Here is a 72,089-nt window from a genome sequence, read left to right as displayed (position 1 = left end):
GAGGGGAAATATATGTTGAATAATTGGCTAAAAAGAAATTTAGCGGGCTATTGAAATTTTTGTGCTAGCTAATAGTCAACTTATCAAGTGCACTAAACTGACGTCGAGTAGTAATATTTAATAAAAGTTTGTACTTAACTCCAACGATTATAATTAGGATGTGATATTGGGGGTTGTACTTGGCAATGGTTTATTTAAACTTAACTCCTTCTCTTTCGCTACTTGGTAACACGGTCTAGAGTCTACAATTGATTGCTTAGTTTCACGTTGTTCTAACAAATGTCTTGGTACTTAACCTGCTTCTTTAATCACAACCCTTTATCGTGTTAGGTGAGTCAGTAACCATGGAAGGTTTAATGCGAGTTAAAACTCTTGTCACAAAGGCGGTAATAGAATATGTCTAAATCTATTACAAAATGAACGGTTAAAATTAGGTCAAGCCTCAAAAGCTAGGGTTAATAGTCATTCAAGACCTAGATCGATTTATGAACATTCTTAAACGCATAAAAAACATCAATAACAAATATTAACGAATAAAAATAAGTAGATCAATTGTATTCAAAAGAAACTCAACATTTCTTCGTTCAAATAGCTACAAAGAAGATCATCTACATGACCTAACCTAGAAAACTAGCTATTCATGATAACTACACATAAACAAACGAATATGCAAAGAAATATACGAATAAAGGATCATTGTGTGATGGATCCTTGCCTTCGAGATGTTTCAGGTTGTTCATAGCCTTCTAAAATCGCGATTTCATTGTGTTTTGATTGTCAGAGGGTATTTTCCCCATGAGGCAGAACTTTTCTATTTATAGGCAACCGTTTCCAATATTTCTGGAACAGTATGTGCGCAGCAAGCACAGCCTTGTGCGCATTGTGCACAAGGTAGTGGCTAAACACCTTCAAATCCTTTCTTTTATACTTGGATTAATTTGAACAAAAACAAGGAAAAAAGTGAGAAATGTTGTGCCAAAACAAGAAAAGAATTATATGCTCAGAGCCAAATTTTATAAAAGATTGGAGACAAAGGATGGAGAACAAATTGGTTAACAACTTGAGATCAAGATCCTAGACTTTGATTTGAGAATTATTCAAGATTACCATTTCGACTACTTTATATTTTTTTTTTTCTCAATTTCAATTGTGCAACTGCTTGAGATGTGCAACAACCTTCTATTGTTAGCTTGTTGCATGTTTATCACTGCATTATTTTTTCCTTTACGTTGGTTTTATCCTTTTATATTTCCGTAAGATATTTAATGAAACAGATTTAAAAAAAAATATTGAATATCAAGTTTATATACTTTTAGGTGTAAAAAACTCGTTGCCTGAGAGATTAATTTTAATACTTTTATTATGCTTGGATTAATTTTAATATATATACTTTTTTTTGTTATATTTTTCTTTGAAGTACATGTGCAATGTATGGATAGTAACTGGATACTCATAGGATTGAATTAAATGTTTGTAAAAGAACACGAATAAAAAAAATCTGTCAAAAAAAAATCACGAATAATGGTGAACTTTTTTGGGTACAACTAAACTTTTAAGTCACCAGATTTTTCTTTTTTGTGACAGGTCACGCGATTGTTTTTATAAATTAATATATTTTATTTATTTAGTATTTTTATTTGAATATTTATTAAATTTTAATTATTATTAATTTTTTTACAAAATTTATTAAATTTTAATAATATGTTGTAATGCTAACAACTAACATGAAATTCATTCTTTATTAAAAAAAAAACATGAAATTCATTCTTTCTTCATAAAAACAAAAAACAAACATGAAATTCATTCTATATTGGGTCTAACATTAAAGGGACTGAGGGATAAGGTGAGGTATGTGATTTTTTTGACCTGCTCAATCGATCAGTCATTTTATAGAGTCTTCTTGAATTAGAATAGGGTTAAAGCTAAATATGCTCATTTTTCCTTTCATTATGATTTATCTAGAATTGGTTGCAGAATAGTGATTGTCGGTGTACTTTTACACATAATTTTCCAATGATGTACTTATTCAATGAGCATATAGAAAAGGAAAGGAGCAAAAGTGAATTACAGCAAGCATATATCATTAAATTGTAGATGTTTTACTTACCAACATGTTTCTTCACCCTTGTTTGGAAGACAATGTTGTCCCTACTTCACTTGTCTCATTTGTGAAAAATATCTCCCCACACTCATAGTTACGTGCTTCTTTTTCTTTCACTAACTTCACTCATGTCTCTTTCAAAATCACGAGTAAATATACAACAACCTCATATTATAGCCAACAGACATCAACATTTGATTCATATGTTTGTAATGCTTTCATGTTATAGCATTTTGTTGTTAATGTTGTGTTTTCTTTTTTTATATATAGTTAAAGGGTGTTATTGCTAGTGCAAAATCCGGATTAAAAGATGCCTCTTGCAAGTTGGTTATATGCAAATTTGGCATGAAACATAAACATGTTGAAAACACTCTTTTAAGCTGATTATTTAGATAATAGGTTTAAAAAGTGTCACTTATGCCCTTATTTACATAACCGGTTTAAAATATGTTAAATAAATGTTTTATAAAACCGTGAAACTTTCTCCCCTGTCTTGGGAAATAAACCATTGTTCTCCTCTTGTCATCTCTCTCTCTCTCTCTCTCTCTCTCTCTCTCTCTCTCTCTCTCTCTCTCTCTCTCTCTCTCTCTCTCTCTCTCCTCATTGTCTTCATACCCTCCTCTCGTCTTCGTTTTCTCACAGCCATTAACTACGTTGCGCGTTTCTCTCTATGATTACACTCGCAACTTGTTTGCTTTTCCTCATTTTCTTTGTCTAGCACATTTATATATTTGTTTTCTCTATACGTCTCTCATTTTTCATGTATGTGTTCATTGTGCATGTTTAAAGATGTGTATTTGTAGTTTTAATATTAAATATGTAGATATGTGTGTTTTTGTTGTTTAGATGTTAATCATGGATTATAATGATATCGATTGGCACATTCAATGACTAGAATAACTTTTTATTTAAATTCAAATTGACTCAGATTGGATTCAACTTAAACATTGTGTTAATGCCATATACCAACTTATATGATGTTTTTCCTATCGACTCTCTTGGCGATATATGACCATAACATTGTTCTAATGTATTATGTCAATTTCTTAGTTTTGATCTATAAGTTTCTTAACCAAACCATTAATAATTTTATTCGTAGCTTCTACTTTGTTGCTTTCACAAGCATAATAAGGAGTAAATGTAAACATCTTTATTTTTTTTAGCTTATGCATAATCAACTACATTGTAAACGAACATTAATCCTTGATCTCTTAAACTTTAAGAATAAGAAATTCGCAAACAATATGATTTTCAATAAAACTATGTTGTACTTGGTAGTATCCTTTATAAGCTGTTGCCTTGACCCAATTTGTGAAATAATCTGTGTCGGGCTATGCTGCAATAATTTGATTAAGAAGAGTAAATGTAAACATCTTTATTTTTTTAGCTTATGCATAATCAACTACATTGTAAACGAACATTAATCCTTGATCACTTAAACTTTAAGAATAAGAAATTCGCAAACAATATGATTTTCAATAAAACTACGTTGTACTTGGTAGTATCCTTTATAAGTCGTTGCCTTGACCCAATTTGTGAAATAATCTGTATCAGGCCATGCTGCAATAATTTGATTAAGAAGATTATGAAGATGAATATGATAAAGAGTGCACATAAATTCAGTGTGTGAGACACAATAACCTTTAGGATTGATTCGCCCCCACCAGTTATGTCAACTGGATGCAAAAGGATATATCGGCGAATCTCCTTTAGGATACGATGGAATCCCTTGACGTGACTTGCACATTCACACAAGCGTATCGATCAATGATAGTTTACAGAATAAAGTTCTGTCAATTTCTCTCATGCACTAGAGAGAAGAAAGAATGATTTAGTATTATTTTCGGCACAATTTAAACTCACAAGAATGTGACGTTCTATCTCTTTTTCTTTTATTTTTTCAGACTTCTTTTCTGTCTCCAAAGTGTCTCTATTTACTGAAAAACTTATGTACAAACAACCATCTGGAAGAGTTTGTTCATAAATAGTTACATTGCTTCAATTATCAAGCAATATATTTTTTCTTTAAAAGGTCTCTATTTAAGAAACAACACTTGTGTGACATTGTAGTTCCAATGTCATATAACATTGGCCAACCAAAATGTGACAAGTGGTTTTCTGCTCTCTATTTCATCATGATTTTTTGCTTTTTTGTGATTTATTTTAAGTAAAAGGTGACACATGGCACATTATGATTGATCAATGTCAAGCGACATTGACACTACAATGTCACCCAAATGTTGTCCCTATTTAACTATTGCAACTTTTCAAATATTTTGGAAATTTCTCTCACATTTTTCCTATCAAATCCAAAGTCTACCATCTAAAAAGACACGAATTTACAATTGAATGCAATTCTTTAGATGACACATCGTGTTTAGGGTCTTGTTAACGAGTGTCTCCGGGGTACACTTTAAGTATTTCTAATGAAGTAATTCTTTAAAAAAAAAGTAAAGATTTCAATTTCTAATACATTAAATGCACAAACTTTCATAAAATGTTACGACTTTGGGTGTTTAAAGAATGTCCCGGGAGCACTCGTTAACATTTCTCTTCTATATATGAGCATATTTTTTACACTATACAATTATGTAGTCAACATACAATCTTATCAATGTGGACAAATATATCTGCTTTGCCGGAAAATCCACTCACTTTGTGACTAGCTTGAATGCTTAATGAGCAGTCGAGCACCACAAATTTCTTCATAGACTTTTGATAGCGCTATAAAGGTTTCTTATTCTCCTTAGGCACCGACAAACGCTTGTTTTCGTGAGAGGTAAACACTGGAGACTTGAAAAAGGTGAAAGATGTAATATTCATTTATATCTTCAATTGATCTGCTTTGCTGAAAATTTGGTTTATGAGATTGATAATGTTGAATCAAAAACTCAACAAAAGGTGGGGTTTCTTTTCTGTTGTGAATTCGGACTCAAATCACATCAATAAACTTAAATGTGTCATGTGTGAAGCAAGTATCACTGGCAACAAATAACCAAAATAGTCTCTAGCAACAACAACAGATCTAGATATAATATAAAAATCGTGTAAAGCAAAACCACAATCGAATCAAAAAGCAAGATATAGAGAAGAAGAACAAAATATCAATATTTGTTTACCCAATTCGGCATTCATTTACCAACATTTCAAGAAGAGAGCAACTCTCCAATACACTATCAATGAGCTTTTATAAAAGATATACAAATAGTTACAAGAAATTAGCTTCAACAAACTCTAGATAAGCAAACCTAATTTCTATCATTTGACCCTTGAATTTGTTTTCCATACAAGCTTAGTTTTGTAAAATTTAACTCGGACTAACCTTTTTCTACTCCTAACTTTTACTCTCGAATCTTTATTGAAAAATACTCCGCATGATCCCAATCACAAGTAAAAAAACATAAAAACTTCAAAGCCAACGAATTTATTGGCTTAATTGCATGTTTGGTCTCTTATGTTTATTTTAGGTTTCAAGTTGTCCCTTGTGTTTTAAAAGTTTCAAGTTGGTCTCTTATGTTTAAAAATTTCAAGTTGATCCATAATTGACTCGCATTGGAATAAGTTAGTCCATTATGCCACATACTATATAGTTTAATAAAACAAAAACAAAAACAAAATGTTTTAAAACTGATTTCGTAAATAAGTTAAATTCCTACACTCATCAACTCAAGTCTCTAAACGGCCAACTGACGGAAGAAACTAACTTATTTTAATGTGAGTAATGTTTTTGCTCAACTTGAAAGATTTAAAACTAAGAGATCATTTTGATTTCGTAAATAAGTTAAATTCCTACACTCATCAACTCAAGTCTCTAAACGGCCAACTGACGGAAGAAACTAACTTATTTTAATGTGAGTAATATTTTGGCTCAACTTGAAAGTTTTAAAACTAAGAGATCATTTGAAACCTAAAATAAACATAAGGGACTAAATATGCAATTAAGCCCATTTTATTTATTGTTACAATTTTTAGTACTTTTTCAAATATATCCTTGTGCACATAATTAAGTGGAAAATAACAAGACATTAAATACATCGATCCACTTGATTCAAGGTTCGGTCACTGACTGATGCGTGTTAAAAAAATATTTGTTTGGAAAGATCAACTCCTTAAATGAATCTCAATTATCTCGAGTTGATTAGTTTTCACAATTGTGTACAAATGATACTTTGATTTACTCAAAAAAACTATAAAAAAAGATAAATTGTAATTTAAAAATTGTAATTTTTTATAAATGAAATAAAAATTCTATTATAATAATATAATTAAATTGGAAGGAGTGGATCAAGATCCTCTCCACTATTTCTCAAAGAAATTGTAGGCTTTATTTACATAAGATAAGATAAGATAAGATAAGATAAAGACACGATAAAGTGTCAAGTGAATCACCAAATCTTTTAAATTCTCTTGTATTTTTTTTAGACTCTTATAAATGAAACTTTTCATTTGTTTAAAAAATAAGAAGATTTTGAGAAGTCAATGAATCTTTCAAGTATTTGAGAGGAACCAAACTAGTAGGCACCGCCATCTTAGATGCTTCAGCTCTTAGGTATGGAGTTAATTGCGGTAATATCCCCCGTTCACGGCTCAGGAGGACCTTCCGTTAAGGAACGTGTTTGATTGGACAGTCTTCTTATCAAACCGCCTAGGGTGATACAAATAAAATCAACAACCTTCTATTACTTCATTTATTCATTCATTCCTTCATCAACATACTATAAGACAAAGCTTGAATTTGGACTCATTACAATGCAAATAACATGAAATATGCCTTATGGTCTGCCATTACATGCGGCCTGATTTCATCTACTTCTACAGCCTCTTTTACTTTTTTAAGTACAACATAGTCCGAAAAAGAAACAAAACCAGTGGTAGTTTTAGTGAAAGGAGTCTGTTTTAGGTGGTGACGTGAATTTTGGTGGGAGTTGTTTTCAGGGATGTCTTTAGGGTGTTTATTTTTTGGTGTTCTACCTATATACGACATTTTTTCTTTGTATTCTCAGTTTCATCTGTCTCTGTTCGTCTTGAGTAGGGATCTGATTGTTTAATAATATTTGTCGTTAAAAAAGAAAGTCATTTTTTATAAAAAAAAAATAAATAAAAAAAAATTTGAGTTTTAATTTGGACACTGATTTTCCTACCTAATTCAAACTGATAGATTTCAGTTTGAGCCGTTAAACATAAGATATCTAGTTCAATATGTGTAACTTGTTTAGCAAGTCAAAAACTTATTGGTAGCTTCATACTCAATTAGCCACATGATTATTATTGTATATAGGCAATAACATAGCCTATAGAGTTAGTTATTGATAGCTATTAGTTAGTTTGATTTTCATCTTTTATATATATATAGAGAGAACCTTTGTAACTAACTCATTCATTCATTCAATATACAAACTCTTCCTTGTTGAAAAATAGTTATTCTTCCTCTATGTTTTCTGCACTTTATTCATCTTCTATCAACATGATGATGAACTTCATGATGGTATCAGATCTCTTTTGAGCTCTGGTGCGAATCGTTTCTTCTTCTACAATGGTTTATATGGTGTTGGAGTCGTCAATGGTAACGTTGGTGGAAATGTGATTCCTCCGATTCTTAATCCTTCTCAACAACTTGGAAACATTTACTACATTTATTCTTCAAATGGACCTTCTTCTATTGTGCTTACACCGGTTTTGAATCACTCCAATTATCATGTTTGGGCTCATTCAATGAGGAAAGCTCATGGAGGTAAGAATAAGTTTGATTTGGTTGATGGTTCAATTCTAGTCCATTGGAGTTTGATCCAAGTTTCAAGGCTTGGAATCGTTGCAACATGCTTGTGCAATTTTGGATTATGAACTCTATCGAAGAATTCATTGCACAAAGCATTGTGTTCCTTGAAAATGAAATTGATGTATGTAATGCGTTGGAACAAAATTGAAGTTGTACAATGCCTCTAAAGTTTTGATGAGAACAAAGTATTGGAGAACAATTGGATATATTAATATATGTTTAAGTGTGCAGAACCATAGATTAAAATTCATCAAGGTATAAACATATATGAGAGCATCTAAAGCAGTAGAGAAGCAAGGTCAATCATAAGTCAACATGTGATCAGAAATGAATAATCCATCCAGAAGCTACTAAAGGCCAGACTCTGGATCATAAAACTCTGAGTCACCCAGACTTTGAGTCATCCAGACTCTGGGGACTTAGAAGTCACATCAGCTTTTGTCTTCTTCTTAAAAGGGTCGCTTTCACGATCTGACCAAATACAGTTTGTCTTTTTCTGAATAACGTGTTAAGTCAAATTCAAAGACAAAATGACTGAAACAAATTAATTTTAATTGCAGTAATGGTTTTCAAATGTCTTTTCTAACGGAATTAACCATATCAGGTAACATTCAAACATCTTGATTTGATAGCTTCTCAAGGACTCTTAATGCGTTGGCACTCTCCAACATCTCTAAAATCCTTCTTTATATAAGGAGTTGAAGACTTGAAAAAATCAACGAGACTCTGCAGTTTTTACAAGTGTTTTTACTCTGTCAAATTCAAAAGCGTAAAAACACATAAGAATTTCTGACCAAGTTCATATCTTAGAAATTTTAAAGTCTTGAGAGTCTTACTCTGTTTTGTAATTAATTACACCTCTAATTGTATAGAAAGTGTAAAACCAAACAATCTTTTCTTTGATTAAGTTATATTATGAGAAGTCTCTTTCAGTTGTGATTGAGCATTAAAAATCTCTTGCTTATTTACTTGAGCATTTGGAAGTCTCTTGCTTGTGTGTTTGAGTATTTATAATCTTTAGTGGTTATAGTGAAAATCCCTTTGAAGTGCATGGGGACTGGAGTACTCCTAGTTTGTAGGAGGAACCAGTATAACTATTTTGTGTCTATCTTTCTCTCTGTGTGTTTAATTTAATTTGTTGCACTCATAACCTGAGTCAGACTGTAAACCCATTTAGACTCTGATTAATGAAACACTTAGAAAAAGTATGAAAAATCTAACCCAATTTTTCTCGTGTTTTCTATTTGATTACTTTCATAACAAGTTAATAAACGGTTTACTTGAATATATGAAATCAAGTAAATTTAGCACCTATGAACAAAATAAATCTAATTTGAGACACCGTCTTCCTTTATTCAAATTGAGAGACCTCATAACTATTTCACTTTTGTTTTAGATGATAGTATTTTCTTTTGGACTTGATTTAAATTGTGAATGAGTTTTTAGTTTTTTACGCATTTAATTATGTGTTTTATTCAATTTAGGTACTAAAATTTTATGATTTGTTGAATAAGCACCACAAATATGCTAGTTGAATTACTTTTTATTTATAATATAATTTTTTTTCTTCATGACTTTGAAAGCCACCCAACTCATTGATGATCGGGTTGATTTGGTTTTAGTGTTAAAAGTTCGGGTTGGACATTCAAGCTTATGTTGGGGTATAGGGAAATTCGAACCAACTAAAGATTATAAATGTTGGGGTATAGGGAAAGTTGATTTGGTTTTAGTATTTATAATCTTTAGTGGTTATATATGTTGGGGTATAGGGAAATTATACCCTATACCCCAACATATATACTTCTACCCCTACAAACCATTAAAAATACCAATTTTAACCTTTTTCAAAATCACATATTTTTCTCTTTCTCATTTTCTTACTATCTTTTCTCCTCAATTGAAAAGCATTTCCTCCATTCAAAGAACAAAAGCATCACAAATGTATTGGTTGGAATTAGAACACATGAGTATCATAATCACCACCAAGATCTCCATTCATATTAAAAAAAACAAACCCTAATTTTTTTTTTCTCCCAAAAAAATTAACAATTGGCCATGTAAATTATCACAATCCTTGAATTGTTGCCGATAGAAGAACAATTAATTGAATTGAGTTCTTATTGGTTAAAATCCTAATCTCTTATCTTCCTTAAGATTACATGTTTGTTTTTATTCTATTTTTTTCTATTACAAATTTCTATTCTTACTTTTTGAGCACTAAAGTATTGATTGTTGTTTCATCTTAAAAAATTGTGATTTTTTCTGTCATCAATATCTCTACCGGCGGTGATAAAGAAAAATTGTTTGGGTTAGGTGTCAATTTGCAGAAAGCTTTAGTCATGTATTATGGGGTGAATGGGTGAGATTTTGAAAAAGGTTAAAATTGGTATTTTTGATTATTAGTAGGGGTGGAGGTATAAGTGTTGGGGTATGGGGTAAAATATCCCAAAAACAATTGATTGATTTGGATATTGAATTTAGTCAAATTCGAACCAACTGAACTCTCAAATGCTCCTATTCACTGGTTTGATGTCCAATTTGATTTTTAAAACATTTATTTAAAGAGTAAATTACACTCCCCTTTCCTTAAAGATTCTTGAATTACACTCCCCACCCCTCTTACGTTAAAATATACACTACCCTCCCTTGAAAAGTAGAATCTATACTCTCCTCCCTTATAACATGCTTGAATTATAACTCTCTCCCATAATAATTAAATATGCACTACACTTTAATCTATTTTAACATAAATAAATTTTTATGATATATGTTAATTTTGAACCACCGTTTAAGAAAAATTAATTCATTTCTTTATAATTTAAATATCAATGATAATTAAATTTAAATATTTTCCTATTGATTTTATAATTTAGAGTATAAAATTAACTTTTAAATAACCATGCTTTATTGTCTTTAGTAATTTTTCACATATTATAATTTTAGTTTGGCTTGTTTCATATTTTATAATAGGGATTAAAATTACATGTTAATGAAACTGTGAATAAAAAATAGCAAAAAATATATATTTAATTTTTGATTATATTAAAATAGACCCACAATACTATTTTTTTTTAAGTGTGTTAGATTTTTTTTTTGCTAGATTATTAGAAATTAAAAAAAATATTGAGGGAGTAAAGTGTAGATTTTAACATAAGAGGGGAGGGGAATGTAATTCAAGCTTCTCTTAGGGGAGGGGAGTGAAATTTTTTCTAATATGTTTTGAATAAGAGGGGAGGGGAGTGTATATTTTATCATAAAAGGGGAGGGGAGTGTAATTCAAGTATCTTTGAGGACAGTGTAATTTACTCTTATTTAAAAGTTAAGCTTACACTACATTTCTTCTAACATTTTCCTTTAAATGAGATCATACTAAATGGTAATTATTAATACTCTGTGTGTTTAATCTAACATTTATTATTTTCCTTTGTTTGACTTTTTTAAATCGGGTATCCTTCGCGAGTAATTGTAGAAACTAACCCCTCAAGCATTGTTTGACCTAAATTGGCGGGAAATTATCTCTATGAGTTTTAACGCCGCTACATGCCTAAAGTTGGATTCAAAATCAAGATCTTGGTTAAGTTAGAAGAGACATGTGTCATCTCATATAAACACTTTTGAGTTCTTTTGTTTGAATTTTAGCTCTGAAATTGATTGTGTCGTTTTAATACATATTCTCACATTAACTACAGAGGCTTTGTTAGTTTGACATTTTTATGTTTCTTGCATTGAAATCACATGATGTCATTCCCTAAGAAAAGGGAAGATAAAAGTCAAATGGTTTTCATCTAAATTTTATACTAAATACATTTGAATTTTGGTTTATTTTTCTTATGTTTTATTGTAGAGTCAGTAATTTTGTTGTTGTGGAAATAGAGTCAGTAATCTCTCATGTCTCATGTATAAAAAAAAAATATATCTCAAGCCTTTTAATTGAAATATACCCTCTTTATCCTTATATTTTTCTTATATGTTTTCTATCATATCCTTAAATATTTATTGTAAAAATATAATTAAATGAAATGACATAATAAATTAATAAGAGTATTATAGAAAAAGAGAAATAATGCTATCAAAAGTAACCAAATGTATTTATTTTTTTCACACAAAGGTAGCAACAAAATTTATCGATTACCTTAATATGTGTAAAAAGTCAAACGAGGGTAAGCATAACCGGACACATGAAGTAATTAACTTTATTTGATTTCAGAAAATAACAGAGAAAAAAAATTGTATTCTCTACATTTTTATAAAGGATTATCTAAAATACCTTACGGGGGGAAAAGTATGACCCAAATTATAAGTTGTTTTATAATAACAAACAATGAAGTATCAAATATTATTTTTTCTACTATACCCTCAACTATTTATTACTCTTACTTCTTTCAATTTAATTTATTTGTCTTATAACATTAATGTAGGATCATTTTGTAAAATTACTTATAATTTCTCTTTCACATGCAACACTATTTACATTTCTTAGTTTGTGTGAAATTATCAAAATGTTATATAATTTGAGACAGAGGGAGTAGTCTTTATTAGGACACATTCCCATTAAATGAACAAAATTAAACAAAAATAATTTAGTCACATCAATTAATATCATTTAATTTTATTGTCTTTTAAAATATATAGTTTTGTGTGTGTATCCAAATATTTTTATTTGAGCTTGTGCCCATTATGAAAAAAAAATCTCAAATTAGTGTCACTTTAAATTTAGTTTTAATGTTTTTTTAATATTATTATCGAATTAGTATTATGTGTATTATCACTCTAAAGTTATTAATTTTTACTTCATATTTACGATAATGAAAATACATCAATAATTAATAATGATTAGTAAAATCATCATTCTTTTTCTTTTATTTATCATTTTTTCTTAAGCTATTAAATTGTCAAATACAATTGTTGTTGTAGGACAATAGCGAGTATGATATGCGTTCAACTTCATTTTGTTCCACTCTTCATGTAACACATAAGAAAAAAAATGTTGTAAATTATTACACTTTTTCTTAATCCGAATGAAATAATCCATAATTACATTCAATATTTTAAAAATTACTATAAATGACATTGTTGAATACATATCAGAAATCACACTTCATCGTAGGCATGGCAATGGGGCGGGGTGGGGACGAGTTTCACCTTCCCCATCCCCATCCCCTACTCTCGTATCCTTACCCGTTACCCTACCCATACCCAACGGGGATGAGAAATTGAATCCCATCCTCGTCCCCAATGGGTTCGGGTATTCCCGCCCCATACCCACGATGAATCATTTTTTTGATAAAAAAAAGAGTATTTTTAAGCCTCAATGGTAATGCTGTAACGCATTATCCAACAATTTGTGTTCAACAAAAAAAAGACTTGTCAACATAAAGCCAAAATAAATATCAAAGTTTTAAATTAACTGATAATCCAAATTATCCGACCGATGGTGTGAGATGTGCAAGAAGAAGAGAGAGAGAGACCGATGGTGTGAGATGTGCAAGAAGAAGAGAGAAAACTCGAGTGAGTGCCGTCGTCTGACAGACACATGTGGTGAAATGGTTTTTAGGGTTTAAGTTTCTATTTATATAAGAGGGTAATAAAGGGATAAAAAGGTAATTTTCTACATTCGGGTAGGGTTTGGGTATGGGTTCGGGGTGGGTACATATATCCCCATTACTCGTCCCGTACCCGCATTTTGAAATCGGGGAATACCCAAACCCATACCCAAACCCAGTCAAATCGGGGAAAACCCGTCAAATCGGGGATGGTTTGGGTGGGTACCCACGGACACGGGTTTTGTTGCCATGCCTACTTCATCGTAACCTACTACCGTAAAAAATACTCCCTCCGTTCCTTTATAATTGTCACTTTTGCATAAAAATTTTGTTTCTAATTAACTGTCGTTTTCAAAGTTCAAAGTATCATTAAATGTGGTTTTACCTATATTACCCCTATATATTTATTGCAGAGAGAGAAATGTATGAAATGAAGTATTAAATGATTAAGGTTATTATAGGAAAAAGATAATTTGTTGTATCAAAAGTAGTAAAAGTATTTGTTGTCTTGGTTTGTGTAAAAAGTTAAAATGTGACAATTAAAAAGGAACAGAGGGAGTAGTTATTAAATTTAAGAATAGTTTTGACCAATTTTTTTTTTTAAGAATAGTTCAAATGAAATAGAAAAAAGTATTTTTTTTTGACAAATAGAAAAAAGTATTAAAAAGGACATTCAGGGAATTCACATATCAGAAATCGTACTTCATAACCTGCTGGTAGGGGTGTTCGCGGTGCGGTTTGGTTCGATTTTGAGGTTAAAAGTCATCCGAACCGCAAGATAAAAAAGCATGCGGTTTGGTTTGGTTCGGTTGACTTTTAAAATAAAATCCGAACCAAACCAAACCAAACCAATGTCGTTTGGGTTGGATCGGTTGGAGCGGTTTTTCGATACAATACAATTTTTTATTTCCAACATTAAAATCGAGTTAAAAATGTAAAACACAACATATTTTCAACAATGTTTCCGACAATGTTTTTAGTTTCATTCCACATTACAATTTCATTTTCACCAAACAACAAAGACCAAATTAAAAACGTGGGCAAAAAGTAATTCTATTATGAAAGAAATGTAAAGACTAAGATTTTATCATTCTTTAAAAGTTCAAGTAGCACATAAATATATTTTTAAAATAAAAAGCAAAAGAAGAAACTTAACAAGAGAAAAAATATGTCATTTTATAGAAGTTTCCATTGAGTTTCAATGAGTATTGGTTTAAGAGACATAGATTTAATTAGTGTTTTTCTTATGTTGCGGTTTGGTTTGGTTTGGTTCGGTTGGTAGAATGAAAACCGCAAACCAAACCAAACCATGCGGTTGAGGAAAAAAGTGATCCGAATACATCCAAACCAAATGCGGTTTTTTGCGGTTTCGGTTTGGGTTGGTTCGGTTTGCGGTTTTTCTATTGGATTGGTTCGGTTTTGAACACCCCTACCTGCTGGTATTAAGGAAATATAAAAGGTAATTTTTATTTTTTTTTACTATATAGAAGGAAATTTCCTAATTAGTCAAATAATTTGTTTAAATAATAAATATAATATCCAGAAGAGGAGTGCTATGCATCGCGATCAATTGTCTCACGATTGCATAGCGAAAAGTGTTTAACCAATTAAATTTTTTTCTTGCCGGAATTCACGCTCGATGGGGTAAACGGTTGGTCAATTAAAACACTAGAAAGCCAGAATGCACGAGCTCGGGATAATTTCGCGTGAAATTTTTCGCTGAATATATCATTTTCCTTTCCAGAATAGTGCACATTCAATATTTCTATATTCATATATTTTTAAATAAATTAATTTTCATATTCAAGTAATTATTTTTTATGAACATTTTTTTAGTGCCCTTCTAATTCGCAAGAGAAAGAAGTTTTAGTAATCCGAAATTCGATTAAAAGATAAAGAAAGTTCGATTAAAATGGTTCTAACCCGTAATCATCCGTTAATGGACATAAATTATTGATTTCAAAATAACCAAATTCAAGAAATTAAGTCAAAGAAAACAATAGTTGAAAAAACTAAACCAAACTTTTTTTTGACTAAAAAATTAAACTAAACTTAAGTTACAGAAGTTACATTCTTAGTCAAAATAAAATTATAGTCTAGTTATAAAAGAAGCACACAGCAGCATATTCCATTCCAGTGAGGCAAAAGACACTCTGTGAAATGAATAAGACTAAAAAAAAATAAAAAAGGAAAAAAAATAAAATGAACCAATCAATAATTCACAATAAATAGCAATATTAAATATATTAAAAAACATTGATGGTAGATGGAAAAATCTATCACCATAGTGTCTGACTATAAAGTAACCTCTTTATCTCTACACTCATTGCCCTTCTCACACTCTCTCTCTCTCTCTCTCTCTCTCTCTCTTACACTCTCTCTCTCTCTCTCTCTCACTGTCTTGAACTACAAAGAATGCCTCTGTTTGTTTCACATTCATAGGCATTCTTAACAAGTTTTGATTTTTAGGGGGTGTAAAGAGAAAGAAATTAAAGGGCAATTTTAAAAGAGAGATAGAGAGATCTCATCAAAATGGTTGAGTCAGAACCTAAAGTTTATATACCAGAGTCATTTCAAGTGAACTATGATGTGTCAAGTCAAATTAAGATGATATGGGATGTAATGAAAGCACCATTAATTGTACCATTTTTGAATGCTTGTGTTTACATTTCATTAGCAATGGCACTTATGCTTTTCATGGAAAGAGTTTATATGGGTTTTGTTATTATTTTGGTTAAGCTCTTTTGGAAAAAACCTGAACAACGTTATAAGTATGAGCCTCTTCAAGATGATGAAGAACTTGGTGGCTCTAATTTTCCTGTTGTTCTTGTTCAAATTCCAATGTTCAATGAAAGAGAGGTCAGAGAAAGATTCTCTTATGTTCTTTGTTTTTGTTCTTTTGGATTCTTTTGGTAACTTTTTTTTTTTTACGGTAAAAACTAGTAAAAGACTCGTGCATTCTGATTAATGTTGTTTTTCTATTACAGGTTTATAAGGTTTCGATTGGAGCGGCCTGTGGGCTTTCATGGCCGACGGATCGACTCGTGATCCAAGTACTTGATGATTCTACTGACCCTGTTGTTAAGGTATTCCAAAAATTCATGTCAAATTTTTCAGTTTTAATTCTTCAATCACCCAATAAGGATCTGCATTTTCTTACTCTATTTTCAATGTACAATGAGTTTAGCATAATGACGATGTTACACTGATTTCAATAAAAATTACATTTTTAAGCTTTTACAAAATTACCGTGGCTCGGTAATTTTGCCAAATTTAATGTCATTTTAAGACCATGTTTTTTCATTTTTTTAATTTTGACTAATTGTATTTATTTTTCTAATGTATGAAATTTATGTATACTATTTCCATTCAAAGTGATAGTCCCAACAAAAGTTTTTTTTTCTTTCAATTTGACTCAATTTTTTTTGTTTAGTAAATGATGATTAAGACTTTGATTATAAAAATCATTTCCAATCCCAAAATTGATAATTTAGATTTTTTTAATTAAAAGGGGGGTGTTGAGGAATTAAATAGAGCATTAAATTCTTAGTACGTTTAGTTGTTATTAATGAAATGAGAAAAATAATTTAATTTAATTTCATGAATGAATGCAGCAAATGGTGGAAATGGAATGCCAAAGATGGGCAAGTAAGGGAATAAATATAACATACCAAATTAGAGAAACAAGAGGTGGATACAAAGCAGGTGCATTGAAAGAAGGATTAAAACGTAGCTATGTCAAGCATTGTGAATATGTTGTCATATTTGATGCTGATTTTAGTCCTCCTCCTGATTTTCTTAGAAGAGCCATTCCTTTTCTTGTTGGTAATCCTGAAATTGCTCTTGTTCAAGGTCGTTGGAGATTTGGTAAGCACAACAATTATTAACACTAATCATCTTTTAATTTGTGTTTAATTTTGATATAATGTCGGTGTAAATCGATTACATTGTTAACAAATAATCGTACGAATCATTTTTTTAGTCCGAGTTTAAATTTGATACATTGTTGATAAAAAATTTACACTATTAACAATTCTGTGGTTTTAGAAATAATTATGATATGATTAAAGTCAAATGATTTTTAAGTATATGACAATTACATTGATTAATAGTGTAACTAAATATATTTGACTTGTACTAGTGTTACTACTTAATAGTAAAAACTAACGTTTTATTTTTATGTTTGATGAATTTCTAGATTCATAGTGTCGGTGGCTTGCTGGCATTTATTAAAAATGAAAGAAAATAAAATAGAAATGATTATGTGATGTTGTTTTTTATATTGATTGTGTAGGAGAGTGTACTTTTTGCTTTTTCCAATTTTGTCCTTGTTTGACTTGGGTTAGCCCGGTTTAGGGGAATGGGTCCACGAAAACAAACCCTTCAATCACGGGTAGGGAACACCAACGACTCATACTTTAGAATTTTGATTAGTGTTAATATAAAATTAAGGGTTAATTAAGTAATTGGTCCCTGTAAATATTCAGAATTTTGTTTTTAATCCCTATAAAATAAAATCACACTTTTTAGTCCCTCTAAAAATTTTCATCAGTATTTTTAGTCCCTATAAATTTTTTCCATCAGCATTTTTAGTCCTTACAAAAATTTTCATCAACATTTTTGGTCCCTAAAATGCTTAAGGAAAATGCCACAGGGACTAAAAATTGTGATTTTATTTTGTAGGGACTAAAAACAAAACTGTGAATATTTATAGGGACTAAAAACTTAATTAACCCTAAAATTAAAAAGTGGAAGATTATTATTAAGTAGAAGAAACAAATAGAACAAACAACTAGTTCAACTTCTACTTTTCTACTCTTCAAAAAGAAAAAAAACTTCTACTTTTCTAACAATTAATAATAATGTTACAAAAAAAACCTGGGCGGCTATGATATTTAGTTGAACTTCTAAATTTAGCAAAAATATTATGTGGGGTCATGAATAGGTTATTTTGTCAAGGAAAATAAACATAGTAAATAATATTAGAGTTGATAATTCCTTCAAAAAAAATATTAGAGTTGATAATGTGAATTAACATATAGAGTAATGATATTTTGACATCCATTTGATGACAACTTTGTTGACAACCTTGTTTTTCTCACTTCTTATTGGTCAAAAACAATGGAGAGAGAAAAAGGAAGAGAGAGGATAACAACATCATGTGAGTATGAGAGAGAAAGTTGTCCAAAACTTGTCAAAAAGTGGTTGTCAAAATATCATTTCTCTAACATATATTATGTAGAGATCCAATGTGGGTCAACTCAAAAACAAGAACGGGTCTAATTCTCATAATGTGAAAATTATGTAGATGCTAGTCTTTTTTTATTAGAAGAAATAATTCAACTTTATAATAAAAAGAGTAAAATATAATTAAATACTAATTAAGTGTGTTATTTCAATCAATAAGTTAACATGTTTTCCTTAAGAAAAAAAAAAGTTAACATGTTTAGGAAAAGAAAATGGAACAAGGGTTTGGGTCAAAAAAAGAAAAAAAAAGAAAATGGAACAAGGGTTGGGTCAAAAAAAGAAAATGGAACAAGGGTAAAAATGGGATATGTGAATGCATCCAAATATCAAAGTTTTCTACTAGTTCCATCAAAGGCACTTCCCACGTGGTTTTGCAGTATATTTAGGGTTTAGATAAAAACATAAAATAATAATAATATGTGTCAGTGTGGGTAGCACCATGTGTCTTATGGTCGACCTTACCCTTTCTTGCCGACACTTCAACTATTCCCTCTTTTCATTTCTTATGTCACTTCACAACCAAAACTATTTCTTAATTTAATTTCATTCATAATAATCATACTTGGTTAGGTATTTGTATTTTTATACACACATTAATAATACTAAGTAGTAGTGGTGTTAGTTTATTTATTTATTTAGGTATACTTTATTGCTTTAAATCTTGCTTTCATTTTAGTAATAGTTTTTTATTTTTGTTTTGTAAGATTTTTTGCTAAATAAAAATCATGTGTTTATGTGGGTCCAAAGATGACTTTTTCTTTTTGTACCTTTTGGTTGGCCACTGTAACGGAATTATGCATTTGTCCTGTGATAGTGTACTTTACCTTACCTAATGATATTGGTCATCAAGATAAACCTTACCTTGTGAAAAAGTTAAAGTTAATTAACCAAAACATAAAAGTAAAAAAGTCAAAACCTTAGTGTGATTTTTTTAGTAATAAAATTAAGGATGTATTGTTTTACTAATATTGAGAATGGTTTTTGTGACAGTGAATGCAAATGAATGTTTGTTGACAAGAATGCAAGAGATGTCTTTGGATTACCATTTCACAGTTGAGCAAGAAGTTGGATCAGCTACTCATGCTTTCTTTGGCTTCAATGGTAATTCACTTTATACCTTATGTTTTTCATCGACAAATGTTAGTAATTGGTCGTTAGTCATGCGAATATGTGGATTTGAACCGACATATTTGGGTGCATTATCTTATAACTTGTAGTCCTTACACACTGTGGCACATGTGATTACATCAATTACTTACTAATGATTCGTATTTTGGAACCTGAATGCAGGGACGGCCGGTATTTGGAGAATTGCTGCTATCAATGAAGCAGGAGGGTGGAAAGACAGAACAACAGTGGAAGATATGGACCTCGCTGTTCGAGCAAGTCTTAGGGGATGGAAATTTTTGTACCTTGGAGACCTCCAGGTAAATCTTATATCCTAAGTTAACTGCATTATAGATTGTGAATCGTATGATTGTTTTAGTCCTAGCTCATAATCTTTTGCAGCAGTCCAGTCGATGTAGTCAAACTTCGACCATTGAATTTGGATTATACCTTAATTCAGCGGTCGATATTTGACTGTAATGACTAATGACTAGACTAATGCATAAGAACATTCTTATATTACAATATGATATTTATTGTTGCCATTTTCTTGTTATAGGCAAACAGTGAACTTCCAAGTACTCTGAGAGCCTTCAGATTCCAGCAGCACAGATGGTCTTGTGGTCCTGCTAATCTGTTCCGCAAAATGGCGATGGAGATTATAAGGAACAAGGTATGTTTGTTTGTTTGTTAAGATTAAGAATGAAGAGCCAAAAAACTTAATCATAATTTCATTTATGTTCTGAATTTTAATGATGTTTTGTTTTGGTTTTTGTGTGCAGAAAGTGAAGTTCTGGAAGAAAGTATATGTCATATACAGCTTTTTCCTTGTTCGCAAGATCGTAGCTCACATGGTCACTTTCTTCTTCTACTGTCTTGTAATCCCCCTCACAATTTTGGTTCCTGAGGTTCATGTTCCAATTTGGGGAGCTGTTTACATTCCTTCCATCATCACCATTCTCAACTCGGTCGGAACACCAAGGTCCGATTACTTTTCTATCATGTTTTGTGCGGTCAATTCAAACATGCACTCACTGTTCTTATATCAAACTCATCGTGTGAAACTTTTGCAGGTCAATTCACCTTTTGTTCTATTGGATCCTTTTCGAGAATGTCATGTCTTTACACCGTACCAAGGCGACCCTAATTGGTTTGCTAGAATATGGGAGGGCTAATGAATGGGTTGTGACCGAAAAACTTGGAGATTCCGTTAACAACAACAACAATAAAAAAGACAAATCTGGAGATGCTGCCAAGAAAACCAATGTCAAAGTTCAAAAGAAAACAAGATCCAAATTTATGGAAAGGTCAGTTATTTATTTATCTATTTCTTAAACAAAATAATTGTATCTTCTTTTAGTATCTTTGTCTAAATCTCAAATTCTACATCTTCATTGTGGTTGTCACTTGTCACTCACACTAGCTGGCATTAAAGGAATCTTGTAGTTTGGCCAATAATTTCATGATTGAAGGAAATATTAATAATTTGTGACACTCTTGTTATTTTGTTGTTTCTAGTAGGTATACACATTTCTTCCATGCACATGAGCCTTACAGAAGATTTTAGAATATAACCATATGCACATGACAGAAGATTCTATAAAAACACAAATTAGAATTATTATAGAATGAACTCATAATATTATAAGGTTATATTTTGCTGTTTTCTTGTGATTTGAGTTCCAAACAAAGGGGAATTTTGTCCTAGTTTTGTACTATAGTTCACTATTAACTACAATTTTGAAGTATCATATTAGGCTTGTAATTTTTGTTATGGCTAACAATAATGTGTTTTTGAACATGAGCAGGCTTAATTTCTTGGAGCTAGGATTTGCAGTGTTTCTGTTCTTTTGTGGATGCTATGACTATGTGCATGGAAAACACAACTACTTTATCTACCTCTTCCTTCAAACCTTAACCTTCTCAATTGTAGGATTTGGTTATGTTGGAACCATAGTGTAAAATCTCTTTGAGCCAAAATCCTTAAAGTTTCGTAAGTGTCGTGTCGATATTGTCCTAGTTTCTCCTCTACAAAGTACAAGAAGGGAGTCTAAAATTCTTCGAGCAACGAAACGCTACACCAAATCTACAGTTAATTTAGGGGAAGGATAAGTTCTTTCCAAGATTTTCATTGTCATCAATCAAGAAGATAGAAGTAATCAATGGAGTACAAAGGCTTGAAGACAACCAAGATCTATAAAAAAAAAAAAAAGTGCTTAAATTAGAGCTTTAGACTGTTAGATAGTGTGGTTTTTGTTTGCATAGATTGTTTGGTGAGATTTTTACAGTTATATATTTTGTTGGACCTTTATTTATTAGTTTTCCATAATTTGTGACAAATAATTTGGTGGATAAATTATGCACTTTTGAGGAATCAATTTCAACTTAGCATATTTGCTATCGTATACTGATTCTTTGACAACATTATTTGTGGGAAAAAAAATCTTGAAGAAGAACTTTATTGTGTGTAATCTTAACGAATCCAATGAATTAGTTTTTATAGTTGTGCGCAAAGATATCTGGTTTGTACAAAAGAATAAAAACACTATTTGAGACGAGTGCTTATAGTAAAACGAGACCATCTCCCAAGATTCACAAGCTTATAGTTGATGATTTAAAACATCCTTCTTAATATTTCTTCAACGTCTCAATTTATACCACTCGACTACGATTTTGGGGTCTATGCTTAGATCAAGGGTATACTTTTATGCATACACACACCTTGTGCTTTATTAACACTTAAAAAAATAATTAAGTTACAATTCATTGAGTTGAGTAAAAATAAATATCTCTTTGAATTCAGAAGTAAAATCATTGCAAATCATCCAGTCATTTTCACTAGTCAAAATAAAATGTCATTTTCTCCTTTTTCATTTTTTCTTTCCCCTTATTATTACTTAATAGGCATATTACTATGTGAGTAAAGCATATGGGATACCATTTTCCATTTTTTGTCATAGCTTCAATTATATCATATAAAAATAAACTTTAGGATAAGAACTCACATGCAACATATCATGTGCTGTTTGTTGTATATATATAAAAGTATAAGACCACAACATCAATCATAATTTCTTTCCATCTGTAGACTTGTGCTTCTACTAACCAATATTCTTATGCCAATTGTCATCATGTTATTGGTTCAATTAATTTTTGCCCTATCACAACCGTTTGCTCAACAATGTCTTTTAAGGCATGATGATGTTCTTTTTACAGCAAAGGATCGTTTTGGGTTTTACTAAAGGATTAAAAAAAAACAATGTAGCTTCTTTTGGGTATTCTCTCATGTAACTTGTGATGACAACAATGATGGATTGTCATTTTTGTTACTTCAAGCAAAAGTGTCTTTGTCTGTGAACCTTTTCAATATTTTTTATCACTTTAATTTAATGTCTGATTTTGTTAACATTGCAAATTATGCCCACACTCAATCCACACTAAAATATTAGTGAAAAGGATACATACACTATTAATATAGGAATTAATTTCTCTTAGTGCAATGAAAGTGTAACATTTTTTTTACGAATGTATTCGATCAAATAACAATAAATAGATATTTGTGAAAATATTTTACTAACTAATCTAAAAATATGACATCATAGTGTGATTTAATTTTATACATGTTAAAAATATTTTACATTGTCGATGTATAGAAATTAAACTAATCAATGTAAATTAATTGTATATCCACATCTACAAATAATCCAATATTTTACTGTTTTTCATTTTGTTTTGAAAAGTTAATATCCGATCAAAGAACCGACTAATTTAAAGAGACCAATATTTCACTGTTAATTTTAAAGGTACTTGCAAAGTGCATTTATAGGACAGTATAATGACCTCTAATTGAATGGCAGTATCTCTAATCTCCAACCACATTGCAATCTCATTAAACTTGAGGGTAATATAATAAAGTAGGTGCTAAATTAAGTTTCTTAAGATCATTGAAAAGGCCAGGGTAATTTTTACACATTAGTAAAAAAAAGGTAAGTCACAATGATTGTCCTCTTTATTTGATAGAAACTTTGAAGTAAAGATTTTTTTTTTTCTTTTCTTCTGAAGAGCTTGTCCTAATGCTATAAAACAAAGGTCAAACTCAAAGCAACAGCTAATTTTTCTTCTTTACACGATATATTTCATGTTGAGCACAAAAACAATATATTTCTTTGCAAGCTGGCTTTTCAAGTTTCAACCTTTGTTCCATGTCATAAGATTGCTTCACTTATTTTGTATTGTTTTTTAATTTTCAACATAGCATCAGATCTTCCCAGTGTCCTATAATATAGCTGTCCTATTTTCAAGCATTGATTCGTAAGTCAGTATTTTTTATATTATTTGTAACATCATCTATTATTTGAGATTTTATAGAATTTCATAGGTTTCATAAATGATTATTATTGATGATTTTTTTTTCTTTGATTCCTACCTCATTTAGATTATGTTTTGATCAAAGTGAGATAAATGAAGAGCTCAATGATTGAATTCAAAATATATCTTTATGTTTGTCATTGGTCTTTAAACAAGGACGAATCCAGAAATTCAAGTACACGTGGTTAATTTTTTTTATAGTTTGTAAAATATTAAAATTTTTACAAGAATATATTAAATATTTATTAAAACCACATAACCTAAAAAGTAAAATTAACTGTTACTACCCTTTATTATTTAGATCAAATTATTTTTATCATTCCAATAAATATTACTCCATTGGTCTGATATTGTGTGCCTAATTTTGAATGTGTACACTTCTTAAGAAAATAGTTTCTTATACTAATTTTTAATATAAAATAATATGTTATTTTAATACAACGAATAGAGACATATATTAGTATATGAGTATATAGAATTTTTCTTTTTTCAAGAGGGAGTTTATAGGAAATATATTTATGCATGTGAGTGACTTTGATACATATAGCTAGGGGTGGGCATGGCTATGTTTTTAAGAAAATCAAACCAAACCGAATTGTTGAGGGAAAATCGAACCGAATCGTTTAAAGTTTGAAATGAACCAAAATTATGGTTCAGTTAACCGTTTTCTTACCTATGAACCGAACTGAACCAAAATCAATATTTTGAATTGAAATGTATTTTTGGTCCTTTTGCGATTGTGTTTTTTGTCGTTTTTTAATGTAATTGCAAGATATTCGAAGATTTTTACAACATTTGGAGTTGTTTGCAAATATTATGATGCAGTTGGAGACACTTGTACTAACGCAATCTTGCAACAAAAGTGTTTACCTTGCAAATCACATTATTTTTTTGTAGTGAGAGTAGAAAAACTTATTATGGCATGTAAAGGCTCAATGGCTCAAATGATTTATGTAAAGCCGCGGTTCTGTCTGTTTATGTTTTTGGCATTAAAGTTTGTTCTGTCTGTGTTTTTTTTTTGTTGGTTGAATGATGTTTTGATGACAGTAATTTGCATTTGAAAGATTTTTGAAACATTGTGTCTCTTTGTTCAGGATAATTATTTGCTGTTTTTTTGGAAAGATTATGTATCTTTGTTCATTTGCTTGTGATAGACTTTTCACTACTACAACTCGACATAGCATCAATTTTCATCAGAGAATAACTAGTTTTTCATTTCATTAAACAGTGCTCAAATTATACATTGAAGCAATGACAAGAACATTATGGTTAGCAAATTGAACTTCTTTTCTTCGTAAGTTGTAACGGTTCGGTTTGGTTTGGTTCTTTACAATTAATTGAGTTTGATCTCGGTTTGGTTTAGTTAGTGATCTGTTTTTAAAATAACGGTTTGGTTCGATAACCAATGTAATGGTTCGGTTAATTTTGATTCGGTTTGTATTTTGGTTATTTTTGCCCAGCTCTACGTACGCATAACTTATAGCCCTATGGTATGTAATTTAACAAGGACTGTATAAATGGATTCTAAAGTGATAGTACGATCTAAGCTATGGATCATGGAACTTAGAAAGATCTTCAAATTGATGCGCAAATCCCAAGCAGTTGGTGCGCAAATACCAAGCAGCAATGGAGTCTCCAAATCGTGAATGTCAAACCATAATTCCCAATCATAAACAATAGGTTAAATTGCATTTTTGCCGTCAAATTATTGTAACTATGTGATTTTGGTCTCTTTATTTACGGGGAGATTTTGGTCTTTTTTTTTCTTCTTTGATTTAATAATCTCTTCTCAATTTTCGTTTAAACTTACGTTGTGTTAATATAAAGAGGCAAGGGTGGAGGATGTTAGAGTTAGAGACGGAGAGAGGTGGAATTGGAGTATCTTGTGGCATAAAAATTTGTTTGAGTGGGAGTGGGAGTGGGAGTGGGAGCTTTTGAATAAGTTAGTGCGGTTGTTGGAGGCGGTGAGTTATGGTGATTATTTCGATAAGTGGTTACGACGAATGACTAGTGACGGCAAGTTCTCAGTAAAGTCGAGCTATGGTATGTTGGAAGCGCTGATGACTTATTGTTGTTGGAAGGTGGTAAGGGTGATGTGGAGGATAGAGTAAGTGATTGCATCTTCTTCAAAGCTTCTTGATTGTATTTCGACTAGGTGAAATTTGCCAATGTGTGGTGTTATATCTCAAGGGGATTCTTCTGTGTTTTTTTGTCAAGGGTATGAGGAAACTGTTAGTCATATTTTCCTCTATTGTGACTTGGTTTTTAAATTTACGTTATGAGAAGAGACACAACGTACCGTGCATTTGTCTGTCGAGCCTCTCCTGCCATATAACACTCCCCTTTATGTGAAAATCCCTCTTCTAACCTCTCATCAAACATATGTAATAGTGTAATATACATGGCAACTAAACATGTTGTCTCTTTGAGTTAATTATCTAAATAATTAATATTTATAAAATTGCAGTATCATATATAAAAATAAAAATACTAATTTGTTATATCTTTAAATCAATTTTGACAAAAATCACTCATTAACCAAAAATGAAACAAAACACACATACACAAACACGCACACGCACACGCGCGCAAACATCCACACACATAGATCGATAGATTATATTTTCTTATAAACATTGAGAAAACAATAAAAGAATCATGTATATATTTTCTTATAAATGCAATAGCAAGTGATGGATTATTGTGAATATGTCATAAAAAAATTATAATATTTATTATATGCTTGTGAGCTATTGCTTTGGAAAGACAGAATCAAAACCTTATTTTCATATCAGATAGATTGTTGAAAGAAAATACTTAATTTCTCTTCTCGTTGATTTTATAACGTTGTAATAGAACCATAAATATATTTTAATATAAACAATCAAATATAGCTACCAATACTATAACCCTTTATTAAATAATGATTTGCAACATTACGCATGCTAAAACCATAAAAAATTGAAAATTATGAAATTTACAACCACTTTTTTGGCTTAAAAAAATTGTCTAAGAGACATACCAAATTTAATATATAAGATAAGCTATGAGATCATTTTTAAAAAAATAAAAAAGGCAAACAATTAAAAAGATAATTTGCATCATCCATGTTGGCTCTAAATAGTTTCCTAAGAGACTTAAAAATGTAATATATGAGATATGAGATCATTTTTTACTATTTGAAGCTAAAATATTTTAAAATCTCAATGGCATCATGCCTTTTGCCAACAAGAGCAATGTCTTTCGAGTGTTGCAGTCAATATTTTAAAGACATTGTTCATGTCAACAAAAAGCTGGATGCCATTGATATACCATTATGAAATAGTCATACGATAATGTGGCATTGAGAAAAAAGGAAAAGGAGAGATAAAATAATAGTAGTTATTTTCATAGCGTGTGAAGAAGATATATTATGTTTGATTTGTGAAGAAGAAGAAAAGGAGAGCTATTAATAGTTACCGAGACAGCACATGAGGATTTAGTTTGCCATGTATTACATATGTTTGATGGTAGGTTGGAAGAGGGATTTGCATGAAGGGGAGTGCTACATGGCATGAGAGGCTAGGCAGACGAATACATCATACGTTCTTGTATTTCATGTTTTAAATGTTCTAATTTTGTATTTCTCTACAAACATTGAATTTTAAAGAGAAAACAAAATGATTGCCTAACTTGGTTTTCCTTAAGTGACACATAACTCAGATTTTTTTCAAGTGAACTTGTGTTTCTATGCGCTATTAGGTAAAAATAACGGTTAGCTGATAAGTTAGCTGACTGCTGATAGCAAATTTAATGTTTCATCTCTAACATTGTTTTTAGTCCAATGAAACCTTTTATGTTAGGATGTGAGCATTCGACCAAATAGTATTTTTCTTTCTTTTAGAAAACCAAGCTTGACCTAGGCCCCTAGAAATATATCAAATTATGTGTGCTAAAGTGAATGTAAACATGCTATTATGATCTGTGATTGTTTAGGGCAACTAGTTTAGACTTGGTCAGCCTATATTATTCATCGATATTGCATTTTACTAGAAAACTTAGGGTATGTTTGGATAGTGGAAGGAAAGAAAGTTAGAGGAAAGAGCATCATTCCACCATCTTTCCATCCCACTCACCTTTCTTTCCTTGGATCCAAACACAGCCTTAAAGTGTCAATAATGACTTTTCCTTCACCTTGTGTTGAATAACATACAAAAGTGTGTGATATTCAGAGTGATTATGATTTGAATTTCATAAGAGGCAATCAAATAAAGAGTTTCATGTTGGTTGATGAATCCTAGATTACATAAGATTCAACTCAAAGATTTTATGAGAACTGTGAGAGTTAAGTCAATGAATTTGTGCATACATATTTCCATGCAAGTCAATAAATACAAGTGACTTTGGTGCGGATCAATTTAATTCTTAACAAAAAATAAAACTCAAATAGTGTTATTCTTGACACAGTATTACATAGAACTAATTTGTCCTCGTTATAAAAATATCAGACTAATTTATTTTTGTTAGGAACTAATTTGATCCGTACAAAAATTATGAAGAACCGGAACGAGAATTCTATCTAAAATAAAAAACAGATTTATTAATGGGGTTGGTTTCTTCATTCAATTAATGTCTTTCTTAAGTTTTTTGTTCCTACTGAACAAATTGAAACTTAGTTTTATGCAATACCTTAACAATCAAAGCTTTCATATTATCAATGGAAAACTAGAGAAGCTTTCAATGGGGTTGGTTTCCTTGTATAAGCATATAAAGATAACCAAAAAAGATAACTTATCACTTGAAATAATTATCATAACTTAGGCCAATGGAAAACTATGCCAAAATTAAATCCCATAAGAGGATCCAAATCCATCTTTTTCATTGCACTAAACATCATGTCTATCCTCACATCAAGTCAAAATAATAACATTACAACTATATTGTAGCACTTTTAACAACTACTTCACTTTGGTCACTTTCTGCTATTTCCTATTATGCATACAACTTTATTTAATTAACTATTACAAGTGTTTAAGATGATAATATAAAACTGAACACAAATTTATTCCTGGTAACATGCCTGAACTCTCTAAAAACCCTGGTAGCAAAGTGATCTGAAATGCCTCCATTTGAAAATTGTATTATGGCCAATGGTTTAAGTTGAATTATAGTATGGTACATCTATGAAGCCCAAGAGATGAAAAAATTCTACTACCGGTAGGCCAAAAGTGAGCAAACCAACCCTTTTGATCTGCGTCAGGTGCAGCTTCATGTGAATCCTCCGAATTCGTTCCATCTGATGAGTCTCCCTGCACCTCACCATCTTTCCGGATCTCACTTGTGACTTGATTTTCATCGTCGTTAGCTTTAACTTCTGCAATTTCTCCAGGCTTCTTGTCAAATAGCCCTTTAAATTGTTTTCGAGCTTTCTTCTCAACTTCCTACAAATTAATCGATATCCGTGTAAGAATAAAGTCATAGTGTTTCCTGCGGTGATGTCTTGAGCATTTATTTATTTTTTAATGGGAAATGTTGGTAATTACTCCTTCGTTCGGGTTTTAACCCAAGACCTCCAACTCCTTAACCCTTAGCTCAAACTAGTTGAGCTACCCAACCCCCCATGACGTCTCAAACATATATAAGAGAATAACTGATTGGCGATTCCAATCTCACCTGCTCTTTCTGCTTCACTTTTAGAAGAGCTGCAGTTGCATCTGATTCAGTTGACTTGTCGACTTTGATCATCTAAAATAGAAGCACACAATTGACTTCAGAAACGGATGACATTTATACCTTATATTCTAAAGAAAGTTGAGTATGAAGGTTTACCATTTTGAAATCAGCCCTTGCTTCTTCAAAATCTCCATTGCCCATGTAGGCCATTCCACGACGATAAAGACCCTTAACGTGCGCAGGATTTGCTTCTAAAACCTGCATGGTCCATTGAAGAACACACGACGACAGGCAAAATTAAGATTGAACTCTCAGAATCCGGATGTACAGAATATATCCTTGTCTCGATTGGACTGAATCCAATAATTAAGTAATTAGTATATGTTTTATTTTGTATATATGGTAGGAATCATGGAGCCTTGATAACATGAATCATAAAGGGAAGTAGTTTAAGTGGGTTTGAAATAATGCAGGCTTCAGCAATAAGGTATTTTGCATTTTCTACTTTACAGAAAACTTCATCGTAATTGTAACTTCTTAATCATAGAAAAAAAAATAACTTGCTTTGCCAATAAATCATCATCTACAAATTCGAAATAGACAAACCAATTATTGCTATATGCCATTCTGTTCATTAATTTTATTCCAATGAAATAAATAAAGGCTACATGATAGCTGAGGCCATAAAACATACCTTATTACAAGTCTCGATGGACTTTCTGCATTCTCCCAACTTCAGATAGCATGCAGCAACATTCAGGTGTAGCAAATTCTTCAATCATGAAAGAGAGAAAGTTTTAGTATGGACAGAAATCAATCTATCAGTCATAAGTTAGGAAAACATGTTTCCTTTGTAAATATATTATTAATAAGATATTTAGTATGAACAGAAATCGATCTACCAGTTACGTACACGTGTATCTGAAAATACTTTTCCTTCCTCGTCGTCTTGTGGATTAACATGATTAAATTCTCGAAGCACCTGTTGCCAACTACCACATAATGTTAATAAGATCGATGGTAAAGGGAGACCTTGAGTGCAAAACAAAAATCCAAGTGATCATTAAGAGGTACAACAAAACTCAAATGCAAGTAAATTATAAATCCAATCCTTTCAATTTAAGTTTAGATATTACAACAGAGACAAAAAAAACTAAGTAGAGTTTAGTAGTTTTCAAATCCTAGCATAGAAAATTTGGAAGAACTTGAACATAATTGATAGAAATAACAGATCTTTTGTTGAAGCGATACCCCAGTTTCAAACTATCAGAAAGAAGCTCTGTGCTAAGATTTAGATGCTCCAACTTATACGGGAGTTTAAGAAATTGTTTTAGAAATTATGTAATAGGGTAACTGGGATGGTTTTTATGTATTTACGGTGATTCCGGAAGCTTTAAATCTAAGGTTAAATAATAGCAGTGAAGTAAATGTTTTTGAGAAGGAAGAGATGAGGCACATGTGATGGAACAGGAAAAGAGAACTATGGTTTAATACTTTTACTTATGACTCCTTAAATATGATACTATGTGTAATTCTGACCTACGGATTCCATCACATGTATCTCATCTTTCTTCCTTCCAAACAATAATTAGGTCACTGCTATTCTTTAACCTCGGATTTCACTCTAACTAGTTGATACCTGAGAAACAGACTGACTTACTTTTTTATTTGGGATCTATGAAAAAATGATACTGTGTGAATAATAAAATACATAATAAAAGTAAATTGTCAAGTGAAGTAGTATTTTGCAGTTAACTGATGCTCCATGTAAAAATGATAACCCTGAGGACCTTGGCAAGGGAGCAGCCGCAGTTTACACCCTGACACAGATGTGTGCCATTACACCACGGTTTAGCCAAGTACAATTCAATTACTATGATCCTTAGATGCAAATCTTATCAGTTGGGCATTAGGCCTGACACAACTCCTAATTTGGTCATATCTATAGTCGGTGTTGGATTTGGACACCCCTCATATATGATGCATGAACAAATATGGGTAGCCCAATACCCGCACGCCCGGGACTAACACCTGGAGAGTCAACAAATATGGGTGTACCAATAACATATCGAGAGTAGGCTTTAGTACAATAGCCTAACTCAACCCTAAAACCTAGCTCAATATGTGAGGAATTCTCAAGCCTCATATGGACTGATTTGATTATATCTCTAGTCTATGTGGATTTAAACACATGGTTTCTATCCAGATGCAGAAGCACCTAAAACTGCACTATCTAAAAGTTCTGACACCTCTGCAATAAATAGGAACACACGCTGCAGAAAGAAAGAAAGAAAAATACCTTTTCATACTTTGCCTTTGCAAGTTCATATTTTCCTTCTTTGAACAACCTGTTACCCTGTAATAACTACAGCATGAGATATTCTGATAGCCAAATGAAATCAGTGTATAATTCATATTTATCATGATTAAAATAGTAGTCAATCCCGGATAGCGGTGCATAGCGGCTGACCCCAAAAGTGGGACAGCGGGATAGCATATGACGGTCACCGATATTTGATTATTTTTTGGACAAATTACATGAATAATACTATAGAAAATGTTCGGGATTACGAAATCCCAAAAATGCCCTCGAAAAAGTTTTAAAAATTGAGTCAATTTGGAAATTTCCAACTAAAATCAAATAGCAGCTAAAGTGGCTGCTCCGCCGCTTTAGCACAGCTGGAGCATCCGCTATTAGATTCCGCACCACTACGACGATTACCGTAGCGGTTCATTGCCGCTACGCCACGGGCGGCCGCTATAGCGCCGCCATTGACTACTTAAACACAGAATTTAACTGAAACTATGACAACGATTCTGTGCCTGAGTTGTGAAACGCCTACAAAAAATGAACTACTACCAACATTGGGAAATAATCAATAACTATCCATAGTTCAAAAACAATATTACACCAGAAAATGAAATTTCATACAATTCTACCTAAAGACACCTATTCATATATTTCCAGAGAGGGGCATTGAGCTCTACAGGGCTTTAATCAGTTCGTAACAGAATTGGCAGTTTGAAACTGTAGATTAGACAGCCGTAGTTAGTTAAATACTTGGATAGTTAGAGAGGGAACGGTAAAGGGTATACATAATGAAAGGAAATAAAAGCAAGGGCTTTTCGGTTTTGGGGAGAAATTTAGGGAGGAAAGGAACTAGGTATCTCAAATCCCTAGGGTGTAATAGAATTTCTGCCAATAATCACTTCTTTATCTATATTCTGATCCAGTCCTATCACATTGTCAACTAATCTTCAATTGCTTTAAAATGCATTCAGTGTAACCATAGGTAACTTAGCTGTCTATTAAAACCAATCTATACAAATTTATTTAACTTCAATAAAAACGTCTCCATTAAAATTTTCAAGGATATTATCCTAAAAGAAAGGGACGGACTACTACCAAGTCAGAAAACTAATTCATTGATTGATCAGAAAGGTGATATCTTTAAGTTAGGATTAAAATTAAAATTCTGTTTGTGCACAATTGAAAGCTTATTTACAAAAAGTGTAACATATTAGCTCTCCTTGTTCCATGCTTTGCACAAAACACAGATAAGCCATGTACATAAGCATGTTTGACAATCATGTCTTGTACCATCAAAACACTAGTAATAGAAGACCAACCATATGTAGAAAATCGTGTAGGTTCATTTGCATACCGTGTTTCTGATATTTTCAGCTTCGTTCATTATACTTTTAAAGTCCATTCCTGTCCAGTCCTGTAATAGGGATTATGTCCGTAATGCATCAGGCATATTAATGAGTTCAGAAAACAACATGTAAAATAGAAACCAAAATGGGTTGAGGGTTATTAAGTTGTGTAAGCTAATTATTGTTACAGAAGAAAATATTAAATCTCACACATGTGATTAATCACCTGCTGTTCTATTTCATACAATAGTTGTATTTCATCTAAACTTGAAAACTATCTCATAGGAGAATATTTGTATGGAAACCTAACTCCACCAAAACACAAAATAATCTTAATTTAAAAATCAATGCAAAAATGACATTTCAGCATTCTAATTTCTGCCAAACTTGTTTTTGCTACGGTCAGTACTTCACTGAACATTCAATACCACAGCATTTTTGTTGGTCCTATAATTGCCACATATAAATGTGCATCCACTATAGTAAATAACTAGAATTTAACAAAATATTTTTCAAATTACCTTTGGCATTTCAAAAGATAGAAGCTCAATTTCCCATTGAATATGAGCACCCTCGGGAACATTTGAAGGCCTGATAAAAAATAAAAAATTAGCATGCCTATAGTGTCATGAAGCATCATAGAACAAAATGACAGTGGATTAAACATAAAGAACATATTCAATCAGGGATTGTAAAATGCTTTATGAAACCTAAAAGTTCATCAACAACCTTGGAAACTTGTCATAAGCATAGTCTGGCGGACATGTGACAAGAGCCATCTCTCCAGGTAGCATCAGACGAACACACAATTCAAATCCCTCTGGTACCTGAAAAGAAAAACAAAAGAGATTACAGTGTAAATGTTCATTATTTGCATGAAGTGCATGAAAATGAAAGGCAAACATTTTAAATAAGCGATCATGCATGGAAGTTTCAGACACAAAACCTTTAATTAAATAAATAATAAGTGTAAAATGGAACATTGGTTGGTTTATGCTTAAATTGTAAACTCACGAGTCCTTCTCCAGAACAGAAATCCAATGGTTGGCCATCGTTATCAACTCTCGTGTCATAGAAAACCCTATTTTCTTCATTGAGAACAGTACCCTTGTAATGAACATGAAGTAGACTGTCATGAAGGGGGCAATCCATTGGAAAATCACCTATTGTTTACAAACAAAATACAATATCATTAAAAAAAACTGAACATAAATGATCAACTGGTACATAGACTTTGTAAATGTAAGCATAAGGATAAAAAATTGGCTCCGTCTCCCTGCATACCATTTTACAAAAATAAAAAGAATGAAAACTGAGAAAAGGAAAGGTAAAGACTGAATTTGTATAATTGAAGCATCTTAACAGTATAACTCAAGCATGAGCCAGGCATTTTCCACAACATTATTTTCTATTTCTTTCCTTTTTATTTATTTATTTGGCTAAAGAGAAATCATGAAGGCTCCCATAATCTCTGTGTTTTTTGTATGCTACTGGTAAATAACTATATTCTTAATCCACACCTTTTCCATCACGAATCCGACGTTTTATCAGGCGCCCATCTCCAAGCACGTCCCTCACCTGTTAATATAATTCCAGCAAGAAAATTCACATGCCAAACATCTTGTTAGAAGAAAATAATTAAAAATACAAAAGCACGTGTTTCAGACACAACTAATAATACAAGGATAAAATCCAGGTCTCTGAATGACTATGAAGAGAGAAATTATAGTACATACAAATTTATGAATGTCTATAATCATGACAAAATCCACATTTCATGTACAAAATATTGGACATGACATTAATTTAGTAACTTTTCCAATTATTCATCCTCCTTGCATAGTTTATTAAAAGCAAAGTATTTGAAGAAAAGTTAACTCAAGACAAGTATTTCAAGAAAAGTTAACATCGCCACGGTACTCAGAAACGCGATTCAACACATAAAATCATGCGAGTTGAACGAATTGCGGGATCTTTGGGCATTTGTTTTGTCAGTAATCTTTATCCTGATTGAAAAATGGTGTTCGGTGTCTCAAATATATCATTTTGGGTTATACTCGATTCCAAAAAGGTTATTGTTGTTATTCTCCTACTCTGAGAATGTATCTAATCTCTAATAATGTTACCCTCTAAGTCTTTAGCTTTCTTTGTAACTTCTTCGACACCCTGAGTCTATCCCAATCACCTTTACGTCTTCCTCTTGTCTCAGTTAAGTACGTTCCATCTGCAGTGTCCTGCTCTTTTGTTTTTCCCCTCTGCAGTGTCCTGTGCTAGACAACACGGACACACGAGTAAGGGGCATAAGAGGGACGTGAGTTGTAAAAACCATGCCAACAAAGAAAAGAGGGTAGGAATGGGAACAGTTGGAAAGAGTGGTGAAGGGAGGAAAGGTAGGGAACAGGACATTCGGTGAGTGAGTTTTATAGGGCCTTCGGACAAGGAGGTTAGCATACCCTAGAAGTTATGCTGTATTCAACCTTTCGTTTTCTCATTTGTGGAGTAATTCAAATCTCTGTCATCAAGTCTATCCTTATTTTTCTGTACCAAAATGCCTCGTAACTTGGGTAACTTTTATTTCATAGATTAAAGGTATTTAATTAAAGGTATTTATCTGTTGAAATTTGGGGCCTAACTCATCCTTACAAAACCGGCTTGTAAGGTGAGGAGTGCCTCCTCTTTATAAACTCTTCTCAAGAGTCCTATCTATCCGATGTGGGACTAATCCACCCCGTCAAAGCCAGAACAATGAAGGTGTTGGAGGCTGCAATGAAGGCGACTAGGGGCGGACCGCAATTAAGGCGGAATTTCCAACATTATCTTTCGTCCCCATGAGCATAGCTCAGTTGATAGGAACATTGCAATATGAAGGGGCTGGAGTTCGAACCCTGGATTCCCCACTTATTCACCTTAATGGGTGAAATTTTGGCCACTAGGCTACTTCACAAAAAAAAAAAGTATTTATCTTTCAATAAATTTAGTATTACTTTATTGTTAACATTTTTACTTTTGTATAATAATAAAATAAGCTCCCATAGCCATGTCTGAGTTTTAAAAAATAGTGTTACCAAATGGGTTTTCCATCAAGCCTAGAAAGTGAAATCACTAAATTCAAGGAAGTATATTTCCAAGCCCCAATACCAAAACCTTTCAGTGTTTATTATACAGATTACTGCACCATGTTTAAGGAATGCAAAAAGCTACCACATTACATACATGTTAGAAATCAGGTAAAAGTAAAAACGGAGAACTCAGTTAAATGAACGAATGCCACAGTAAAACTAGTAAAGTATATAACGATTGGAGAATGCCAAGAAAAAGTAATTTTTTATCATATTATATCTTACTATATACAATCCATACATGTCACAACAGTTAAAAAATTAGCAAGGAAGATCATGCTCACTTGAATAAAGTGAACAAGCTCCACTTCAAACTGGACTTCAGAATCTTCTATAACAGGCATCAGAGGAGACTCGGTTAAATACTGACTTGTAACATATATAACAGCTTTTTCTTCTCGAACCATTGTTCCGATCCCCATTTCAAGACCTTTAGGTACCTGAGTGTATCAGCAGGGTAATCACCAAATGCAAGGGGTAGAAAGCTACTCAATATTAAAGCATTTTGTAAGATATATATTGCCAACACAACAATGCCTAGAAAATAAATAACTTTATTGTCATTTGTATTTATTTTGGGGGAGCTGCTTCACATGTGGAATCAGGAAATAAAAAGTTTGGGCACAGACATATCAGATCATAGCTGAAATATTTGGCACGCAAGGAGTGGCCAGCTACCATCAGTGCAAGTTATTCCACCATTATAGCATTATAAATAAAACAAGTTGTGAAGCGGTTAAACTACCTCTGATTTTCCAAATGTGAAGAAGTATGGTTCTCCTTCTGTGTGTGACATGATCAATTTCCCAGTAACTGTCTTTGCTGAAATCCTGCAAATGACCAGATAAAAATCATCAGAGACTTCCACCAATGCATTATATTGCCTTACATGAACAAGGTGAAAGCAAAGATTTGTTTTACCAAGCCTTCACTTCATAAGGTTCTCTTGGAGATTCCCAACCCTCCCCTTCACGTACAACCTACACTAAAAGGAAGTTGACTGGTGAAAAAATGTACACCTTTCTGCAAAAGGGATGTTATTCTTGATTGACTCCTCCTTTCTCATTATGACTTGTTGAGCACAAAACATAAACACGAAAACACAACATGTAAAAACATATAAAAGTGACATCAAATTTTGCCAAATTTTTTTAGAAATGCTATGATACAAATCCAAATTTCCAAAACAATCTCCTGTGAATATCTACAAAATTATAAATCAATACCTGCGTGTCAAAACCATTGAACTCTATCATGATATGAAACAGGGAAATTTATGAAGCAGTGTTTTAAATCAAGGTCTACAACCACAGTTGAAGTAACAATGTTGCAGTTTTAGATCACATTGACCAACAATTTGGTAGTTGCAATGTAACCAGGAGAACAAAGGGGAGCTTTGGGTTAAAAGGTTGGAGTTTCTTCTGTGTGTCACAGGTTCAGGTCGTCATATCAATATCTTGTAAATGTCAGGTATAGCTATCTACAATAGACCCATAATCGATATGACCTATCCTAAACCCAGCTATGGTGTGAATTGTATAACACCCACAAGTTAAAATCATGATATGAAAGATAGATAATCCAAAAATAAGGATGTCAACTTCCAATTTTCTATGTTGAACATATATTGAACATTTGCATTATACACAACACAACTCTTCCCCTTTATTTTTTTTTCTTTTGTTCTGACATTCACATTTTCCATTTTATGAGCCATCCAAGATAATGGGAACACAAACACAATAAATTTATTAATCATGCAGTCATACATTCTAGACAGTTATACCTTTTTAACCACTTCCAAATCATCAGTGATAACCTGGAAATATAAATAAAAGAAACAAATGAGGGTTAGAAGAAAGACTTCGATCACGATAAATAGTTACTCTGAAAACAAGGGAAAAAATCTAATAAATCTAAAAACCAGTACTGTAGTACTAAGAAACACCAACAATATTAGTGAAGAGAAAAGTAAGAATGAGCAACACTGATAATACAAACTGTAGAATGTATAAAAAGATAAACAATTTAAAAGAAATATCTTTTTTGGTACATAAAAAGGATATCTTTAAAATCAGTTTAAAAAAACTCAATCAGCTAATAAGCGGTTAGAGTATAACGAAACCCAAAATTCATCAGGATAAAAAAAGATAGAGAATGTAAACGAAAGGAATAAAAAATGAAACTCAAAGATCACATCCTTACCTTGGCCTTGAAAAACTCTATCAGTTCAATTTCGAAATGGAGTTCATCATCCTTAGGAAAACCATCAGGAGCAGAAACAGGACAATCATCCTCACCATAATGCAACTGAGGCTTCATCTTGAACTGGAAGTAATTGAAAAAGTATTTCAGTACAAATAGATATTAATCCTCCTTTAAAGTGAAAAATTAAATAAATAAATCACTAAGTGGATAAGATATCCGCCTAACAGAAAGCAAAGGAGGAAAATGAAAAGGGCATCAGATTATAATTGTCCACGTGTCCAACTAAAGATCCATCAAAGCCAAACCCCAATGGAAACCACTAACATAGTAAATTAAGTCCAATGAAGATTCTATAAATAAAGACAAGATGATTTCAGAATAATCACCAGAAAAATTTTATACATAAGACAAAACAACTAATATATAGTAGTTTGTTACCATTGCCACTTCACCCTTCAACATTGTTGGAATTCCTTCTAGCAAGCCCAATAGCATCTTGCTTTTACCCAATACATGTCTTATCGGTGCTCCCTTGCCTGTTGCAATGATGAAAACAAGTGTCTAGCCCATCAATTATGTCTACCGCAGAAGACAAAAATACAGCGTGAATACTATCTTTACTTCAAACATAACTACTAGGTCTCCTGTTCCAAATTCCAACATTTTCTATAGCAGGTGTTCTTCTAAGAAATTAGAAAGTTGTGTCTCAAACTCTCCAACCAAGTAACTCAAGTCAAGCTTTTGTAATCCCTAGGGTGCTTTTGTTATTCTCTGGTAAATTTACAAATTTACAAATCTGGTTGGTTACAATACTTGTTACAAAATATTGTAGAAATTTCTTCAGTTCATACCAAACAAAAAAGACTAAAAACTGGAAGAAAGAATGTGGTATGAGGAAGTTGGAGTGGAAGTTAGAGTTGTCTGGGTTCCAAAACAACTTACATTCCCAAGGGAAAGTAGGAAACTCACCCTTGGTCATGGGAAAAAAACAAGCAAATCTTCAGCATGTTATTTTCCTAGAGAGCAATAATGCCAGTAAATATTGTTCTCAAAGATTGCACCACACACAAGAATCTAGTATTCCCAAATCATTCCAGACAATTTGTCTACAAAGTGAAACTAAACACACCCTAGCAAAGTACTTCATCCATGCACTAGCAAAAATAAAGCAAACAACTAGCAAAATCACAAGACAATCAACAGCACTAACTATCATCATTCATCCAAGTTAAAAGACATTAAAAAAAGGTCCACACACATACAGATTAAAATCGCATACCTCCATGTTCGGATCGGGTAGATTCCACAACTACTCCATCCAAAGTTCGTATTGTGGAGTGATAGATAACCTGAGATACACGATATTATATTACATTACGTACCATCAATCCACTATATAATATATTGCCTATTACAATTATTGACTGCATTACCAAACCATTTCTGGCATACCTATATACTCCCTCCAGTCCTTTTTATAAGAAACAAATGGGACAATAAATGTTGATGTATTTGATCTACATTATAAAATAAATACATCAACTTTAGTTGACCAATTTGTCTCTTCTAAAAAGGACAGGAGAGAGTATATTCGAAAACATAAATGTTATTTGCACATCAAGTTGGGACACATAAACTAGACAATTTATTTAAGGTTAACGCAATTCCCACACGTAGTTGATGAAATGTTAGATTTCGTTGATATATATAGCCATCAACTGAACTTCGTTAACACAAATTTAAATGTGATTAACCTTGATACTCAATTTGTCAAATCAACTTATAATTGGAGCACCTGAATTCGTGGTTAATACTTAATAATGTTCAATCAAATTCATAGTTAATTAAGTTTACATGATGGTTAATGAGTGATCCAATCTTAATTTAATCATTAACCATTCATTGAACTACGTGATGATTGATTTTGTAGAATTGATTTTGGTTAAAAGTGATTCCGACTAAAATTGATTTGTGTTTGGATACATTCATGTAAGAGTGAGTTGAACTATAAATTTGTGTGTGAAAATCAATTCTAGAACCAAAAGCCACAAATCCTAGCTTCAAGTAGAATCAATTCTGGAAGCAAAATCAATTCTACTCGACAGCAACCAAACATGTCAGAATCAATTTTGCACATCTACATTCAATTCTGATCACTCTAGAAATGGAACCAAACATACACGTAAGTTAACCCACGTACGTGAACTACATTAACTGTTTAATATGCGAACTCATTAACCAGGTTCCAACCTGAACTGCATTAACCATTTAAAAAGTTATCAAGACCTTGAATTGACATTCAAATACCCGATGATTTGGTCCTGACAATTTTCTCGCAGTCCAATTTAGCACTAGACAAAAAATAATACTTAAACTAGTACGTGACATCTTCAAATAATACAGAAACAAACCTGATCAGCATCTGAAGGATGGGAATCACCACCACCAGGTCTAATCAAAGCTTTCATCAAACTCCCAGCCACAATTTTCTTCTTCCTTTTCTCATCCTCAGTAGGTGGTTTCTTCTTCGGTGGATTAAATTCTTGTTGAGCATCTTCTTCATTTACAATAGCCATAACCACTACCAATTTGGGTAATTAGAAGGTTGTTTGAACAAAGAAAATGAAATGAGAATTTTGGAAGATTCAGGTGTGGTTGCGGCGGTGCGTGGAGGAGGTGATAGGCGGCGCCGGGATGGAGTGGGGTTGCGACGGCGTTGAAAAAAGAGTACTGAACTCGAGGGAACCACCTACTACTTGCTTGCGGGAAAATCGAGGACAAAAATCACCTAAATTTGTTGTCTTTGAATTTTGATTGGAAGGATTATGGGTATGTTTAGATTAATTTATTTTTTAACCTATGAAAAATAATTTATGCAAGTAAGTTTTCAATCTACTCCCTCCGTCCCTTAATGTAACCTCTCTTTGTATTTTTCACATTTCTTAAGAAAAGTTGTCAGTGTAATTAATGTGTTTGTTTTATGTATTAATATTACGAAATTGTCATTTGTTTGTATGTGTATTAAATTTGACTATTCATATTTCAAGACAAGTTAGTACTCCCTCCGTTTCAAAATGAGTGTCGTTTTAGGTGTTTACACACATATTAAGAGATGCAATGATTAAAAGAAAGAGAATGGTTATTTTACCAAATTATCCTTATTAACTATTGGTTAGTTTTAAAAGTAATACTTTGGAAGTAGTGTGCTGAGTATTAATTGGAGGGTACAATTGGAAAAAAAAAAGTTATTATTGCATTGGAAACTGAAAGTAACATTCATTTTGAAACAAATTTTTTTGGCTAAAGCGACACTCATTTTGAAACGGAGGGAGTAGTATCAATTAAGGGTATGTTTAGGAAATAAGTAATAAATGCATCTAGTAATTTGAAAAGGGGGTTACATTTAGGGACAAAAATAAAATCAAATGGGTCGTTACATTAAGGGACGGAGGGAGTAAGTCTTATTCAAATGGGGTCTTATTTAAAAAGAATTTTAAGTTAGAATTAAGATCTAAATTGTTAGATTTTGATTCAACTATCACGGATTTTAATGTGTTAATGATTGAGGATGATTTTGTTGAAAAATTAATTAAATTTTTAGTCATTGTAAAACTATATCGAGACTTGTTACTCCGGGATTGAAACTCAGTTATAGACTATCTATTATAAATTTTTAGCATCTTTAATGATGAGTCATTTATCTAATACTCCCTCCGGTCCTATTTATAAGAAAAAGTTGGGTCAACAAAAGTTGATGTATCTGGACTGAATTTTTAACGAGATACATCAACTTTTGTTGACCCAACTTTCTCTTATAAATAGGACCGGAGGGAGTAGTAAATTGGATTTTATCATTCCATGTCTTATCATTCCCTTCCTTCTCTCATTTTTTTTCCCTCTTCAATTTGTGTCTATCTCTCTTTTGGTTTTATTTTTATTTATTTTTTCTCTCTTGATCTTCTATCTAAAATTTAGAAAGAGATAGATACAACCTGGTGAAGGAAAGAGAATGAGAAGGAGAGAATAAAGGAAACTAGAGGATCCAAATCTATCAAATAGGGAGGGACGCCGACTTATTAATAATTGGGTTAAATATGTTTTTGGTCCCTATAAATATACCAACTTTTTGTTTTAGTCCCTCTAAAATTTTCCTTCAACTTTTAGTCCATATAAAATTTTCAATCACTACTTTTGTCCCTATTTTAAAGTTAATTTTTGTATTTTTTTAATGAAATTGTGCAGAAATGTGTAGAATATTATAAAAATCTTTCTAAAAAAAAATTAGAATTTTTTAACAAAACATAAATTTAATATGAATATTTAACCATAAAAAATATAAAAATTCATATTAAATTCATGTTTTGTTAAAAAATTCTAAAATTTTTTGGGAGATATTCTTATAATATTATGAATTTTCTGCAACAATTCTATTCAAAAATATGAATTCTACATATGAGTTTACTTTAAAATAGGGACCAAAAGTAGTGATTGAAAATTTTATAGGGACTAAAAGTTGAAGGAAAATTTTAGAGGGACTAAAATGAAAAGTTGGTATATTTATAGGGACCAAAAACATATTTAACTTTTAATAATTCTAGTTGGAGGATGAAAAAAATGTAAATAATGTGAGTCCTTATTAGGTACTTTTATTTTAAAATTATAAATAAATAATGTATACATATTGATTCCACGTAAGTTCTTATGGTGTGGCTTCAATTTGTTTTGTTTGGTGTTGAAGGTGGCTTGAGTAATTCTCTTTAGGTGTTGTTCACTACTTTTTGGTGAACACTTATATTACTTATCACTTTCCAACTATTTAAATCACTCAGCCATATTTTCTAAATATTTATATTACTTATCCAAAACTCTAAAATGAGTCTCATTGATCTCGCAATATATGTCAAATTCATATCTTGAAACAAATTAAGTCAATATATCAAAATGCGTTAAAAAGAAAACATATATTCTGGATATTTTGATTCATGTTTTCAAAACATCCAGAATATAAATAAAAACAAATTAAAAATATGAGAAAATATTAAATAATGTACTACATGACACAATTAAGTTATAAGAAAATACATTAAAAAAGTTATTAAACATTAAAATAAACTAGTAGCTCAAAATATACTAAATGTTTAGAATAATTTTTAGTTGTTATTGTCATGCCCAAAACGTTCTCATATATGTTCTATTAAGTTTTATTGAAGGTGTTGGTGAACTTGCTTATTGCAAACATGGTGTCTTCTACGTATGAACTTTTGAAAATCATTATTAAAATTGTTTGGCGATGCAGCCGGGTCATTGCTCATACGATCAAAAGAATAATCAAAATTGCCACCAGATGTGACATGTTCATCTTCAACAATCATGTTGTGCAGTATGATGCATGTGTCCATTATAAAATCACTTGTGGTGGAAATTAGACTTGTATGACCACTTGAGGGCAAGACATATAAATTATGTGATAAGAAGAGTAAGTTAGATAGAGGGTAGTCAAATCACTAAAACGTATGAAAGTGTAAAATAATTATAAGAGAAACTATTAACAAAGATTTATAAATTAATAAGTTAGATAGAAATATAGTATATTTTTTTTTGACCGAAGATAGAAATATAGTATATGATGAAACATTATAGTGTCATTTTGATCCATGGAGTATATCCAACTTAGTAAGATAAAGTTTGGTTGTATATAGCACTATATCATACTAATACAGTAAAATTTGAACAAACTACTACTATCATTGTTTGATATATCCACGACTGATAGCACTAGTATTCTATATCAGTACATCAGTAAAGACCCACACACAGGCACTCCCTCATTTATCTAATATTGTATAATTTTTTTTTGTTTCATCGATATGTGATTTTATGCATATTTAAATAGACAGTGAACTTGGATAAAAAAAAACAGTGAATTCAACAATCACCATGCAGAATAACAGCATGCAAAAACTTAAAAACTCAAACAAAATCATAATACACATTGCACGGGTATTATAATGTGAGAGTGAGTGATCCACCAGCAATCAAAACATAGTGTTACTCATTTGATTACTCATTTGATTCAGAATCTAGTTTATGTGGTTTTTCGTTAGCAACTAAAGAAACTTTGACGCTCTCCAAAAACCAAACACAAATTTACTACCAAGATATAATTAACGTAGCAATTTTAATATATGGGTTCAACAATGTCAACACAAAATTTCCAATCTATGTTTTCACTTAAACTTTGCACCGCTTACTAGTCTAAAAGCGAGGATGAAACATGTGGCGTTTTTACCATACTCACTATAATAAAGAGAAAATTACAGCACAGATATGGTAATTAAAGAGAAAATTACAGCACAGATATGGTAATAAATGCAAAATCACTGACGATTGTGCTTGGACTTGTTATTTTGTTGACCAGCTTTGAAGGAGGCAGATCTGGAAATACAATTCAAAATCTTAATTAAGTCACACAATCTAACTTAACAAAATTATTAAGAAGGTTTGTATCAAATCGTGTTACTATTTCCAGAAGAAAAAAAAAAATCATACTTGCTAGAATTGGAAGTCTGGCCTTTTGCAGCATTCTGAGAAGTTTTTCCACCCTTCTTCATAGGGTGAGGAGTTGCTATATGTACATATTTTTTATCATCTACAACACGAATTTAATCAATTCAAACAGAGAATGAAATGGAAAATGTATAAATTTTTTATGCACTCAATATGACTCGTTTATGATGAACACACAAATGTGAAAAAACATTGGCATAAACTCAGCACCAACTAGGAATCTAACAAAAGACTTGACAGCTAAAACGGAAAAATATGATGTAAACTAAGAACCATGTGCAATAGCTTCTCTGGATCTTGTGTGAGGGATAGGCATTTCAGAGCTTTTTTCAAAGTTTTTCAGTTAAGCTTATGAAAAATAGCTTATTTTTAATCATCTGTTGCATAAGCTCTTATATTTCAAACACTTAACGGATAAGTGCTAAATTGTACACCCGCTCACACCTCTAATTATATAATACAAAGCAGTCTGTGCTCGTGTGTGAAATAACCTTACCAGTCTTTTCAGGAGTAGCAATTTTAGCTTTCTTGGTAAGAACTAGAGTTTGTGATAGAGCCTCATTTGATCTCTTTCTGTTCTTGCCTTGATCCACCTTCAAAACGCGTAACCATGTATAAGTACTAGTGTAGTCTGTACATAAATATAATCATGAGATAATAAATAACAAAACAGAAACTGCATTGTACAACAGTTGAACCTTCTTAGCCTGAGTCTCTTCATCACTACTATCAGTAGTATCACTATCACTCGTATCGGTATCAATATCTTCATGAGTAGCATTTTGAGCAATATAGGTAGGAACAGAAGCTTGTGGTGCTTCCACCTTCAAAACATGAAACCATGTATAAGCACTGGTGTAGTCTATGCATAATACAATCATAAGATAATAAATAACAAAACAGAGGACTGCATTTTACAGCAGTACCTTCTTAGCAGGAGTCTCTTCATCACTATCAGAATCAGTAGTATCAGTATCAGAAGAATCAGTATCAATCTTAGCATTTATAGCCGATGCTTCCACCTTTAAAACATTAAACCATGTATAAGTACTAGTGTAGTATGCAAATAATGCAATCATAAGATAATAAACAACAAAACACAGTACTGCGTTTTACAACAGTTGAATACCTTCTTAGCAGGTGTCTCTTCATCACCATCAGAATCAGTAGTATCAGTATCAGAAGAATCAGTATCATAATTATCAGTATCAATCTTAGCACTTATAGCCGATAACGCCACCTTTAAAACATTAAACCATGTATAAGTATTGGTGTAGCCTGTGCATAATACAATAATAAGATAATAAATAACAAATCAGAGAACTGCATTGTACAACAGTTGAGTACCTTCATAGCAAGAGCCTCTTGATCACTCTCATCATTATCTGTATCGATCTAAAATGCCAAATAAAAAAACTTACAATAAACAACCTTGAATGCCACTATACCAGCAAGAGAAAATCAATTCTCATACAATAAAAACCAAAGTATACCGAGAAGACTCAGATAAACTATAAGAAAAAGCATCTTATTTACTTTTTGAAAACAATGAATTGCAAAGAAACAATAATGATACAAAACATTACACATAAAGAACAAAATACGTGAAAGTGCAACTTAAACCTGAACTTACTAAAATACCTCATCAGAAATTGAATGATCATCCACATAAAAATCAGAATCTGATTCATCATCAGATATTTCTTCATATTTCTCTGGATCAACAATATTACCAGTCTTTGGATCAACAATCTTGACTTTCTTTGCAAAGGCACCAGTTTCAGCAATAGGTTTTCCAGATTTAGCAGCCTCCTTTGCAGCTTGAGCTTTTGATTCAACTTTTCATAAAAGAAGATAATTATTAGTTATTTAAGAAGTATTTTATCATGTACGGCTAGCAATAAATTTCAGATTAAAAGACATCACCTACCACGTTTCCTCAAAGGAGCAAGTTCAAGATCACTATCTGTCCAAATAACACAAAGCAAAACAGTGATTCAGCAAGCGTCTTAACCAGAACGATAATAACATTTTGAAACAAGCAATGAGTCTCACCAGAAGAGTCGGAATCAAAGTCATCAGCATTATCAACGCTGCAACCAAGAACACATCAGAAGTTAAGACTAAAAGAAAGATAGCTAGATAAATGGTAAAATAGTAAAGGCATGTTACACGTTGATATATAATATTATGATGATTAGCAAAAAAAAAAAAAAAAAAAAAAATATTTCGACATGCATCATATTTTAACAAATAAAATAAGTACAATAGGTCCAAACCAGTGTTTTGGGAACCAAACGATTCAGCCGGTTGAACCTTGAACCAACCATTACTTTTGTTGGATTATTTGTACGGTGTAATCATATGGCTTTGTCTCGGATCAAGCTGTTTAGGGTAGTTGAACAAGACTCAAAGGTCTCATTCTCATCGGCTTCCGATCCAAATCGGTGTTTAAAACATATTGGTCAAATCTCCATACACAAAAAAGCTAAACAAATATTAAATAAAAACACAAAATGAATACAAAAATTCAATCACACATTCTCTAAATATTGCTAAACCAATTTATAATAAATCAAGAGTGTGAAAGATACCGAAAGGCTTTGTATCCAGAAAAATAGACAGTAGCATTCTTTGAATTGTGGGACAGTTCAGACTCCGCGGTTAGAAAGATATCCATGGCAATTTGAGGTATGGTATCCTTAATAAGAGTTCCAAGAACAAACTTCTGATCATCAACTTTCAAGTAAAGAACAACATGTTCACTTGCTTTGTCTTTCTTTACCTCTCCAAGTGTAACCTGAAGATAACAAGCAACAATTTAGAAGTTTTTTTCCCCAAGACAATGTAATATTTATACACCTAAGTTAGATAACTAACTATGAAGCACTAACAAACGATAATTACAACATCGACACCGGTAGTAATTTGAGAAAATAACATAATTGTATGTAGTCAGACATCGGACACGTCTCCGATCAGACGTAATGGTGCTAAAGAGATAAGTAATAGTATAAAACACTAACAGATACGTGACTCTCGTAAAAGCTTGAAAAAATGAATTAATTGAATGGAATCACATGTGTCTGGTGTCGGTGCTACGGATTCAATAATAATAATATAATAGTACGGAAAAAACATAAAGAAATTCTAACCTGAGAAATGTGAATGTATCCCTCATATAGATGATTGGGATCAACTTTGACAGATTGTCCAACCTTAACCTCAACACCTAAAAAAATTCAAATTAAGATTACATTGCAAATACAAAATTCGACAAATTATGGAATTTGAAAAAACTATCGCAACGAAAAGAAGAAGAAGAAATGGCGATGGCGTTTTGTATACCCCAAAACTCGGACGGTGCTTCCATGAGTTCCGTTTGAAATTGAAAGAATAGGATTCAAAGGGTTTTCTGTTCTAACATATATTTATACTCATCTACTAGGGCTTTTCTACTTCCCCGCCTTTCTCTTTTCTTTTCTTTCCCTTATTTTTTGAATTATACTCATCTGTTTTAAAATGAGTCTAGTTTAAGCCAATTGCACATATATTAAAAAATGTCATAAAGTAGTCAAATATCATAGTAATTTTACCAAATTATCCTAATCAACTATTGGTTTGTTTTTCATTAAAGAAAAAATAATACTTTGGAAGTAGTGTAATATAGTATTAATTGAAGGGTACAATTGAAAAGAAAAAGTTATTATTGCATTGGAAACTGAAAGTGAAATTCATTTTGAAACAATTTTTTTTTGCTAAAACGACACTCATTTCGAAACGGATGGAGTATTATTTTATTTGCATTATTTTACGGAGTATCGAGTTCAATTTGTGCAACAATCTTTTGTCAGATTTTACTTATCTTTCGATGAAATTCCAAATTATTATAATCTTATGTTAAATATATTTTTTATTCATATAAATATATTAACTTTTTGTTTTAATCCCTCTGAAATTTTCCTTCAACTTTTAATCCCTATAAATTTTCAATCGCTACGTGTGGTCCCTATTTTAAGTTAATTTTTTTTTTATTTTTTAATGAAATTGTGTAGAAATATGTAGAATATTGAAAAAATATCGAAAAAAAAGAATTTTTTAACAAAACATAAATTAAAAATGAATTTTTAACCGTCAAGAACATAATAAAAATTTATGTTTTGTAAAAAAAAAATCTAATTTTTTTTCGGAGAGATTCATGTAATATTATAAATTTTTTCAACTAAATTTATTCAAAAATATTAGTTTACTTTAAAGGAGAGACCAAAAGTGAAGATGAAAAACTTTAGGAGGACTAAAAGTCGAAAAAAAAAATTAGAGTGACTAAAACGAAAAATTGACATTCATAATGACCAAAACATATTTAATCCTATATATAAATATAAAAAAATAAAAATAATAAGACAGGAAATAGCATGCTTGTCTTTATGCTAGTGTGTGTATTTTTATTCTTCCTAAAAAAATTGTATGTTTGCATTTCTATAAAAGTTCCATTCTCATACTTTTAATTTCTGTTAAATTAAAATTTGTTTAATTATTCTTAAAATTTAAATTTTTGAATAGTTTTTTTTCAAGTATGTTAACAATATTGTAAGAATCTCTTTTAAAACGCCTATTTCCCAGAAAAAACTATATCCTATTTCAAAAATCTTATCTAGAATGAGATGTAATATGCAATAGAATAAGAACATACACCCTCCGGTCATTAATATAAGCAAAAATTTACATTTTGCATTCATTCAATTAATGATGTATATAGTCTTTATTATAGACCACATACATCATTTAATGAATGAATCTAAAATGTTAACTTTTGCTTATATTAGTGACCGGAGGGTGTATATTCTACTCTATTTCATTTCTCTTTGTTTTAAGTTTTTAACCCTAAAAAAATAAAAATAACCTCTTTATCTTCTTTCTGGTCTTAATAACCTCTTTATCTTCTTTATTCCCTCTATCTTAGTTGTAAGGGCATAGCAACATCATAACACCACCGGAATTTAACGCAAGTATTAGTGCAAATATATAGTAAATACCAGAGTGCTGGTAAAAAAAAAAAAAGCAAAACTTTAACTACCCACTATTTTTTCTCAACACACAATTTACTATAAAGTGTTGTAAATTAATATATTTGGTCTATATATAACTTTTAGGTTTATTAAATAATTAATATATTCGATCTATATATGTCTGATACATTAATTATTCAATGAACCTAAAAAATTAATTTTACTTATGACCGGAGGGAGTAACGCTATAACAACACAAGTTTAGATTTGTTCCATTTAGCTACTAACGGGGTCCACTTATTACTCCCTCCGTCCTAAATTACAAGCAAAAAAAAACTCATTTTCTTTGTCCCAAATTATAAGCAAAAAAAGGCCAACTTTTATCATATTTAGTTTTTTTTTTTTTAAATTATCTTTTCCAAAGGAAAATTAAATGCAAAGTGCATTCAATTTGCTCTCTTTTTCATTTTCTCTATAATCAACTACCAATGAAAATTATTTTTACATCTTCCTATAAAACTTATTTCAAAGATAACACAAAAAACTATGTTACAAACTACTACCTCCGTCCCTAATTATAGGGCCCTTTTAAAAAAATAACGGGAATTAAGATAGTGGATATTTGTATTAAATATGTTTGTAATTACTATTGTTTTTACAATTTTATCCTTTAAGAGAGAGGGTTGTTTATGTTTTCAACATGTTATTTATTGTTGATTGAAGAAAAAGATGTATAATAAATAGGGGCATGTATGTAAAGAAATAATTAATGTAGTTGGAAATAGCAAAGGGGTCTTATAAAAAGGGACAAAAAAATTTCTCAAAAGGGTCTTATAATTAGGGACGGAGGTAGTATATGTTTTAGTTTTCTTAATAAGTGTGATTTTTTTTTTTTTGCTTATAATATGGGACGGATGGAGTATGTACCATTAATTTATCACCAGTATTTATCTCTGTCATAAATCGATAGTAAAAGGAAGATGGGTAAATAGAGCAAAATATGAACAAATCTGCCTGATTTTTTTTAGAGAATTCTTTAGTACCACCAAGTTTTATTGGATAATCAAATCAAATCAAAATTTAAATATACTTCAAAATAATTAAATTTTAAAATGACATAACATTAAATAATTTAATTAGATATCAGGCCCAACAAGACTCTAGAGTAGCAAAGTATTCACATCTCTATGATCTTGTAACAATTTCTATTTTATCATCATCATTCATTGATACCTTGATTTAGTGATTGTTAAAATAGAACAGTTAAGTTGACAATCACAATGCAGAATAACAGCATGAAAACACAATACTTAAAAACTCAAACAAAATCAAAATACACATTGCACTTGTATTAGAAGAGTTGGGATCATTTCCATTTCAAAAACACTTTGTTACACGTTCGAATAATGAATCCAGTTGCACATAGTTTTTTCTTAGCAGCGAAAAAGGCAATATAATTTATGATACTTAAAAATGGAACACCAGTAAAAGAAAAGCTTCGCATCAGGTTAGATTCAACCAAAAAATTATATCAAAGTACATATTCAACTTTGACGCTCTCCAAAACCCAGACACAAATTTACAACCAAGATTTAAATATCGGGGGTTCAACAATGTCAACAAAATTTCCAAACTATGTTTTCACCTTAAATTTTCCAGTGTACCAAGTCTAAAGCTAGGATAAAACATCAAACATTACCATATACTAACTCTAAAACATGAAAATCAACAACGATCTTGCTTAGACTTTTTATTTTGTTGACCAGATTTGGAGGTGGCAGGCCTGGAAATAGCATTAAAAAATCACAATTAGGTGATAATCTAACTTAACAAAATCATTCAGAAGGTTTGTTCAAATGATATTTGTTAACAAAATAAAAAAACATACTTGTTAGAAATGGGACTCTGGTTCTTTGCAGGACTCTGAGGAGTTTTTCCACCCTTCTTCATAGGGTGGGGAGTTGCTATATGCACACATTTTTTACCATCTACAACACAAATTTAATTAAGATATGATCACTGCATAATGGATCTTTAAACAGGAAGAAATATAAACAATTACTATAAGCAAACACATTTATCATTCAAACAGAGAATGGCGTGGAAAATGTATAAATTTGTTATGCGCTCAATACGAATCCATGTATCATGAAGGCACAAATGAAGAGAAAAAAAAACATTGGCATAAACTAAGCACCAACCATGCATGTAAAAACAGACTTGTAAAATTAGATATCTAAAACAGAAAACTGAGGTAAATTAAGACTCATTTGCAATAGCTTCACTGCATCTTATTTGAGCATTTATCATGTGACGGTGACATAAGCACTTGGTGTGTTTTGTTAGCTTCTAAAAATAAGCACCTGTAGGCATTTTTTAGCTTATTTCAATAAGCTTTTCAGACAAGCTTATGAACAACACCTTATGTTTAATCTTTTGTTGCATAAGCTCTCATATGCCAAACACTAATTGATTAAGTGCTATAAATGTATTCCCATTCACGACCCTAATTGTATAATACAAAGCAGTGTGTGTAATAACATTACCAGTCTTTTCAGGAGTAGCATTTTTAGCTTTCTTGGTAGGAACGGGAGTTTGTGATCCAGCCCCATTTGTTCTCTTTTTGTTCTTGCCCTCATCCACCTTCAAAACATTAAACCATGTATAAGTACCAGTGTAGTTTGTGCAGAATACAATCATAAGATAATAAATAACAAAACACAGAACTGCAATTTACAACAGTTGATTACCTTTTTAGCAGGAGTCTCTTCTTCACTCTCACTAGCAGGAGTCTCTTCTTCACTCTCACTCTCCTCAGTATCACTCTAAAATGCCAAATGAAAGAATTTATCATAAGAAAAAACATTGAATACCACTTATACCAACAAGAAAAAATCAATTCTCATACCAGGTAAAACCAATGTTTACCAAGAAGAATCAAATAAACTCTTAATAAAAAGCATTTTATTTCCTTTTAGCATACAATGGATTGATTTCAACGAAAAATAATGATCCGTCAATCACACATAAAGAACAAATTACAAGAAAGTGCAATTTAAACCTGAAGTTACTAATATACCTCTTCATTGAGTGAAATATCAGACCCAGAAAAATCAGACTCTGATTCTTCTTCAGGTTCAGCAGGTTTTCCAGAATTTGCAGCCTTCAAAGCTTGAGCTTTTGATTCAACGTTTCATAAAAGCAGATAATTATTAGTTATTTATTAAGTATTATACTATGTACAGCTAACAACAAATTTCAGATTAAGAGACAGTATCTACCACGGTCCATCAAAGGAGCAAGTTCAGGTTCACTATCTGTCCAAATAACACAAAGTGAAATAATGTTTGAGCAACCAACTTAACCAGAACAATATAACATTTTTAAAGAAACAATTGAGTCTCACCAGAACTGTCAGAGTCATCATCATCACCACCACTGCCACAAGGAACACGTACGAATTTAGAGAAAAAGAAAGATAAATGATAAATTTGTGAGGCATGTTACACATTTATTAGGATGATAAGGTAATAATCTTTGCCATCAATATTAACAAATAAAATGAATACAACAGGTCCAGACCAATGTGTTAAAAACCGAACCAAATAATTCAGCCAGTTGAACCTTTAACCAGCCGTTAATAAAGTTTGGTTATTTTGACGGTTCAATCATAGTTTTGTGTTAGACCAAACTTTGTTATCAATTCCAATTCGGTTTTTAAAACATTGGTCAAATCAAATCTCGAAACACATTTTGCAAGAGAAGCTAAACAAATTTACATAATAAATTTGAAGCATGACACAAAGGTCTCATTTGTTTCCAACTAGGTTTTCAAAACATTGGTCAATCAAATCAAATCTCCAAAACATTCTCTAATATAAAGAACGCTAAACAAAAGTATATAACCAATCAGGAGTGTGAAAGATACCAAACAATTTTGAATCCAGAAAAATGGACACTTGCGTCCTTTGAATTGTGAGAAAGTTCAGACTCCCCGTCTAGAACGATATTCAAGGTAGTCTGAGGAAAGGAATCCTTAGTAAGAGTTCCTATAACAAACTTCAGATCAGCAACTTTCAAATACAGAACAACAGGTTCACTTGCTTCGTCTTTCTTCCCTTCCCCGAGTGCAACCTAAAGATAACAAGTATAATAATAATAATTCTTAGATAACTAATAATGATGATAATACCGTAACGGGGAAATAACATAAACAAATTCTTACTTGAGAAATGCGAATGTATCCCGTACATTCATCATCTGGATCAACTTTAACCGATTGTCCAGCCTTAACCTCGACACCTAAAATTCAAACCAATGTTAAATAAGATCACATTGCAACAATAAAAATCAACAGTTAGTATTTATTAATTTAGTAAATTAAAAATTTCTACATGGAACTAGAATAAAATAAAATAAAAACTACTGCAAGGAAAATTCGACCCACCCACCATTTATATACACGCACTAAACCCAGTACTGTTGACTGTTGAGTTGAGAAGTGTATTGGAAAAAACCCATCACACTCATCACCTTACATACGGGTTTTTGTAAGACCCGGTATAAAAACCTATCATAGCAAATAAAGACCATTTTTTTCTCAGATCTGATTGCTTAATTGGTACGATAATTTAGTGATTGAGGCGAGAAAATGCAGTGGTTAAAAGTGAAATTGGAGAAGAAAAAATTTGAATTGAAATCAAGAGATATAATAGAGAGAGAGAGAGTAGAATTTTACCCCAAAACTCCATTGGTCGTTCCATTTGAAAGGTAGAGAGTGAAAGAGAGAGAGAGAGAGAAAGAGGGTTTAAGGGTTTTTCTAACGTATTTATACGGAAACCTATTAGGGTGTGATACTTGTTCCTTGCCTTCCACTTTTCTTTTCTTTATTCATTTTTAATTTTTTTTAATTATTACAAACTTAAATCTATGTCAAAACCACTTATTTAGATTAAAAGGATGGAGGAAAAAATAAAGAAATGTTTTTTTGAAGTAATATCTCTTAAAAAAAATCATATTTTTCTCTTTTTTTTAATCTAAATAAGTGGTATTCACGTTCTTAAAAAAAAACGTGGTATTCATATAGATTTAGGTTTATGTTTTGTGATTTTATCATTTCAGCGTGAAGTTGCTTTGTTCGTCGTATTCGTGCATTGTTGGTTGATTTTTCGTTTGGTGCAGTGCTTATTCGGTACTGATTGACATATCAACTTTAATCAATTACATATCCAATCAAATGACTAGATCTTCAATGTTAAGATCCATAAACATTGATATTTCGGTCACTTTAATTTTTAACACATTATTTGTAGGTATTTTGTCATTTTATGTTATTAACTCGGATGTTGTGATTTTGTTCACAGATTCATCGTTTTTTGTTTTGAGTGATGTTGAATAAGTGTTTGATCTTGATGTACTTTATCGGATGAATACTAGTCCTTGTACTAAAAAATAAAAAGGAAGAATAAAATATAAACTATATTTCTTTTATTGTTTGGAGTCTCTTCTTATTTCTACGGTACATTCACGGTCTTTTTTTTTTAATCAACGAGTTATTTCTTGATTTTTGTATTTTAATAAAGACCATTTCGTAAGGAAAAATATGATTCCATTGTTTTTAAACATTATACTATTTTTTTTTTACATTTTATCGTAAACAATATTCACTTTATGAGTAGTAAAAGTTTAGAAAAATATAAATAAATAACACTTTTGCTAAATAATATTTAGTTATTGTAATTTTTTAAATGATAAGTGTAATGGCGTGAAGAATGCATTTATTGCTCATGAGGTACACCTTATTTCCTTAAACAGAAACATTGGCATACATTGTGGAGCCTCACTAAAACATATGCATAGGCCTCAAGATTCAAGCACATGGTGTGAACTAGAAGAAAACTTTCACCTGAAGGTTCACAAAATCAACCAACTCGTTATGATCATGATCTAGTCAACAACATGGAGATGCTAGAAGACCCGCTAACAACAATAGAGGAAGCTTCAAAATTCACCTATAAGAAGGAACATAAACCTGGTAGACTCTCCCCCGCGCCAAGAAAATACATTCAATAGAGGATCTTAGCTTCAACATTCAATGCTGATGCGTTGACAAAATTCAACGAAGATTTCAAATATAATTTGAACATAGCAATCAAATACAATGGAAGATTTAATAACAGAACTATCCCAATTGATGGGTTAGGTCAACATATGTCACCAGTGGAGTACCGTACTATCCCTCGATATCGTCTTATGATTCCACTATTTCCTATTGATGAGGTGTGTGCCCTGTTTGTCGTAAGGCGTGTCTGGATACTTTTGGGGAGCATGCCGTTCATTGTAAGGAGCTTCCCGCTTTAAGTACAGGCATAACTTTGTTAGGGATGTACTTTTTGATATATTCAGGCGAGCGGGAGTATCAGTGAAGAAGGTGGCGCCTGTGAACTTTCTGACTGACCCACTAGATAGAAGATCGACACTTAGCATGTGGATGTTATGGTGTACGGGGTTGGAGGAAAACATGCATGTGTGCGCTTGAGTGGGTTTTCACCACTTGTGGGTTTAAGGATCGGGGATTTTACAGTAGGACAAGCAACCCTGTATGTCTTTTTTTTCACAAAAATTAATTAAGCCCATAAAAAAAACTGACTGGATATTAATCAGAACTAATCTAGATTTAATAGTAATAAAGATAAAGATAAAGATAATTATTCAATTCCTAATAAACTATCTTCACCTAAGTTAATGTCCTTAATTTGAAAGTTAGTGATTTATTATGTTAGACCATTACTCCATTAGTATGCTCGTAACTTATAAGACTGGTGGATTGGTGTCATACAAATAAGACTTGTATGTCTTTTTTTTTTTTTTTTTTAAGGAAAGAATTATATGTCTTTTCTCTCCTATTTTTTTCGTTCCTCCTTATTTTCTTATTAATCTTTCGTTATTCTACAATATCCTATTTTTAATTACTCATTTGGGTTGGTATGGTGACATTATTGACTTGAGATTTGGAAGTGTGCTCCTGCTTAAGGTCTCAGGTTCGATTCTCTCCAATGTTAATTTAAGTGGACTAATTTAGCTTATTCAAAAAAAAATCTTATTTTAAATTTGATTAATTTCATAACAATATTCACTATCATGTAGCTTAGCAAATAAATTTACAGTCCTATTTTTCATTTTGTCCTAGTATACCAATAATAAATGATAATCCTCGATAAGGAAAATATCAACATCAATGATGTAGACCTATCTTAGACTTTCAAGACAGCATTGCGTAACATAACATGGAGGAAAAATATGAAACAACAACGCAAAGAAATAAAACGAAAAATGAGGAAGGAAAAAACATGACAATAGATCAATTCAGGACATGGCATTGCCTGTCTATTTCCGCAAATATACAACTATCATAGCCGACCTCTTATTTTACAAGCAACATCTTAGGCTATTGATTCACAATTTTGTGACGAGGTATCAACTCAATAAATAAGTGTTTGTGTTAGTAAAATTTGGCAAACTCAAATTCGAGCGATATTTGCTTCGTCACAAACACAAATAATTTTAGTTAAGAATACACATAAATGGGAAAAAAGTAAGAGAAGAAACACTTAAATTATTATTTTAAATAATTATAAGATATAACTATGTACTCATTATCTCTCAAAAAAAAAAATTATTTGAACTCATTAATCACTATGTATAATATTATGTATAATCTATTGATACAACTGTTCAATAATAATATAATTTCATTGATTTACAGATTTTTTTTTTTTTTGAATTAGATTTACAGATTTATTTGAACATTATAAATAAACAATAAATTATTGGAAATACTAGTAACTGTTGTTGGCAGCATGGACAAGTGGTGACTTGTTTTGTTCTCACCCAATCATTTCATATCAAGAAATCTATACACCTTAAAAGACCAAAACCTTTGCTCACTTTTTCAACTTGTCTGGAACATGAACTAAACGACGCCGTTACGTTATGGTCTCCACCATTGTCACTTTCTTCAAGCTTCTTTGGACACATAAAAAAGTTCCTTGATCCAATTTCCTTAAGCTTCTCATTTCTATCTAAACCTGCACTCATAAAACAAATCAATTTCCCTCCAACAAAAAATAATAACTACATAAGAAGATATGTTAAATAAAGACCTAAGAGCATCTACAATGGTACTACCAAAAAAAATAAAGACCTAATATTTACGTTGTTCTAGTTAGCATAACTCAGTTGCAAGAGAAATTAGATACGTCATAGTGCTATTATATGAACTATAAGTGAAAATTCACTTGTTAATAAATGAACTATGAAAACTAAAATTGGAAATATAACTTACTTTCTAAGCTGAACTGAGAGTAATGAAGATCAAAGCAAGAAGCTTCCTTCGACGGCAAGATTGGACGGCGACCTTCTTTAACATACAACCTTACAGCCTCCGCTATCAAATCTCCAACCGTCGACTCCATCGTCATTAACACTTGCACGGGACCAAGGCTGCCCATCATCGTAACCTTAATGAGTAACTTCGTCGGCTGTCTGGGAAAAAACTCCGGTGGCGAAGAAGTCATTGCCGCACGCTTCCTGTCCTGGACAAGGTCCGGCATAGTCTTTGGCCGCCGGAGTTTTGCCCCGGACAGTGTTGCAGAAGTGTGACCATGAAAAGATGATGATTTCTCTGTTAATCTTCCTCTCCGGTGAGTTTCCACATGGCTGTTACGGTGGTTTTTGACGTTTGACATGGTGTTAAAGTGGTGTTATCTGAAATATCTATAGTGAGGAAAATCAAGGGTTGGAGAAGATGAGGTTTGGTTTTGTGGTTTATGGTTATTGAAAGCTATCATAACCAGACAAAGCGAGAAAGGAAAATAATATGAATGAAATAATGAAGAAGACTTGAAGTGTGAGCCTCTGACTCTGGATTTTTATACGTAAAGTAATAGAGAGTGGCGGTCTATATATACACATAAAAAAAATTAATTTAGAGAGAAATTTCCAAAATATATTTGTTAAGTTGCAATGGTTGAATAGATACTTTTTAGAGAAAAGGTGTAATGTTTGACAATTAAATCAATGTAACTATTCACGAACAAATTGCTTTGAAGAGATGTTTCTCTACATTAAAGGACATAAGTCTCTTTATAAATACTCCCTCCGTTTTAAAATGAGTGTCGTTTTAGCCAAAAAAAATTGTTTTAAAATGAATGTCGCTTTCAGTTTCCAATGCAATAATAACTTTTTTTTTTCAATTGTACCCTCCAATTAATACTCTGCACACTACTTCCAAAGTATTACTTTTAAAACTAACCAATAGTTAATAAGGATAATTTGGTAAAATAACCATTCTCTTTCTTTTAATCATTGCATTTCTTAATATGTGTGTAAACACCTAAAATGACACTCATTTTGAAACGGATGGAGTACTAAATAGAGACACTTTAGAGGAAAAAAAAGAATTCAAAAATTTAGACAGAAAATCACATTGTTGTGTGTTAAAATTTTGCTGAAAATAATACTAAATCATTATGTCTTTTCTTTAGTGCACGAGAGAATTTGACATAACTTTATTGTATAAATTATCATTGTCGATACTCATACGCTTGGTGTGAATGTGCAAGTCACGTCAAGGATTTCATCATATCTTAAAAGGGAATTCGCCGCTATAACCCTTTTGCAACCGGTTGGCATAAGAATAAGTGATATATTTTTATATTGTGTCAAATTATATTATCAATTTTTAATTGGTCAAAACACAACTCTAATTTTTTTAGTTATTCCCTTCATCCCATTATTAGTGATTCTTTTACCCATTTCACATATAGGGTCATGCTAACCTGTGCTCTAAGGGCACAAGTTAATTATCTAAAAAAGAATTAAAACATAAATGTTGTATTGAAAAAATAACTTTTTAACTTTTTAAGACATTGAATGCAAAATTTCCATAAATAAGTTTCTACATTTGGTTTCTAAACTTGTGCCTTAAGGGCACAAGTTAACATTTTCCTTCACATATATTAAGAAAAAATGTACTCCCTCCGTTTCAAAATGAGTCACTTTAGCCAAAAAAATTGTTTCAAAATGAATGTTGCTTTACATTTCCAATACAACTTTAATTTTTTTTCTTCCAACTCTACCCTCTCCAACTTTTCTCTCACACAATTTTCAATGCAACTTTAAGTTTGTCTTTTTCTTATAAAGTAAGGGCAGTTTAGTAAAAGTGTTATGTCTAATGATTATTTCATTCCATTCCTTAATATGTGTGCAATTAGCTAAAACGACACTCATTTTGAAACGGATGGAGTATAAGTGAAAGAGGGGGGAAAATAGTTTTGAGTGTTTTGTCAAATATCAATGCATTTTCCATTATTATAAATGCAAAATAGAATATATTGGATTGAGAGTGATGAAAGTAGTATTAATTAGAGTTATAATTAAAAAAAAGGAATTAATATTATACTAAAAAGTGAAATTGATCAATTTTTTTTTGGACAATTTTTTTTTAGCAAATTGTTACGGTACGGATGGAGTATGTTTTTTAATTAATCAATTTTATTATCTACGGTTTCTATTATAAGAAGAAAAAAAAACCACTATTTAAATTAATCGGATAATTGATGTATTTGGTCTATATTATAGACAAAATACATGAGTTAATGATTTTTTTTTTTATAACACTGACTAAGGGATAATTCCATACATTTAATTAGTACTAAACACAATACTATTTAAATTAATCGGTTAATTGATGTATTTGGTCTATATTATAGACAAAATACATGAGTTAATGATTTTTTTTTGGCTAAAATGCACTTTTGGCCCCCTAAGTTTGCAAAAGTTGCGATTTTGGCCCCCTATTAAAAAAAATCACTTTCCAGCCCCCCAACTTCACCCCCTTTTGCAACTCGGTGACCCCCTTCAATTTTGACTCGGTCAAAGCTCAGATGACCAATAGATGGACGCCACGTGGAAATTGTTTAAATTAAAAATAAAAAAAAACGCCAAATATTTTTTATTAAAATTAAATAGTTAAAATAAATTCTTTATCAAAAAAATAGTTAAAATAAATTAAAAAAACACCCAAAAATTAAAGAAAAAAGCAAAAAACTTAGAAATTAAAAAAAGCAAAATTATTCATCGTCATCCTTCATCCCCCCTTTTAAAAAACCCCAAAAACACCATGAAAGATCTGAAAACTCATCCCTTCACCATTATATTCATCATTGTTCATATGTTCATATTCTTTCATTCCTCCTCCTCCACCTCAACCACCGCCCTCGAAGACCGCATCACCACCAACCACCGTGAAATCCAAACCCTCCTCCACGACAACCAACAAAAAATGTCAGCTTTAATCTCAAATCAATCTGCTTCTTCTTCTTCTTCTGTTTTTTGTTTTTAAGCAAGGGGTGATTTGCGAGACCGGTGTGGGATGTGTTTGGGAACTCAATTTTGTGATGAAGGAGACTTCATGTGTTGTAAGAGCACTTTGAATTGATGAATTCAATTTTTTTTCGTTGCTTAAAGGTATGTTTGGGTTTGAAGAAAAAATAGAGAAGGGAACATGAGAGGATATGAACTTCATGTGTTACTGGTTTTCACAAAAGGGATGAACTTCATGTGTTGCTGGGTTGTTCATGTGTTGTGTTGAGAGGAGTCACGTGCCAATTCAAATCCAATTCCTTTTTTTTTTTTTTAAATTATGAGTTACATGTATGGAATTGATGCCTTGCCTTTGCTGCATCAATTCCTTCTTTAGCCTTTGCCGCAACCCAATTCAAAAATTGATACAACCAAGTATAAACCCAATTCCTTCTTAATTCGAACTGTTGTTGTTATTGGGTTTGTTTTGTTTGATTCTCTTTTTCTTGTTGATTGAAGAACAACATGAATGAGAAGGAGATGAAGATGATGATGTTGCTGTGTTTGATTCTCCTTTTCCATTTTTTTATTTTTTTATATTTATTTAATTATGTAAATAATTAATTGGTTTTTTTTATTTTAATTTATTATATGCCATTTTTTATTTATTTATTTAATTATGTAATTGTTTTTTTTAATTTTAATTTATTATATGCCACGTGGCGTCCATCTATTGGTCATCTGAGCTTTGACCGAGTCAAAATTGAAGGGGGTCACCGAGTTGCAAAAGGGGGTGAAGTTGGGGGGCTGGAAAGTGATTTTTTTTAATAGGGGGCCAAAATCGCAACTTTTGCAAACTTAGGGGGCCAAAAGTGCATTTTAGCCTTTTTTTTTTATAACACTGACTAAGGGAGAATTCCATACATTTATTTAGTACTAAACACAATAACAACGATATCTATCATGGTTTTTGCCTAGTATTCAATGAATACGAGTTAAATTGCTCACCCATTGCATCAAAATTTTTACCTTAAAGATGAATATTAAAATTTTTACCTTAAAGAGAGTTAAATTGCTCACCCATTGCATCAAAATTTTTACCTTAAAGATGAATATCAAAATTTTTACCTTAAAGATGAATAAGTGGGGTGTAAGAGAGTTAAATTGCTCACCCATTGCGTCAAAATTTTTACCTTAAAGATGAATATCAAAAATTTTACCTTAAAAAGATGAATATCAAAAATTTTACCTTAAAGATGAATAAGTGGGGTGTCCGAGATTCGAACCCCAGCCCTTGTACATATTGTGCATTATCCTTTACCAAATGAGCTAAGCTCACGGGGACGCTCACCCATGCATTATTAATATGCTCTATGTCGTCGTTGATGCAACCTGTGGACCTTCATGTCATAGTCTCCTTGACTACATATGGATAAGCCACTTGCAAAAATAATTAATGACCTTCATAAGCGAAAACCTTTGCTTAAATTTCATAGAATATATTGACAAAGTTATAGAAGTTTGAAAATTCTTCTGCAATTATGAATATCAGAAATCAAAATGGCTGTACATCATGATTGAAATTTTTTGCTTTTGTTTTTATTTTATTTTTTATATTTTGATTCCCCATATTGTTATCTCCTTTTTATTTAGAGATTATGTTACTTTTTTTTTATTTTTCGTAGGTTTTCTCTAAGTAAATATTATTTGAAACCTTTTCTTGACACTAATATGCTGTTCTTGACACTAAATGTATCAATAACTAATCTCAGCAAGAATTTGAATGTTTATGTTGTTCTACTAATATGTTGTTTTTGTTTTATTTAAAATAGTCTTGGGGCAAAATTTACACATGATAGGAGTAGAGAAGTGAAGAAAATTGTAATTATGAACTCACACCCCATCATATTCATCTTTTGATTATTTAACCATTTGAATTTTTTTTTGTCAGTAGTCTAGTGGCTAAAATTCACCTTATAAAGTGAATAAGTGGGGTGTCTGGGGTTTGAACTCCAACCCCTACATATAATAATGCATTGTCCTACCTACTGAGCTATGCTCACGGGACTAACCATTTGAATTATATTATACGAGTCACCAATAGATTTCTTTATTCTTACATTTATTTATTATTTTATCATCTTAGTGAACCATAAAATAATAAACTTAATTGCACCTTTTGACATCAAACTGGATTGTGGGATTTTAAACCATTTTTTTTCAGCGATTTCAGTATCTTATGTTTTTACTATTTGGATTTGGTAGTCCGCCCACCAAAAATTTCTCCCAAAATTATGTTGATGTGATATCATATTTATCGGTATATCACCCATCCTCTCATAGCCACCATGACTTTTCTTTAAAGCCAAAAATTAAAAACGCAAAAAATGTTAAATTTTTTGAAATCCTAACTAGGGTTTTCCCTTGCTCTCACATATATGAGCTGATTTTTGACTTTTTTTTTATTTTTAATTTTAAAGAAATGTTGAACGGACCATGAAAGTTAGATGTCACGTCAATAAATTATGTTTTCTCATTGTAAATATAAAATTAACTCTAATTCATATTCTTATTTTCTATTTCCTTTTCTCACATGTTTCTGTTTCACTTTTTTTTTTGTTTACACAAACCGAATATAGTGTAACTGTGATTTTTTTTTTGGATTAAAAGGCATCTGTTCATTCGAATTTATTCAATTATTGAACATTACAAATTCAAAATCTCTAAACTTGAAAAGGATGAAATATACGAACACTCACAACATCCAGGTTAATAACATACAAATGTAAAATATCTACAAATATGATAAAACTAAAGTGTATGAAATATTCATACCTCTGGATTTGTGACATTGAAAACGGCAAAGTCGTTGATAGAATTTGCAATGCATTAGTCGGAGCCAATTTGTCAATATGAACCGAACTAATACCACAATAAAAGGGAAAATAAAACACCATTACAACAAGATGGAAAAGCAAAACAACATCGTATTAAAACAACGAAATCACGAAAGAAAAAAAGTATTCATGAACATCATTTATTTAAACAAAATGGAAAGAAAAAAAAAATTAGAGGAGTGGTTTTGAGTTAAAATTAACCTTAAACCACCTCTTTTGAGTGGATAGAAAGAAGAGAGAGAGAAGGAGTGTTATCTTGTGTGGCTGCTAGGTTTAGAGAAGAGTAATGATATTTTGACAACCATTTGATGACAACTTTTGTGACAACCTTACTTTCTTTTCTTCTCATTGGTCAAAAACAATAGAGAGAGAAAAAGGAAGAGAGAGGATAAGTACATCATGTGAGTATAAGAGAGAAAGTTGTACAAAAATTGTCATAAAATGGTTGTACAAATATCATTTCTCTTTAGAGAAAAAGGTTGAGTAATGTGTACAAGTGAAGATTGAATATTTGAGAGCAATATTGGAACTTTTGCCGACACCAAAACAAACACCACACTAATAGATGTGACATTGACGCAACAATGCATCAAGCAAGTTACAGTATATCCATTACATTAATTAGTATGCGGTATGCCTTCCGTTCGGTGTTTATGGTCTTATGATTAGTCTTCAAACAAAACTAACTATACGATAGGATACTTAGACTTATGATGATTACAAATCATATAAAGTAATGAATTTTATATTGCGAATTCAATCAACCAAACTATGATTTGCAGTACCGTGTTCTATTTCCAATTTTAAATGAGGAGTGATATTTGTACAACTAATTCTCTACAACCTTTGTGACAACCACTTTTTTTCTATTTTTATTGGACAAAAACAATAGAGAGAGAAAGAAAAAGAGAGATAATAAAAAAAACATGTGAGTATGAGAGAGAAAGTTGTTTCAAAAATTGTCAAAAAGTGGTTGTACAAATATCATTTCTCATTTCAAATACTCTGTATTTAGTTTTATCGGTATTTTGAGTCGGGCAATATCCTAATCATTTCAGCCATGGTTCTGATCATCTGATGGGTCCATATAATTAAATGTATCACATAATTTGATGCATATTTGGCAAGTTGTCTAGTTGGTATTAGGAAGCTTCCTAGAGGACCCTTGATCGGTACACACGTTTTGATGCATATATTGGGATGGGAAGTAGCTAGGCTCTGATTTCTTGAAGTGATGACATTTTCATGACAGTCTAAAACATTGTGGATTATTGTAGGGGAATGCTAATGAGAAACAGTTAAAGGAAACAAATATTATATTGAAATTTGTGTAATCAATTTCTTAAAAAATAACTTTGTATCTCCAAAGATTTTTTCTCGAAGGATTCATGAAACATAATTTAACCAATTAAATCTCGTCCTTGGCCGAAAATCACGGCAGGTTAATGGCTCTAATTTAAGAATGACCTTCAAATATTTGGCTGAATGTGTGTCGTGATTTTACCGGGATATGTTCTCTTGCGATGTAAAGCATTTTCCTTCTTCAAAAATGTAAAAAGTATTATTTTCAATTTAAAACTTGCTTTCTTTTACTACCTTAATCAGTGTCGTGGAGGTATCGGTTAGCATGACCCATTGTTGTATTTGACTTAGATCAACAAACATAAGTTTGACAAATTTCAATCATTTTGTGATAATTTTGAGACAACTATTTCTCTTACTTTTATTGTGTGTTTAGTATCATTCTATTGTTTTAGTTTTTTCGTGTTAATTAATAAGATAATTGTCTTGCCTTCATCAATATAAAGAAATGCAGAGGTGCGGAGTCATGATTTACTCTCCAAATAATAACTATTCAATATACATAAATGTATTATTAATAATGATACAATGAATGTTTCATCTTCTAATATGCCTTTATAGTCTAAGCGGGAGGTTGACAAATGTTTAGACCATCTCTGAAGTCATCAAATAACTGCAGTGGAATGCCCTTTTGTAAAAATGTCAGCTATTTAGTAACGTGAAGGAACATGCATAACACAAACTTGACCTCGAGCAACCTTCTCACGCACAAAGTGAATATACATCTCAATATGTTTCATGTGTTAGTGTTGAATAGGATTACTTGATAAGTAAACAACACTAACATTGTCACAGTAGACTAGAGTGGCTTTCATGAACATGCATTGAAGTTCTAAGAGTAAGTTTTGAAGCCAACAAGAATCAGAAACAACATTAGCAACACACAATACTCTGCTTTACCCCCTCCCTTTCACAATAACGATCTGAATCAAATCCACATTTTACAAAACAATTCTAGGTAATGAGTTTTCAACTTTAAATCATACACCTAAATAATACAAAATAATGTATGTATATTCATTTCTCATGGTAATATCATTTATAACGGCGCCAAATTAAAAGAAGAGAAAATACATACGCATAAGACTCTACAAGTAAAATATCTAAGCTGGTCCTTAACTCTGAACTGGGATGATAGGGTATAAGATCCCACCAAAGACATCAAACCTGACCGTCAAACTGCTACACCTCCAAAGCCTTTGTCATTTCCAGCAAAGTGCAATCCCTATTTAGATGTGGGGTAAAGCCCGACCCACGAATTAAAGTAAAGGGTCACGGACTAAAAACATCATAATTACAAATATACAACAAGCATAACATTCAGACGTGGTAAATGGCATCAACATATACACTCTTCACACAAATTACAATGATTCACAGTTAGCTAGCAAATGCAGATTCTACATGTGTGATACAACCTCCACTGGACTATCAAATGCAAAAGATTCCGGAATAATCCGCTCCATAGAGGGTCGTGTTGGAACAAAATGTGTTTAACAATGAACCTTAAAGGGTTTTGATGATAACAAGGTATTAAAAATTGTAAATTGGACTAGCTAATATTTGTTCAAGTGTACAGGACCATAATTATAAAGTTACATCATCATTGGTTCTGAATGAGCAAATAAAGAGCTATGGAAACAACAAAAATTTGAAGCTTGGACGCTCCTGAAGGCAACTTGCTACTGAAGAGAAAAAGCGCTCCTGAAGTCAAGCTGCTCCTGAAGAAATAGTGCTCCTGAAGTAAGCTGCTCCTGAAGAATAGTGCTTCTGAAGACAAGAGGTCCAGAAGCCACATCATCAGAAGCTGCGTCATCAGAAGCTGCAGAAGTCATATCATCAGAAGCTGCATCATCAGAAGCTGCCTCATCAGAAGCCATTTCACCAGAAGCTGAATATCAACTGGATTTGCAAAGAATCAAGAATTGAAGAATTATCAATGCAAAAGCTGTCTATTGGATTCGAAAACACAAACAAAGGATTAGTGGAGTTTGCAACGATCATTTCAAAGGTGTTTGAAGGCGTGTGTTTGCAATTTGGACGAAAGCGTTGACATTGTACTTTGTACGAATTGTACAACCACGTTCTCCACTACTCTGTTTTGTGTCCGCGCTACAGGACAAGAAAACAGCTCCAGAATACGGTTTCGCCTGCATAGATGTTCCTTTGGATAAGGAATGGATTTCAAATTTGTTCTTCATAGGACAACAGCCAAATCAGGCAAAAGATTATTGGTGAAAGATCAAGCTTCAACAACGACTCTTTGGTGTGCTGGCAATTTCACAACGTCTCTCTCACACCTCTATATAAAGGAGTGAAGACCTAGAGAATTGGTAATGCAAGAACGCTGAACGAAAGACTCACAAGATTTTCACAAGTACCAAACCTCTGCTGAAATTGTTCTGCATTCACTTAGAATTTCTGTGTCTCAAAGTCATATCTTAGAAATTCTTAAGTCCATTGAGTCTGTATCTGATTTGTATTGTGAGCACCTCTGATTGTATATCAAGTGTTCAACCTTAAACAATTTTCTGTGTAATTTTGTTTAGTTAGGAAGTCTCTTGCAGTTGTGCTTGAGCAGGAAGTCTCTTGATTGTGTTCTTGAGCAAAGGAAGTCTCTTGCTTGTGTGCTTGAGCATTGGAAGTCTCTTGCTTGTGTGCTTGAGCATTTGTAATCAGATATTACTCATAGTGAAATCTCCTTGGAAGTGCAAGGGGGACTGGACTACTTTCGGATTGTGGAAGGAACCAGTATAATTGCTTTGTGTCGTTCTTCTTCTCTCTCTCTCTGTTTTATTCCGCTGCATTTAGATTCTGATTATCACTTCAGAAGCTGTCTCGCTTAGCTTCTGATCAGTGTGTTCAGTTTTTAGGAGAAACGAAGAATTTTTCTAAAACACAATTCAACCCCCCTTCTTGTGTTTTTCTCACCTTCAATTGGTATCTAGAGCCTTGGTCTGTTGTGTAACACTTAACCGTGCAACAGTCAAAGATCTGAGAAAAACATGTCTACTCCTCCTCCTACTGGTCCTAGTGATACTAGCTATAAACATGTCTCACATGATTATAGTGATAGTAAGAAAACCAGTGTTGGAAAAGTTCCAAAGTTCAATGGAGATGCTGAAGAGTTCTCTTGGTGGAAGACCAACTTTTACAGTTACATCATGAGCCTGGATGAAGAATTATGGGATATTCTGGAAGATGGTGTTGGTGATTTAGTCCTTGATGAAGAAGGAGCTGCTGTGGATAGAAAGAAACATACTCCAGAACTGAGGAAACTCTACAAGAAGCATCATATTATCAGAGGAGCTCTTGTCACTGCTATACCCAAAGCAGAATACATGAAGATGAGTGACAAATCCACTGCTAAAGCTATGTTTGCTTCTCTCTGTTCAAATTATGAAGGGAGCAAGAAGGTCAAAGAAGCAAAGGCTCTCCTGCTTGTACATCAGTATGAGCTATTCAAGATGAAGGATGATGAAACCATTGAGGAGATGTACTCAAGGTTTCAAACCTTAGTTTCTGGGCTACAGATTCTAAAGAAGAGCTATGTTGCTTCTGATCATGTAAGCAAGATACTCAGAAGCTTACCTACCAGATGGAGACCAAAGGTGACTGCCATTGAGGAAGCTAAAGATTTAAACACTTTAAGTGTCGAAGATCTTGTTAGTTCTCTCAAAGTTCATGAGTTAAGTCTTAATGAACATGAGTCTACTAAGAAGAGTAAATCAATAGCTCTTCCATCCAAAGGCAAGTCATCAAAAGCTCTCAAAGTAGTTGAATCTGAAGAGGAAGAACAGTCAAGTTCAGATTCTGAACCAGATGCTGCTGAAATGGCCATGCTCTCAAACAGACTTCAATATCTGGCCAAGAAGAACAGAAAGTTTCTCTCCAGAACGGGTAACTCCAGAAGCTCAAAGAAAGAAGATCAGAAGGGATGCTTCAACTGTAAGAAGCCTGGACACTTCATTGCTGAATGCCCTGATCTTCAAAGAGAAAAGTCAAAGGACAAGTCAAAGAGGTCTACATTCAAACCAAGCAAACTCAAGAAGCAGATTAAGCAGAGTTTAATGGCAACCTGGGATGATTTGGGTAGTGAATCTGGATCTGATAAAGAGGAAGCTGATGAAGATGCAAAGGTAGCTGTTGGGTTGGTAGCAACAGCAACTTCAGAAGCTGGGTCAGATTCAGACTCAGAAGATGAAAACGAGGTATATTCCAAAATTCCCAGAGATGAACTTGTTGAGTCACTTAAAGAACTTCTTACACATTTTGAAGTAAGAACCAACGAGTTGAAGGATTTAAAAGAAAAATATGCTGATTTGGTACAACAGCAAAAATCAACTTTATTGGATCTGAAAGCTTCTGAACAAGGACTTAGGGGCTTTGACTTCATGTGTAAAACATATGAAGATCAGCTCAGGTTCTTATGTCAGAAGCTACAAGAAAAGTGTAATGAAAAACCTTTAAGTAACCATGAAATTGCTCTTGAAGATTTTATTATATCTGGCATTGACAGAAGCAGAGTGGCTTCTATGATTTATAGCATTTACAAGAACAATGGCAGAGGAATTGGTTTTCCAGAAGTGAAACTGGAGAAAACCAATCTAAAGTCTTGTTGTGAATGCATCAAGGAAGGTCTGAAAACATTCTTTGTACCAGAAGGGGCTGAGTTGGAAACTGTTGTTCAATCAGAACCTGAAGCTTCTAGTTCTAAGGCTAAGATTACTTCAAAGCCAAAGAACTCTAAGTCAAAGGCTATGATCAAATCTGATTCCAAAACTTCAAAGGTTAGGATCCTGAAAAGATCAGAACCTATTCCTCAGAGTCTGGTGAAACCAAAATCTGGGGTTCTGAAGTCTAAGTTTCAGAAGAAGACAGTTACTGCTTCTGAAGTACCAAAACCTAAGGTGATGGTTAATCAGAAGCAACCCAACTCACAGCACAAGGTACAAGAAGTGAAGAGTAAAGCCTTAAGTACTAACCTTCCAGGACCCATAGAACAATGGGTACCTAAATCTAAAAATGTCAATGATGCAGGTATGTCTAAGAGCAGTGCCAAAGCAAAGATCATGGTACCTAGACAGTGGTTGCTCAAGACACATGACAGGAGACAAGTCCATGTTCCTCAGCCTAACAATGAAAGAGGGAGGAAATGTGAAATTTGGAGGCAACCAGTCAGGCAAGATCATAGGTACAGGAACTATTGGTAACTCCTCTACCTCAATTAATAATGTATGGTTGGTAGATGGTCTTGAACATAACCTTTTGAGCATTAGTCAATTTTGTGATAATGGTTATGATGTGCTTTTTGAAAAACCCAACTGTACAGTAATCAACAAGGAAGACAAATCCATTGTGTTCAAAGGAAAGAGAGTTGACAATGTCTATAAAATCAATTTTTCTGAACTGGCTGATCAGAAGGTGATGTGCCTACTATCAGTGAATGATAAGAAATGGATGTGGCACAGAAGGTTGGGACATGCTAACTGGAGGTTAATCTCTAAGCTTAGTAAGTTACAACTTGTGAAAGGGCTACCAGACATTGACTATCATTCAGATGCACTCTGTGGTGCATGTCAGAGAGGGAAAAATGTGAAATCATCTTTTAAAACCAAAGACATTGTTTCAACCTCAAGACCTTTAGAATTACTCCATATTGATTTATTTGGACCAGTGAGTACTGCATCCCTATATGGAAGTAGATATGGATTAGTCATTGTTGATGATTACAGCAGATGGACTTGGGTGAAATTCATAAAGAGTAAAGATGTTGCGTGTGATGTATTCAGTAGCTTCTGCACTCAAATTCAATCTGAAAAAGAATCAAAAATTTTGAAAGTCAGAAGTGATCATGGTGGAGAATTTGAAAATGAGCCATTTGAAGCTTTTTGTGAAAAACATGGAATTTTCCATGAATTCTCTTCTCCTAGAACACCACAACAAAATGGGGTTGTAGAGAGAAAGAATAGAACTTTACAAGAAATGGCCAGAACCATGATTCATGAAAACAATTTACCAAAACATTTTTGGGCAGAAGCAGTGAATACAGCATGCTATGTTCAAAACAGGATCTATATTAGACCTATTTTGGAGAAAACAGCATATGAAC

General features: G+C 32.0%; 5 protein-coding genes across 7 annotated transcripts; 1 reads left to right on the top strand and 4 right to left on the bottom strand.

The window, feature by feature from the left end:
- The first annotated feature begins 15,748 nt into the window (after positions 1–15,748).
- On the top strand, positions 15,749–22,179 carry CSLA02 (cellulose synthase-like A02). The gene is made up of 9 exons (XM_085701796.1): positions 15,749–16,279; positions 16,408–16,506; positions 17,035–17,287; positions 19,658–19,768; positions 19,958–20,094; positions 20,334–20,447; positions 20,557–20,756; positions 20,848–21,081; positions 21,583–22,179. The coding sequence occupies exons 1-9, from the start codon at positions 15,953–15,955 to the stop codon at positions 21,734–21,736; spliced, it is 1,629 nt and encodes a 542-aa protein (XP_085557922.1). The 5' UTR covers positions 15,749–15,952; the 3' UTR covers positions 21,737–22,179.
- A 6,786-nt stretch (positions 22,180–28,965) lies between these two features.
- PAS1 (FKBP-type peptidyl-prolyl cis-trans isomerase family protein) lies at positions 28,966–41,576 on the bottom strand. Its single transcript, XM_085701795.1, has 19 exons — positions 41,190–41,576; positions 40,058–40,127; positions 39,217–39,314; positions 38,776–38,898; positions 38,357–38,389; positions 37,492–37,550; positions 37,316–37,400; positions 36,855–37,010; positions 34,972–35,029; positions 34,466–34,614; positions 34,181–34,278; positions 33,973–34,042; positions 33,460–33,519; positions 32,094–32,150; positions 30,708–30,776; positions 30,489–30,566; positions 29,951–30,052; positions 29,795–29,866; positions 28,966–29,562 (listed from the first exon to the last, which is right to left on the bottom strand). The coding sequence occupies exons 1-19, from the start codon at positions 41,352–41,354 to the stop codon at positions 29,287–29,289; spliced, it is 1,878 nt and encodes a 625-aa protein (XP_085557921.1). The 5' UTR covers positions 41,355–41,576; the 3' UTR covers positions 28,966–29,286.
- Positions 41,577–44,939: 3,363 nt separating this feature from the next.
- Positions 44,940–48,840, bottom strand: LOC146930174 (histone deacetylase HDT1-like). Of its 3 annotated transcripts, XM_085701791.1 has the most exons (14): positions 48,694–48,840; positions 48,501–48,577; positions 47,940–48,145; positions 47,401–47,438; positions 47,276–47,311; positions 46,987–47,183; positions 46,693–46,740; positions 46,475–46,585; positions 46,272–46,367; positions 46,044–46,169; positions 45,842–45,938; positions 45,328–45,427; positions 45,146–45,213; positions 44,940–45,113 (listed from the first exon to the last, which is right to left on the bottom strand). In XM_085701791.1, the coding sequence occupies exons 1-13, from the start codon at positions 48,716–48,718 to the stop codon at positions 45,156–45,158; spliced, it is 1,215 nt and encodes a 404-aa protein (XP_085557917.1). In that variant the 5' UTR covers positions 48,719–48,840; the 3' UTR covers positions 44,940–45,113; positions 45,146–45,155. The 3 variants fall into 3 exon arrangements, with proteins under 3 accessions (XP_085557917.1, XP_085557916.1, XP_085557918.1); XM_085701790.1 differs by having other exon boundaries at positions 44,940–45,213; positions 48,694–48,839; XM_085701792.1 differs by lacking the exon at positions 46,693–46,740 and having other exon boundaries at positions 44,940–45,213; positions 46,475–46,558.
- Positions 48,841–51,839: 2,999 nt separating this feature from the next.
- Positions 51,840–55,231, bottom strand: LOC146930173 (histone deacetylase HDT1-like). The gene is made up of 10 exons (XM_085701793.1): positions 55,093–55,231; positions 54,580–54,656; positions 54,283–54,488; positions 53,761–53,792; positions 53,636–53,671; positions 53,434–53,531; positions 53,105–53,179; positions 52,901–52,997; positions 52,243–52,342; positions 51,840–52,137 (listed from the first exon to the last, which is right to left on the bottom strand). Exons 1-10 carry the CDS (start codon positions 55,115–55,117, stop codon positions 52,080–52,082), a joined length of 804 nt encoding a protein of 267 aa, XP_085557919.1. The 5' UTR covers positions 55,118–55,231; the 3' UTR covers positions 51,840–52,079.
- Positions 55,232–58,087: 2,856 nt separating this feature from the next.
- LOC146930172 (uncharacterized) lies at positions 58,088–59,289 on the bottom strand. Its single transcript, XM_085701789.1, has 2 exons — positions 58,699–59,289; positions 58,088–58,441 (listed from the first exon to the last, which is right to left on the bottom strand). Exons 1-2 carry the CDS (start codon positions 59,099–59,101, stop codon positions 58,254–58,256), a joined length of 591 nt encoding a protein of 196 aa, XP_085557915.1. The 5' UTR covers positions 59,102–59,289; the 3' UTR covers positions 58,088–58,253.
- Between the last annotated feature and the right edge of the window lie 12,800 nt (positions 59,290–72,089).

The sequence above is a fragment of the Medicago sativa genome, chromosome 4 (assembly GCF_051527215.1).
Source record: "Medicago sativa cultivar Bolivia chromosome 4, Bolivia_mono, whole genome shotgun sequence".
Classification (NCBI taxonomy): Eukaryota; Viridiplantae; Streptophyta; class Magnoliopsida; order Fabales; family Fabaceae; genus Medicago; species Medicago sativa.
This window is presented reverse-complemented; position numbering and strand designations above follow the sequence as displayed.

What these genes read in the sequence shown, in the direction of transcription:
- PAS1 (XM_085701795.1), bottom strand. Translation starts at nt 41,354, where the DNA reads ATGGCTATTGTAAATGAAGAAGATGCTCAACAAGAATTTAATCCACCG. An exon ending in ATCCTTCAGATGCTGATCAG is followed by an intron (nt 40,128 to 41,189) that starts GTTTGTTTCTGT and finishes CGTGTATCTCAG; the next exon opens with GTTATCTATCACTCCACAAT. An exon ending in TCACATTTGGAAAATCAGAG is followed by an intron (nt 37,011 to 37,315) that starts GTAGTTTAACCG and finishes TGATACACTCAG; the next exon opens with GTACCTAAAGGTCTTGAAAT.
- LOC146930173 (XM_085701793.1), bottom strand. Translation starts at nt 55,117, where the DNA reads ATGGAACGACCAATGGAGTTTTGGG. An exon ending in TGATGACTCTGACAGTTCTG is followed by an intron (nt 53,672 to 53,760) that starts GTGAGACTCAAT and finishes TTATTTGGACAG; the next exon opens with ATAGTGAACCTGAACTTGCT. An exon ending in TGCTACTCCTGAAAAGACTG is followed by an intron (nt 52,343 to 52,900) that starts GTAATGTTATTA and finishes TTTGTGTTGTAG; the next exon opens with ATGGTAAAAAATGTGTGCAT.
- LOC146930172 (XM_085701789.1), bottom strand. Translation starts at nt 59,101, where the DNA reads ATGTCAAACGTCAAAAACCACCGTAACAGCCATGTGGAAACTCACCGG. An exon ending in CTCTCAGTTCAGCTTAGAAA is followed by an intron (nt 58,442 to 58,698) that starts GTAAGTTATATT and finishes TTATGAGTGCAG; the next exon opens with GTTTAGATAGAAATGAGAAG.
- CSLA02 (XM_085701796.1), top strand. Translation starts at nt 15,953, where the DNA reads ATGGTTGAGTCAGAACCTAAAGTTTATATACCAGAGTCATTTCAAGTG. An exon ending in TCAAGGTCGTTGGAGATTTG is followed by an intron (nt 17,288 to 19,657) that starts GTAAGCACAACA and finishes TTTTTGTGACAG; the next exon opens with TGAATGCAAATGAATGTTTG. An exon ending in TGGAGATTATAAGGAACAAG is followed by an intron (nt 20,448 to 20,556) that starts GTATGTTTGTTT and finishes TTTTGTGTGCAG; the next exon opens with AAAGTGAAGTTCTGGAAGAA.
- LOC146930174 (XM_085701791.1), bottom strand. Translation starts at nt 48,718, where the DNA reads ATGGAAGCACCGTCCGAGTTTTGGG. An exon ending in ATCATTCAATTTCTGATGAG is followed by an intron (nt 46,741 to 46,986) that starts GTATTTTAGTAA and finishes TTGGCATTTTAG; the next exon opens with ATCGATACAGATAATGATGA. An exon ending in TGCTACTCCTGAAAAGACTG is followed by an intron (nt 45,428 to 45,841) that starts GTAAGGTTATTT and finishes TTCGTGTTGTAG; the next exon opens with ATGATAAAAAATATGTACAT.